Source organism: Ambystoma mexicanum, chromosome 6q (assembly GCF_040938575.1).
Source record: "Ambystoma mexicanum isolate Mex_15411 chromosome 6q, UKY_AmexF1_1, whole genome shotgun sequence".
Classification (NCBI taxonomy): domain Eukaryota; kingdom Metazoa; phylum Chordata; class Amphibia; order Caudata; family Ambystomatidae; genus Ambystoma; species Ambystoma mexicanum.
In genome coordinates, this window is record NC_090937.1 from 1,245,522,231 (window position 1) to 1,245,594,319 (window position 72,089).

Sequence of the window (72,089 nt, forward strand, 5' to 3'; positions counted from 1 at the left end):
TGATCCAGAAAGCCATATCTACCGCTTTATTGTGCAGGCAAGCGCCCCCTCTGAGCTGTTGCTCCTCCATGACCTGCTTTTAACCCTGCAAAGTGGCGTTGTACCTGTTTCCCTTAAACCAATTTTGGGAAGGCTTGATTGAAATACATTACTCACTGTACTATGCTGTTAATAACATTCTTTTATGTGCTACACAAAAGTAAAGCATTCAACCAACCTTTTCAAAACTTGTGGCACCTCGAGAAAGGGCTGTGTTTAACGTGTTTTACATCGCTAAGCAGGTTTGAATTTGAAGCGATTACGTTTCTCCACTTGCCTCCTGCTCTCCGCAAACGCCCATTTGATACTGTTGTATCCGGAGGTGTACAATGTGGCGAGCTTCGCTTTGGAGAACATTGCTCATGCTATGCAGAACACGGTCAGAGTTTGATTGTCTGTATTCTATTTCATGCACCTTCATGTAAACATTGTGGCAGAAGCATTGCTTTTCTTCCAGGCATCTAATAGTACAAAATTGTTTCTGATGAAAAATATTGATTCGATGCTTGGTCTCTTGGACAAATACAGTATGATATTTAAAAAAAGAATAAATCAATGCGGTGTGTTGGGCGTCGTAGAACGCTGTGCTCTGCTGAACTGGTTTGTGGTGGGGTAGTAGGTTTCATCCCTTGTGATTAAAAGGAAATGGGTGTCATATTTGTAATGGCGTAGAGTAATATGAATGTGTAAACATTTTACTCATGAATTTCACTTTAGACCATGTTTTCTTTCATTTGTACAATGGAGGGGGGCACAAAATGGAATAGACGTTTCTGTTTCCCTAATATCCCTGCAAAACAAATGAGATAGCATTTAGGCCAGCTTCACATTTTCATGCTGGTGTTAATGCTGTGGACGCATATGGACTCCCTAGGAATACATTGTAAATGCTGTATCAATGTGTAAATGGCGGACGGCGTCTACTCTATTTGCAATGCCAACTGCCAGAAAAAGGCCTGCATTTTGCACATTTTCACATTTTGCCTTTTTTGCCATTTGCAGCGCAAATGACAACATTTTCAAGTAATTGCAAACGTACGTGACTCTGTGCAATTTATGGGGATTTCGATCATGAGCCCAATATGGGGGACTGATTACATGCTATCGCCATAACTAATGTTTATGGCACTGGCACCCTTGCAGCTGAGTAGTCTGCCAGGTTAATGTTGATATTCCATAAACCATGAGCATTTAGCTATGACTGTCCTGCAAAGCATGGACTCGAAAATGTGTAACCGGGTTGTGTCTTCATTTGTCTTGCCCCGTTTACCGCTCAGCACAATTTTTAATCATTAACCCGTTTTCTTTTGGACTTCATCCATCAGGTATGGAGGGAGTCTTCCATAGGAGAATGAAGGCGTCCCAGAGAGCAATGCACATATGTTCAATGGGGGAGTGAAGACTCCATTGGCATCTTAATGTCAGCATTTCATAACATAGCAAGCATTATCTGACCTTTGATAAATAATTGCTATTTGTGATAATAGAGATACTCAGTTTTAACAAAAGGTTTGTCCTAAAGTGGCGATACCCTCAATACTTCTAGAAAACCTGTTTTATTATTTAATTTCGAATGTTTATATGTGGTCAAAACATCTGAATGTGTGTGTTTGATTGCGGATTCCTTTGTGTTATGGCCTTTTTGTGCATGAGTGAGAACAAACATGCAAATAACACCTAACAGAGTGAATGCTGTTTTCAGTCGTTTCAGTGCCATGGTGTCTTACTGTGCTGTGCCCCTGTAAACATAAATCCCATGAAAGCTTGCCAGTGAAGCAGCTGCTGTGAATAGCACATGCAGAGACATTTTTTTGGGTGGGCAAATGGGGCACGTGCCCCGGTGAAGTGGGAAAAGTGAACAAAAGGCTCCCACCAATCCCCTCTCACCCCTGGCCTAGAGGATCACGGCCCAGACACCCGCCACGAGAGGAGTTTGCCCAGTTACCAGACGACCAAATACCCTGGTACAGGAACATACGGATGTGCCCACTCGCGTGCCCACCCGCCTGCCCACCAGCCTGCCCTGCACATGCCGACACCTGCGGCATGGATGGACTCGACTGAACCATCCAGCACTAAATCAACACATCGTTAGAGATGCCATGACGACCTAGCCAACGGTCAGCACACCCGTGCAAACATGCACACTGGACACTCCCACACCAATCCACACGAAGAACATACTCAGTGCTATGATGTAGGCGACGGACACACCCACGGACATGCATCTTTATTATTTTCACATAGGCTTTTCAAAATGCAGAAACGCAAGACGCACAATGAACTCATCTAAAATGCTTGCTCACGCTTCTCCTAAACCCATGCATTACAATGAGAAATATAACGAAGACATGATACTGGGGATAAAGCAATATGATACCATAACCTAAAGCGCTCTGTATCAAACGGTTCCACCTATGCACCAGGCCCAAGTAGGCCGCAAGCAAAAGCTTCCATGAACATTGAATGAGCAAGAGTTCGGTTGCTGACCCTGCAGAATGAGCCCGGCGAAAGCAGACAGTCAAGGGCACAACGTTGCAAACTCGCATACCGCAAGCCGACGCCAAGGTCACACCTGCAAATTAAGCCAGGCACACAATGAGAAATGCAATATTAATTGTGCAGAATTCTGCCTCAAACACGGTCCCACCTCACGTGACCAAGCCGAATCTGATAGAGTGCCAAGCCCAGGAGGAGGGAGACGCCTCGATCCCCCGTCTCAAGACACAGGCAGATACAATTAAGCGACTCAATGGACATCTGCGGCGGTGGGAGTAGTCGGCCTTCCAGCATATCAATAAATCCTCACATTGTCTGCACATACCCATAGTGAAACATTGTTGCAAATGACAGGTGCACCGCGAGCTGGGAACAGCGATGGTCCCAGACTGGGGGGCTCGCGGGTGGACCAATCAGAACATGGGGCTCTTATCACTGACGCCATTAACATTGACCAATCCTCAGGGGTCTTCATGTAACAATTTTTATGTATCAAATTGAAGGGACAACCCAAGTATACCACCTGACTGACCCTTAACCACTAACAACGTTCTCTATACGTATGCTATACTAACCCTACCACTCGGGGAACCAATCCAGAGTGGCGATAGGTTTTTTGCTAACTTTCCCAGTTGACGCAAGTAGCGCGTCATACTAAGGTAAAAAGGGCCTGCGAGCCCCACGATGAGGAGAGAGTGTCAGGACGGACGCGTACGATCCTTGACCCATCCCTGCCGTTTTGTTTAATAAACAGCAGAACCACCTTGCTTCTTGCGTGTGTCTCATACTCTATCTCTTTTTGGGATATACGGGAGGAGTTGGGGCCTCCCTGCCCGGAGGTCTACGGACGGCCCAGCCGACCCCGGGAGAATTTCCCCCCGACAAGTTGGAGGCACTGCTGAGATCTGTTTAAGATCTGCTGTTATTTTATTTTTCCGAGTGCTCCCGTTGTGAGGAGGCCCGGCGGCGCAGCCCCCTCTGCCGCTGCCCCCTTTTGAGGACTACAGGACCATCGCGGAACTGCGAGATGACCGGACAGCGCAATCCGGATATTGGCCCTCGGGAGCCGGTTGAGAAGTATCCCGCCCGCGGTTGGCGAGTTTCCAGACGTAGTCCAGACGAGGGGAGGTGGTGAGCCGCTTGGAGGGGTGCATGCAGTCGAGCGGCCCCGCATGAAGAGAACTTGGTGAGTATGCCACACCCAACAAGCAATGTGAAATTGTGAGGGAGGGGGGAGGAATTGAATACGGGAGGTGGGAGGTGTTGCACAGGTGCGCGGCGAAGGTTTGATAATTTAGTGTTGGCAATTAAATGAATGGTAGCCGGACGAGTGCGAGAGCAGTCCGCTACGTTACGGGAGAGAAGGGGGCGGGGCACGAAAACATCACATGCGGCCTCCCGTAGACACTAATTGGCCTAGGTCGCGACCATGTGTAAGTGTGTGTGTGCGCGGTTTCCTACGATTTGGCAATTATTGATCAATGAGTAGATGAGGATCCCTATTGATTGAGCAGGAAACTCGATAGATAGATGACGTTTCCCTGTAGGCGGTAGCTAGCTAGTTGCCCAATACGGAAGATAATTGGCTGGTTAAGCCCTCCTGTCGAGGGGCGTATCACACGCGAGGCGACGCAGTGTGCGCAGTCAGATTATATTATTGATTACCTTGTTCCAGGAGTGACAGGAAGACAGCTGTGGGGTTAACGGGGGTAGATTGCAAGTGTATTTTGGACTTAAAGAATATATGAAGAACTTACCAGTAGTTTGAAGAGATCGGTGACGTCACCAGTAGGGCTTTCATAGGACATCTCGAGCACCAGGCATCTTTATTTTTGAGTGGCGGGGAGGAGAGCTGTGGTAAGGGCGTGGAAACGGAGGTAAACGGTAATGAGTTGATCGGGGGGAAGGCAAAAAGGGGGACGTGGCTGCGCACGGAGAACGCCGGCCACGGCAAGTGTAGAAGAGGGAGGAGGAGCAAGTGAAAGTAGGACAGCTGTATAAGAACGTCACAAGGGGCACGCAGCCGCAGGGGGCTACGTGCGCCTCGGCCGCAGGGGGCCGTAAGGGTGTTGTATAAAGGAAGAAAAGAAAGAAAAGAATATACATATGTAAATACTATATTTTACTAATTTTTCCTTAGCGGACTATCGCAAGTCCCCAAACTTACGGGGCCAGGTAAAGATATAAGGCTGTATATCGTAAAGATAACCGCTACCAAATAGGGGAAGGATAACAAGTGGAGCGCTACTATGTCATACGGGGCAGGATCGGGAGGGTGGGGGAACACCCTCACTACCCCGCTGCAACACATATGTAAAACACTGTCACCCCATAGGGAGAAACTGATCAAGTATAGCATAGAATGGACACAGGGGACGGACAACAAAATGACGACACCATGGCCGCCTAATGGTAGCTTCGATCCATATACCCAACATTCACTATTAAACCACCTGCATAATACATACAAGGGGAAGAAGTTGACACACCACGTGGAGGTGTTCAACTTATGGAGGATGTTCCAAGGGTCCCGACCAGGACCAAACGGAATGTTCATTGTGGGGGAAAAACGGGAGATAAGGAGATTAAGGAGGAGGGAGAGAATGGGGAAAAAGAGAGTGAAGGCACACAGAACACGGGGAAGTGACAAGAGGGAGGAGAAAAGAGTGACAACTCAAACGAAAATGAAATAAAAAAGGAACAGAGCGACGATATACCCCTAGCGAAGGTAGTGAAAACAGAGGGAGGGGGGTTGTATCCTTTAAGAGAACTAGGAGAAATAGCAAGAGAACAATTCAGGGCAGCTGAGGGGTACTCGAACCCGGCATACAGCCCGCCTCCATATACAGCTACAGGTAGCCACACGGGAGGGGAGCGGACTAGTACGACGGGACCAGCTCATAGGAAGATGACAGCAGGGGAGGGGAGGACTGGAGGAGAGCAGACTATGGACGTAGGAAATGATGAGTTGGTAGCTGCGCAGGTACTATTAAAATTACGAGGTTCATTAACAGGAGAAGAGAAGGGGGTAGTAAGGAAAATGGACGAGGATAATACCAGGGAGAGTGAAATGAAAGGGGAAGAGGGGAAAAGAAAGGGGGAAGAGCTGTTACGACAAAAGGAAGAGATTTTGGAGGAACGATTAGCAGAATTAAGGGATGAGCAAATGCACTGATCAAGCAGCTCGAGAAGGGGGAAAGAGAGAGAGCACGGGAAAGGAAAGAAGGTAAGAATGAGTTGGAAAAAATGAGAGAACGAAATGAGGAGCAAAGGAGAGAAGCCGAAAGGGTAAAAGCAGTAGCAGAAAGGGTATCAAGAGCAGCACTGCGTGAAAGGAAAAGAGAGGAAGAGGAGAAAGAAAAAGAAATGGCAATATGGAAGAAGAGATTACTATCAGAAACGACAAGGAAATACGAAGAAGGGAGGATGATAGAGAGTATATTAGAACGGGAGAGGGAGAGATGGGAAAGGAAGAAAGAAGATGAAAGGATATTGGAAAAGATAAGTAGTGAAGTAATGGAAGAATTAAAAAGGAAAAGAGAGGAAATTGGTAGAGAAATAGCGGAGAGAAATGAAGGGGAAAGAGAAGATAGGAGAGGGGAGAGTGAAGTAAGGAGGCATGTATATAGAGGTACAGAAGTAGCAACAACATCAGCCCAAAGGGGAGCGATTGGTAAAGAAGAAAAGGGAGGAACGGACCTAATAGAGTTAAGAACAGTAACGATTAGGGGGAAAAAGACAGATTGGGGGTTGCCATTTACGAATGACTTTTGTAGTGAGGAAGAAGAAGGAATGGAGAAGGAAGGAAGAAATAGTGAAAGGGAAAGCCTAGATAAATTATACACCACCCGGACAAATAGAGACTCACCATGGATCTGCAGGAGAAAGGAAGAACTGGAGAGAAGAAGTGAGGAGGAAGAGCAAGGAATAGCGGAAAGGCAGACACGTGAAGCCACACCGTCACCATCCCGTCCCACATGCTCCACCACCTCACGCTCATTACGTGCAACAGGCCCATCTAAACTCGCGCCCTTCACAAACGAACTGACACCCTATGCAGGAAGGCTTAGAGACCTCCCTGGACGCAGGCAGGGAGAACGAATACACACGCCCACATTAAATAAAGGAAATGATGAAAGAAGGGGAAGTGACGGAGGAGAAAGAGTTCAGAGCAGGAGAAATATGGACGAAATTGACGATGTAGAAGAGACGGAAGAAGAGGAGGGGTGTGCGGACTCGATTTTGTGGAACCCAGGGGGTCAAACGGGACACAACTTAATGCCACTTCTGGAGAGGGGAGGGGTTAGACCACAATACGTCCCTTGGAAGCATGCAGACAAGGAAAATATAAAGTGCAGACTCCCATCATTAAGTGGAGGTGTGGGTAAATGGATATATGAAATGGAAAAACACACCGCAGGACAGAAATTGGCAGTGGGAGATGTAAAGGGCCTTCTAATATCAATATTAGGGGATGCAGCGGATGACATCTGGAAGAGAGCGGGCTTCCCAGGGGTCACAATAACAAACACATAACACGATGGGGCACAATTCGCAAACTGCAGACATGCATTATGGCAGGCACTGAGGGTACAGTATCCAGACACATCAGACATAGGAGCAATTACCTCGCGCAAGATGCGTGAGAACGAAGATCCTGTTGATTATATCCAGGAAATTCAAGAGAAGTGGCGTATGGAAACTAGAGAACAATGGGACAAAACACCAGCAATATTCTATCATATACTAGTACAGGGGCTCCCAGAAGCAGTTCAGAAACAACTGAAGAAAGTAGTGGGGATGGAAGCAAAAGCATGGCCAGAAATACAACTGACAATAGTGCATCATTGTAGGACATGGCAAGAAAAAATGAAAAAAAACGAAGAGGATAGGAAAACGGAAGAGGCTAAACTAGTACAGAAAAAACTTACTAAATACACAATGGAAGGCGCACTAATAACTACACCTACAACAATGACTCAAAGCCCCACACAAGTAGTGGCTGCACAAGATCCCTCCCAAATACAATCATCGCAGGCTGTAACACAACAGATGCCGCCACTCCAACCATACACGACTAACATGGGAGGAGGATACTCAACGCCAGGTGCTGGGTATTATAATTACAACAGGGGAAGGGGAGGAATAATGAGAGGGAGAGGATATGGATATAACACACAACAACAGGTGGGGGGACTTAGAAATTCCTACCCCACCGGGTAACCAGTATACCAGGACAACACAGGAAGCTTTCCATGGCAGAACAGGGAACCACTGGTGTGTTGGATTTGTGGATTAGTAGGACACATGTCGCGCACGTGTAGAGTGAGACCAGGCACACCATCATGGAGTGAACAGGGACAACAAAGGCCCACACAGGAACAGCAGGGCATCCAGCAACAGCAGACATTGCAACAGGGAAATGAACAGCAACAACTAGTAACACAACAACAGCCACAGACATATTCACTGCCACAACGACAGGTAGCGATAACACAACAACCCCAAGCACAGCAAGTACAGCAACCTGCAGAAGTCCAAGACCATAACATAACCTCTACCAATACCCAACTACAGCAAACACAACTGGGTAGGGTGACGGTCCTGGGACACAACCCTTACACAGGAAGTGGTCAATCATTATACCCTCAATAGGACAGCCCACAGACGGCCTTGGTGTGTCCCATCCTGTCGGTAATACCTAATAGTGCGGAGGAACCATGCATAGAGGTAACGATAGGTGACAAAAAATTATCATTCCTTGTTGACACCGGGGCAACCCGGTCTTGCATAAGGGAAGGTAAATTTAAGATGTCAGGTGAAGCCATGAACACCCAAGGATTCTCTGGGGCTAGGGGGTTGGTTCCCTTTACTCGTAACATTCCCTTATCAATAGGGGATTATGACATGTCAGTCCCACTTTTATATTCTAGGGCCTCACCAGTAAATATACTGTGGAGAGACATAATGAGCAGGTTGAATATGACGATCTCCTTTATGGAGGACGGCATAATTTGCTCCACTCCAGGAATTAACATGCTCACTGCACGGCAGATTATGCAAGCATACTGTGGACAGACAGTGATTAGGGCTGAGCCAGTAGATGGTGAACTGTTCCAGTACGGGACAGACATGGCATTTGCATGGATGCCAGGGATAGAAGGAAAGATCTGGAGGAGGCCAGCAGCCTATTTGTTTAGACCAGAAACACCAGCCAATGAACCAGAAGGAAAGGTGATTTCAGTGGACATAGAGAGCATTATAGCAACCGCTGATTACATTGCAGTAAATGCCCAAGACAGAGAAGGAAGAGCATGGAGGGCAGTGATAGCACTAGCAGAGGGATGTAGACTCACCCAGGTGTCAGATGAGGAGCTCTTCTCAGGAGAAAAGGAAGAAGGTGAAATGGTATTTATGATGAGTGTGGAAATATGGCTAAGGGTAACGTACAAACAAGTGGCACAGAAAATTGCAATGGCACTTGAGGCACCCACGTCCACCCCAGTTCCCTTCTTTGAGGAGGATATGGCAAAAGTACCCACATCATTATGGACTACTAGCCCCTATGACGTGGGGTGCATAAAAAGCATAGGGGGAGTAAGAATAAAATTGAAAAAGGGTGCAATACTCCCCAGAGTGAAACAGTACCCAGTATCAAAAGAGGCAGATGAGGGCATATATGAAACAATAAAGGCCCTTATAAATAATGGCATATTGGTCCCATCAGAATCACCATGCAACACAGCTGTATACCCAGTGCGCAAGGCTAAAGGGGGGTCTTGGCGCTTCATACAGGACCTCAGGCCTTTGAACAACATAGTGGAAGCAGAATACCCCATAGCAGCAAACCCGGCCACAATATTGTGCGGTTTTCCAGCAGAGGCATCACGGTTTACAGTGATCGACCTTAAAAATGCTTTTTTCTCAATACCACTGCACCCAGACTCACAAGATCTGACAAGCTTCACTTACAGAAACACAAAGTGGAAACACACCAGATTGCCACAAGGGTACTGCGAGTCACCCTCAATATTCAACAGAGTAATACAGATGGATTTGTTAAACATTGAAGTGGAAAGCACAGTGTTGCAGTATGTTGATGACATAATAATTTGCAGCACAAACGAAAGAAGATGCAGAGAGGACTCATTAAAGATGCTGACAATATTGGCTGAAAAAGGTTACAAGGTAGACAAGGAAAAGTTACAGTACTGTCAGGAACAGGTACTTTACATTGGTCAGCTCATATCCCAATATGGAAGAAAGATTGCACCACAAAGAGCACAGGCCATTTCAAAAACGCCATTGCCACAAACAGTGAGAGAATTACAGCAGTTCCTGGGTCTGTGCAACTACTGTAGAGCATGGGTATTTGATTACAGCTCATACATAGGACCCCTACTTGAGGCGTTAAAAGAAGCTAACAAAGGGTAGAAAAAGTTGGGGTGGACGATGGAAATGAAAGAGGCTTTTGATGAACTGAAAGATGCAATATCAACCGCTCCGGTACTGGCCACCCCAGATTATGAACGACAATTCTTTATATTTTCACATTGCGACTCAGCAGTAATGAAAGCAGTGTTGGCTCAAAAAACAAGAATGGGCTACAAATCAGTAGCGTTTTACAGCGGGCATTTGGATCCTGTGATGTTAGGTCATTTCACTTGCGAACAAGGTCTCGCCGCAGCTGCCTTTGCGGTAGAGAAAGCATCAGCAATCACCATGGGGTGACCAACCACACTATTTGTGGAACATGCACTATTTGCAATATTGAACAAGCCTAAGTCCACACTAACCACGCAGAGGGCGTCAGGTTATGAGATCATCTTATCTAGAGCTGAACTATCGATTGTTAGATGCAGCACGGTCAACCCTGCAAGGTTTATAGCAGAAGTAATTCAGGAAGGAGACTATGCACACGATTGTACAAAGACTACTGAAATGTACTCATGTACTAGAAAGGTTGAAGAGAACGCACTAGACGGAGGTGAGCTCTTGTTCATTGATGGGTCATCAACAATTGACCAAAGTGATGGGATAAGGAGAACTGGGGCAGCAGTGGTAAAAATGACGGAGGTACCGGTGTGTGTGGCGATGAAATGCGTACAATTACCACAGCATTACTCTGCTCAAACAGCTGAATTAGTTGCACTGATCTTGGCGTTGAAGGAAAGCTTTGACAAACGAGTGACCATATATTCCGACAGTGCATATGTCACGTCTACTGTCCACTCAGGTTTGTCCAAATGGAGGAGAAGAGGGTTTAGGAGAGCTGACGGCACTCCAGTGCAACATGCTCTCTTATTGGCTGAACTAATTGAAGTAATAAATGACTCCCAAGAATTAGCCTTGGTCAAATGTACCGCACACACTAATGGAGAAGATCATATCTCAAAAGGGAATGCAGCAGCAGACGCACACGCGAAGTATGCTGCTTATTTTGGCGAGATATGGAACCCCCCAGAGTCAGAGAGAGGGAGAGGGAGGGGAATAGCTAAGGAGATGTTGATAAGAGAAGGGTACACCCATCTCCCAGCCACACAGATAATGGAGCTACAAGCGGCTGCACCAATGGCAGAAAAAGAAATATGGGTAAAAAGAGGATGTACAATGTCACCAACTGACGCACTATGGCGCCAGGGTAGCACTGGAAAGATGGTAATGCCACTGGCACTATTGAACACCGCCCTGAGCCAACTACACCACCCAGCCCACACAGGCAAGGAAGTCATTGCAGCACGAATTAGGGAAGATTGGTTCTGCCCCGAGTTAAATTCCCATGTGTCAAATTTTATCAGCAATTGTCTCACATGTCAACAGTTCACGGCCGGTCACACGCTGAAGGTGATAAAAGGTACTATACCCCGGCCAGAGGGAGCCTTCCGACACATCCATATTGACTATGTTGATATGATCAACGTATGTCAAGGAAATAGGTATATGATTGTAGTTGTATGCCCATTCTCGAGGTGGATTGAGGCAGGGCCCTGCTCACACCCAGATGCATTCAGAGCAGCTAAATTCCTAGTGAGGGAGGTCTTCCCCAGGTGGGGAGTGTGCGAAATACTGCGGTCAGATAATGGCCCGCATTTCGCCAATGAAATGTTTCAGCACATCACATCCTTACTGAACATCAAGCATAAATTTGCATGTGCATATCACCCGCAGGCCAACGGTCTATGTGAACGCCTGAATGGCCTATTAAAGGAGGCAATTGCAAAAATACAGCAAACAACAAAGAAGAGTTGGCTGTATTGCCTTCCGCTAGCCCTATTTGAGCTAAGGAATAGACCAGGCTCCGACCACCACCTCACCCCTCACGAGGTGGTGACCGGACGTCAAATGCGCCTTCCTCTGACGCCAACATCAAGAGCATTTACTGACTATGAAAACACTGCAACCGTCCTTGGTGATGAAATGTACCAATATGTGTCTTCTTTGATTACTAGTGTAGTGTTTGTGTCTCAACAGCTCGAGCGCACGCGGGGCGGGTCTAAGAGTGATCAACAAGAAGACGCGGATGAAGAATTGGAAAAGGGAAAACTGTGCAAAATTGCTAAAGGTGACCACGTACTACTACGCAATTTCAACAGAAAGTGGAACAGCCCACGCTTCACTGGCCCCCACCTGGTAGAGGAAGTATCAACGAGAGCAGTAAAGCTACAGGACAAACGTGCCTGGAATCACCTACACGACGTAAAGATCTGCAAACTCCAGACCCGCCCTAGCGTCACCGACAGGGCCTTCGGAAGAACAGCAACAGCGTCACCAACGGAGGAAGGGACTTCTACCGCAGCTAACAGCCAAAGTGCCCCCATACCCTGCCACCCCCCTGATTCCCCAGAGACAACTACTGAAATAGAAAGGGGTAATTACCATACCGCCCACCCCATGGTCACACGATCAAAGAGTAAAGAGACCTCTGCCAGTTGAGCCCCAAACCCTCTGCCCATCGACCCCCTACCCACTGCAGAAACAACCCAACTGAAGGACATTGTTTTGCACATACACATGTAAACACTTGAATGTTCTCTTTTTTTTTCTCTCGCACATGCAGGTACGGTGTATTATTGTACTGCTAAGAAAACAGATAACTAACAAAGTTCACTGCCCAGGAGTAGATGATACCCTCAGACAATAACTACCCTGAAGAATTATCACACCAATTTGTCTATTACATAAAAAGGCCAAAGTACCTGAAAAGGAGGAGGGTACGTGTCTACTACACAGCATTTCTCTTGGCCATAGGACAATCAATGCCCCACCTCCACCCATACTTGCCTGTCCTAAAAGATAGATCGCTTAGATTGGCGTGGGAACAGCTCTTCGCCTGGGCACTGAACGACTACTTGATAGGGAGAGCTTGAAAACAACAACTAACACTAATAACAAGCATATTGAGAATTTTCAGGCGGGCAACTTTAACATCGCAAGAATTAGCTGCCGGACTGCAGCAAGGTAAGAGCAAAATGCCGGTGAGACTAGCCTCTGTAATAAAGATGATAGGGATTTTGATGATCACCGGGTTCTTGGCTGCCTCTGTATGGCAGAACAGTTATGCTATCAATATTTTTGCTGTACCCAAACCTAATATACCCCCACCCCCGGCTGCAACAGGTGTTACGTCAGGTGGTACTAGCAAAATTCCACACAAGGGAAATAGAGTTAAACGCAGCACATACTCAGACAATAAAGATATTGACAACTACATACAAAATTCAGCACACGTCTCGAACAACATGTGGTACCAACACATGACTCAAATAGGTAAACAAACAACAGAAGACAGCTGCTACGTCTGCTCATTGATCCCATACGCCATGAGCGCTACCCGAACTTTCGTTGCCACGGAAATAGATGAAAAAATGGCACGATGTATAATATACCTGGCACTGTTCCAAACGAAAGGGAAATTTCAAGGGTACACGGCGCACCTGGTATGGAAAACACGAGACACATACCCGTATGAAAATAACTTCCTCAAGAGTTATTTGAGTTACCACAAGGCCAGTTTACATGCTGAAGCATTCAGATACATAACAAGTGGCCCTGAAAAAGGAGAAACAAAGAAAGTAACACTACAGTACCTACCATGTGATTGGTACGCCACTGAAGTTCCTGGTAAACAAGGATGTTGGGAAAGACCACTGATAATAATAACAGGGAAGGTGTACCTGGGTGACAAATGGGACACAGGACTGGTTGGCAGCAACATGGTAATGAGAGAGGATACTACAACTATTGCTGAACACAACAACAGATGTTGGATGACTTGGGTCAAGTACGTACCCATGCTAACGTGGATAGAGAAGGATGAAGACCCAATAACAATACTGCCGATGACTGCACCTAAGGTATGCTACCAACATAAAGGAGAAGTGGACGTGGGATACAACACCAACTGTGCAAGCGTGACAGAGTTACCTGAGGGGGGAGCAGGAACAGCAGTAGTAATGGACCATTACTGGGCCTGTGGAGACAAGGCATACCACACACTGCCCCCTCTGTGGAATGGTATATGCACAATGGTACACGTCAATGTACCATTACTAGTGGTGCCCCAGAAACATGTGAATGTGGCGAACTTCCCCAAAATGGATGAAGGAAACAAGAGGAAGAAGAGATCTGTACAGCTTCAGAAGGGGCCAGAGAACCAAAACAACGGCAACAACACTGTCCTGAATAGAAAGAAAAGACAATTCCGCCAGAACACAGACTATTCAGCAGAGCAGCAATGTTCTTCTCCTCAATAATACATCCAGGACTACAGGCTTACGCAAACACAAAATGGCTCCAGATAACTAGATGGGAACTAATGATGACAATTAACTCTACAGTAAATGGATTTAACGCAATAAAAGAGGCACTGCGAGCAGTGAGGATGGTAGCACTACAGAACAGATATGTACTGGACCTCCTCACAGCAATGGAAGGAGGGGTTTGCGCAAAGATAGGTCAATCATGCTGCACATTTATCCCTGCTAATGACGCTGACAATGGTACACTGACAGAAGCAGTGTCACAATTGGCCCAGATGCACTCCAAAATGATGGATGAAAGTAAAGGTGTGCAAAAGGATGAGAACTGGTTTTCGATGTTATGGTCATGGATGCCATCTTGGCTGTCAGATGGACTGAAGATTATAGTTGGATGCATTATTTTGGCTGGAGCTGCACTTATCATAATAAGATTTTGGAAGGCCCGGAAGGCACGCACCACAGACGAGATGATCGAAATGGTCGGTATGCACCCCTTGATGCCAGCAGATGACGGCCAACACACAGGCACAATAATAAAAGAGAGAGAGAGGTTGCGCAACCAGATCAACACCAACCACCTGGACCCACCATCTGTGAAGCTCGAAAACCCAAGAAACCCAAGGAGCTACATAGGGAAATGGGTATACTGCACACCTGGAGGAACCTGTGTATATATGTATTGGTCATTTGAAGACCATGTTAACCACTATGGGCATTTGGGAGGAGTAACTAAAATATGGAGAGTGAGTGGAGATAAGGAAAAGGATATGTTTGTGGTCGACAAGTCGACCAGAGGGGGGACTGAAGTGGGAAAAGTGAACAAAAGGCTCCCACCAATCCCCTCTCACCCCTGGCCTAGAGGATCACGGCCCAGACACCCGCCACGAGAGGAGTTTGCCCAGTTACCAGACGACCAAATACCCTGGTACAGGAACATACGGATGTGCCCACTCGCGTGCCCACCCGCCTGCCCACCAGCCTGCCCTGCACATGCCGACACCTGCGGCATGGATGGACTCGACTGAACCATCCAGCACTAAATCAACACATCGTTAGAGATGCCATGACGACCTAGCCAACGGTCAGCACACCCGTGCAAACATGCACACTGGACACTCCCACACCAATCCACACGAAGAACATACTCAGTGCTATGACGTAGGCGACGGACACACCCACGGACGTGCATCTTTATTATTTTCACATAGGCTTTTCAAAATGCAGAAATGCAAGACGCACAATGAACTCATCTAAAATGCTTGCTCACGCTTCTCCTAAACCCATGCATTACAATGAGAAATATAACGAAGACATGATACTGGGGATAAAGCAATATGATACCTTAACCTAAAGCGCTCTGTATCAAACGGTTCCACCTATGCACCAGGCCCAAGTAGGCCGCAAGCAAAAGCTTCCATGAACATTGAATGAGCAAGAGTTCGGTTGCTGACCCTGCAGAATGAGCCCGGCGAAAGCAGACAGTCAAGGGCACAACGTTGCAAACTCGCATACCGCAAGCCGACGCCAAGGTCACACCTGCAAATTAAGCCAGGCACACAGTGAGAAATGCAATATTAATTGTGCAGAATTCTGCCTCCAACACGGTCCCACCTCACGTGACCAAGCCGAACCTGATAGAGTGCCAAGCCCAGGAGGAGGGAGACGCCTGGATCCCCCGTCTCAAGACAAAGGCAGATACAATTAAGCGACTCAATGGACATCTGCATATGAATAAATCCTCACATTGTCTGCACATACCCATAGTGAAACATTGTTGCAAATGACAGGTGCACCGCGAGCTGGGAACAGCGATGGTCCCAGACTGGGGGGCTCGCGGGTGGACCAATCAGAACATGGGGCTCTTATCACTGACGCCATTAACATTGACCAATCCTCAGGGGTCTTCATGTAACAATTTTTATGTGTCAAATTGAAGGGACAACCCAAGTATACCACCTGACTGACCCTTAACCACTAACAACGTTCTCTATACGTATGCTATACTAACCCTACCACTCGGGGAACCAATCCAGAGTGGCGATAGGTTTTTTGCTAACTTTCCCAGGTGACGCAAGTAGCGCGTCATACTAAGGTAAAAAGGGCCTGCGAGCCCCACGATGAGGAGAGAGTGTCAGGACGGACGCATACGATCCTTGACCCATCCCTGCCGTTTTGTTTAATAAACAGCAGAACCACCTTGCTTCTTGCGTGTGTCTCATACTCTATCTCTTTTTGGGATATACGGGAGGAGTTGGGGCCTCCCTGCCGAGAGGTCCGCGGACAGCCCCGCCGACCCCGGGAGAATTTCCCCCCGACACCGGACCCCCACACAAAAAAATAAGCATTGGCAATGCCAAAGGTTTGGGCTTTTCTGTATTTATTTCATTTATATATTTATATTGTGCCAAAGCTCACGGGCATCAGGGCGTGTAAACATAGACATTGAACATACACAAATTTAAAAGGACATCGCAGATACATTGTCATCTCCTAGATCTGTGCTTGTTTAAACATTTTCGTTTTTAGTCTTTTCCTAAATCTTGTGTAGTTTTTCTCAAGTCTTAGTGAAATTGGGAGCCCATTCCAGGCATGGGCTGCTTTTATGGGAAATGATCGTCCAAGTCCATTCGCTCTTTTGGCTGTGGTCCGTACGTTCTGTCCATGCACCTCTGATCTTAAAGATCGACCTGGAGTGCAGAGGGTGATCTGCTCTTTCAAGTAGACAGGTGCTGTTCCAAACAGGCAGCAATGTACCATAGTCAGGATTTTTTACGCAATCCTGTCCTCCATTGCTAGGCAGTGAAGGCCTCTCCTGTCAGCTGTGATGTGATCACTTCTTGTTTTTTGTCTGACAATTTGTAATGCATTGTTTTGGATGATTTGACAACGTGCTATACATCCCTTGCTTGCTCCGGCCAGTAGACCATTTCCATAGTCCAGCCTGGAGAGGATTGTGGCCCTTGCAATAGTTGCAGTGCTTTATTTAACCCAGGAACGGTCTAATGAGTTTTAACCTTCTCAGAAGGTATTGACAATTTTTGTTCAGATAGGTGACGTGTGCTCCGTGTTAGGGAGAATTCTCCAGAATGGCTAATTTCCCTTACCTACTGAGTCCCTCAGCAGCTTTGGTGGATTTCTAGGATAAATTTTTTTTCACCTGGTAAGAGTGGGAGCCTTTTTTCCCACTCTTACATGCGTTTTGCTGTGTGTGGTGTTTAACATATTTTTGTGTTCATAGACTGAGGAGCCTCACCTACTCCATAGGCATCATCTTTTTACTGTGTGTTACACAACACCTTCAGTGCATTGACAGAGGGTTGTCTTTTTGGCTTGCCAACTCCGACTCCATTTTCTGGGGCTGACTACTTTCTCCCAGAACATGTAAAGTTGCCATTGACTTTATTAGTCTCTTTTAAAACTCACAGACCCAGTACAAACTATCTTAAATAGAGTTCTGGAAAGGGTTAATACTTATCCCTTTTTGTCTATTTCTCTTGGAGCATTTTTTCGCTCCCTTTTCATTAAGACTTGGCTGGTGGCAGTGGTATTGGTTTAGGCTATCTTGGTAGCCTCAAACTTAAACCCCCTAGACCATATACATTTTTTATATGGTTCCAGCTGGGTTTATTCGCCATTTCTTTTTGTAAAAGTCATTCTTGTGTTTTTCTCTGCGTGAGCGCCACACCAGGTTTGGTTCCTTTGATCACTGTCCTTTCTCGGGCTTCTACACAGAAGGCGCCTGTATGTCTGGAGACCCATGTCGCACACTGATCTGATTGGTTGTGGTGACTGTCCCGTCGGGACAGCCACCCTGCTGTGTGAATGGGGGAAAACTGCATAAAAAGCAGGTCTCTGTGTCTGGAAAGGCAGAGTTGCCACTGGAACGAAAGAACCAAAGAGGAGCTGACAGAACAGGACCCCTACAACGACTGAATAGCCCGGTGAAGCCCTGCTGCAGGTCCGAATCTTCATACTCCAACGACAGGGAAGATCTTCAAGGAATCTTCTCCCCTTGAGCTGGTGGGAACAACCAGTTTGCCAAACTGCTCGGCAGGTCTCCCTTCTCTGGTCGAATTTGGTCTACAGAGCTACAATGAACCGGATAGCCAGGAGGAACGGACCCTGCTTGCGTTTTAAGGAGCACACCTTTTATTTGTTGCTTGGCTCTGCTGCTGGTTTCTTCCCTGGGCAGTGCAGGACCCTCCAGTCTTCCTACTTCTTGTCAGTCCGACAGTTGCTTCAGGAACCGTGAGCCTGCAGGACCTGCCAGGAACGTCCGCCTCAGCTACAGCCTTCTTCTCATTTAAGGTACTGTTCAAATCGGGTTGTCCGTTTCGTTCAGCTGTGGTGAAAGAGTGTGAAACCTTTTGCCAATCTGAGGGTTTGTCCTTCTCCATTCTTTAAACAAACTTTTCTGCCAACCAACTTCATCTCGAACTCTTGGCAATGACTTAACCGCGTACTACCCTGAACTGTGTGATCTTGAGCAAAAGACTCTGACCCATTGACTTTGGTCCAGGCCCTGTTTGAATCTGATTTCCTCACTGTAGTCCCTTTTTCTAGATTGCCCTGCTTACTTACTTGTTGGTGTGTTCAATTATTGCCTAACGTTGTCTTTCCCTCCCTTTTAAATTGCTGGAGTGCCATTTTGCTCACACTTCATTTTGAGCCTAATTTAGCCAGAATCTATTGGGTGTGGTGTAGTGCATTAAGAGTGTGATTTTTCAACTGCTTTACTTTAGTGAAATGTTTTACAACTGATGTGTAAATAAATGTATATTATTTTACTCAGAAACCTTGAGTCAGTGCTTGTTTGAATCATAGTAATTGCTGTCCTTTGTGTAAGTATTGATACTGCTCACTTTACTTTAGAGATAAATCTGGCTGCTCAGCCATCGCTACCACTTTACTGTGTAGTACAGGCTTGTACCAAAGGTGAATTTGTACTGTCACTTGTAGTCTTAATTGTGTGTGGTGTTCCCAAAGGGTACTGCATATAATTCTGCCTAACACTCCGGAGCTCAGGGACCCTTCCAGGTAGATCCCTAGTGTTTTAACTTTTTCTGAGACTTGGATGAGGGAGTCTTTGATATTAAAAGAAGAGTATCCCTGGCTTTATTTAGCTCGTGCTTGATGGGAACAAACATAATCAGCTCAGTTTTGCCACTGTTTTTCCACTGTCCTGGGAGGATAGCGCATTGGCAACGTGCTCGCCTTGGAAGGAAGACGACAGGAAGCAACACCTCTTTCGATCTCCACGACCGCGCATAGAAACCTCTGGGTATTTAAGCGCGTCATAAATATGCAACTAAGACAACAACAACAAAACAAAACAAAACAAAAAAATTCTGTAACAGCGCCTCGATGCCCCCAGGCTGTGTGAGCGCTTTAAAAATGCAAATAAATAAAAAATCAAACACATACAGTTTGCTTTCATCCAAACCGCTATATTATATATTTTCCTACGTGACCAAGCGGTTTGTTTACCGTGAAACGCGTTGTATTCTGTGCTTTTTTCTTATCCATGCTGACTTTAAAATAAAGGTATGTCAGTCTGGACGAACTCTGGTTTTTCTGCCTCTGTATAGAGAGTCATCTTGGCTTTCTCTATTTGTTTTTGGGAGTGCATTCCGCTAACCTTATCCCGTTTCCATCACGGATCGGGTAATGGGTTCTCTTTAAATATATATATATATATATATATATATTTGCCACTATGCTGTTGTCAGTGTCATAACAACCACTCAGCTCAACCACCTGCTGAATGTAATCTTCATAGTTGGTCAAATAGGCTCCTATGTTGTTGAATACTGTGCAGAGACACCTCAGGTACAAGTTGAATAACAAGGGGGACAAACTGGCTCCTTGTGGAACGCCACAGTTGATGGACATTGAACCGGAGGACTGTTCCCCCCCAGTGTGTTTTAGATCTTCGATCTGATAGGAAGGACATCATCCATCCTGTTGCTTCTCTAGTGCAATTACCTGAGTTTTCTAGTGCCCACTGGAGCTGCTGGTGGTCCAGCAAATCAAAAGCAGCGGATAGGTCCAGCAATATCAGCATGCCGATTTTGCCTTTGTCCAAAATACCAAGCATGTAGGTTTGAAGGTCTAACAGGGTGGTCTCGGTGGTGTGTGACCATCTGAAACCTGATTGCTGCTTGTGGAGAAGATTGTTAGTTTCCACAAATGTTTGGAATTGGGAGGTTGCTGCCTTGTCCATGATTTTCAGCAAGAAGATGCAGTTAGTAATAGGACGAAGGTTGCCTGGATCTTTTTGATCCAGACTTCGTTTTTTCACCAGTGGAGTGACTGTGACTGTTTTCATAGACTCAGGAATCTTTAATGTAGTCATGGGAAAGGCATCTGTAGTGGTATTAAATGCCCATTGATGGTGGTAGGTGCAAAATGCTGCAAGTACCCGGGCATCTAATAGCAGGTTCTGGGAAATGCCTAATACCTATACACAATCCTAAGCTGTTGGTTTTGCCAATGCTTGTTTTAACAGTTTTTAACAAGTGGGGTGTTGGGATATCAACTTAGAGTGCCTTGCGCCCAATGCTAAATGGTGTGTCGCAAACCCAAGAAGGTACGGAGATTTGCTTCCCCTGCTCCGTAATAATCAGAATATCCAAAAAGACTTTCACACATGGGTTGCGCCACTATGATAAAAAAGACTCGCAGCAGCGTTCAATTGTGGTTGATTTGTGGTTTAATATATCATAGTAGCCCTTATTTGAGACACGTGCTTCGGCACGTACTGTGCCTTTTTCAATCAGGGCTGTTAACAAGTCCATTATATTATGAACAAAGATTTGAAATAACCAGCAAAACATGGAAAGGAAAAGAGACGTTACAATGGCACAATGTCAAGTTGAACATATTCAACAGAAAATAATCTAATCAAATGTAAATAGAACATGTTAAGAGATATCATGTACGTTTTGATACAGAGATGGGGGTGGGGAAAGGGGCGGCAGTTTAGGAAATGAAAAAAGATGAGGAAAAAATAAATAAAAACAAATGAAAAAACACCACAGTGGTAAGCATTACATTTTGGCAATGTTATGTTTGCTTTAGAGTTTCACAATATTAGACTAATTGCTTACCATTAGGAGATTTTGTTCTGGTAAACTAAGACCAAATAGGTGTAGATTCATTGACTGGCTGAATGTCCAGGGTTCAATCCCTCCTACGAGACATGCCATAATACATTTGTGTCAAGTTACAGCGACAAGCTTCTATTGTGTTCTAAAACGTTTTACATTCTTGTTCAAATCTGTTCTGGGCAGGCCATGTTATCGAGCGAATAGGGTAAGATGGCATGAGCAGGCCATGTTATCGAGTGAATAGGGTAAGATGGCAATATTCACGAAGCGAGTATTTTGTATTCTGGCTCTACATGCTCTATATTTCGCTATTCCTGCATTTTAGTATGTTGTGCAAATAGTCTGTTATTTTGATATGGCGAAACGGGGGTGAGAACCTTACAAGTCATTTCCCATTCTTACTTAGCATCCTCCATGTTTAACTATTCAGCATTTTAATATAATGTTCAAAGGTGTTCTAAACTTTGATATCATATACAGACGGTAGCCGTTAAAATAATGCTTCCGCCGCGTAAAGTGACATTGTACATTCCCGTTTTATGTGTTATGGCTTTCCAGCCCGCCCGGCTATCAATCATGTGCACATTATAGTTTTGGACATCATGGTCCACTCGGCTTAGGGGAGGGAACTGTGTGTTTCCTCCACGGGGCCGCAAGGCTACGTCGGCGTGTCTGAGGGGTAGGTGGGCAAGACCCTCGACCTAGATGAGCTAAAAAAAGGACACAGGAAACCAATCACAGCCAGTGAGTTCATACAAAGGGAGAGCCCAGTTTGTGATGCAGTCGATTGCGAAAAGCTATAGTGTTACAAGCAAGGCTACGCGTTGAAGGATGAAGACATTGAACTGAAAGCTTGAATGTGTTTAGCCAGAGAGGGAGCCGATAGGAAACAAAGCAACTGATCGGTGCCGTGTGAGAAGGCACGTTGTTAAACGCTTCTTGAAAGATAACAGAACAGTGAATAATGAAAGCGAAATGTATTGAAAGCCATTGAAGCAAAGGCCACAAGGGAAAGAGAGCATGCAGAGATCCCGAAAGGCTAATGTTAAAGTGAATTGTTTCCTTTGGTGAAACGAGGAACAGAGTGGCCGTGGTGCTGTCCCAATGAACTATATGTTTTTGTGAAATAAAGAACAGAGTGGCCGAGAGCCCTGTCTGCGAAACCAAGTTCAAGAGGAACGGACATTGAGAAAGCAACCCTATTGTCAGAGTGGTCATGCATGGGAGTGAGAATACTGTGTGGTTGTGAAAGTCTCAGGCAAGGCTATAATGATAAGCACCCTGCTGTCGGAGTGGTCACGCATGGGGATGATAATACTATGCAGTTGCGAAGGTCTCTGACTGGTAAACATTGTGAAAGAGAAGTACAAAGGTTGTGGAGGGAGTTATTCCTGAGCTCTATGAAGCTGGGCTGTTTGGCTGGGTGTTTCAGTCCAGTCCAGTGTTTGAAGGAAGTAACAGAGAAGGAACTTTGTGAATATCTGTTTGAGAATCGTGAAGCTGGGTGAGCAAGCCCAAAATAATCCATTGAAGAGAACTGTGATGCATATTGAACTGGCCTAACAGATTCATGGGAAATGTTTTAACTGTGCATACTACCCACCTTGAAGGAAATTTGTAAGAGCCCCAGTGAACTGAACTTGGGGAAGGGAGTGGTGAGCCGCTTTCATTCTGACATTCTTTCGATACACTCTCTATTGTCATACATTTCCCCAAACTATTGAAATGTGTACCTTTTGTGTCTGTGTCCTTACTTGTAACACCATGCCTGCCTCATATATGGTGTCAGGGGTGGGATGTGGCTCAGCTGAAACAAGTTGGAGAACCTTGAAGTTTCAAAAATTGAGCAACAGTGCCCCAGACCCAACAGTAGCTACAAATGGCTTCATTGGGTTTGATATATGCAGTAGTAGGGAAGTGGCCATCCCTCAGAGAGAAAGGTGATTGATACCTAGTGATTTGGTCCTAATACCTCCCCCTGGATATTACGTCAGACTAGCCCCCAAGTCCGAACTGGCCTGGTAGCTTAGATTGGATGTACTAGCAGCAGTCATTGATCCCGATTTCAGGGGAGAGTAAAAAACCTGCACTCCAATTTGTAGCGTAATTGCAACGTCTGCACACACAATAAAACCAGGGTCTACTCCTGATGAATGTTCCAGACCTTTGCCCTCTAGAACAGAAACATGGTGAGAGTTTATACTGTGTAATGGTGAACACAGTGAGAGATTAAATCAATGCAATGAACCAAAACTGTTTATGCAAGATAACCTATGCTTTTCTGAGTTATAGGGAAACCTAGGAACTAAAAAATCATATTACTTCTGATCATTACGGTACCCTAGCCACAGTTGTGGCAGTGCTTGTCCATTTTTTTATTTGTTATGCAATGATATACTTTTATGTGTTCTTTCATGATGATTTGTACTAAGATGAATGTGTTAAGGATTTATGATTAAAATGATTTTAAACTACTGGGAGTAGCCCCCCTTTCAGTGTTATTTTGTTCCTAACTTTCCAGACGTGCCTCTATCTCCTTCATTTTTGCATATATAACCCTTCCCGGAACTAGATAGAGACAACACTTTGACATTTGTTTTAAGAAGTGCATCCCCAGGGTTCCTCTATTATTTTGAGAGAATTAGTGAAAAAGAACCAGATGTTCTCCCTGATGTAGCCTTTGCACAAAGGAACAATCCCTAATTATCTGAAGCCTTTCTGCAGGTAATACCCGAAGCAAGGTGTAGCAAAAAAGGAGGTTCTTTCTTTTTCCGGAAACAAGATTGTTGTATAGAGGAGAAGTCTCATGAGAAGGTCTGTCTAAAACTCAATTGGTAGTACCTCAGAGTCACTGAAAGATTGTGCTTGAAATTGCCCATTCACATCTAACAGGGGGCATTTAGGACAAGTAAAAACTGAAGCCCAGGTTAGTGAAAAATGTTATTTGTCAGAAATACATTCACAAATCAAACATTGTGTTCAGACATGTGAGATCTGTCAGAAGACCTGTACATATATCCCTGTTCCAGCCCCGCTGAATCTGTTGCTAATAATTGAAGTCCTTTTTTCCAGGATTGGAATGGATATAATTGGTCAAATTGAAACCTCGAAGTTAGGTAATAAATATATTCTGGTAATTGTTGATATTGCCACAAGATACCCTGAGGCTTTTCCTATGAGAAATAACACCATGTAGCAAATAATAAAACATCTGCTTCCATTTATTTCTCGGGTTGGATTCCCAAAGTTAATCCTAACAGACCAAGGTACAAACTTTATGAGTAAGCGGTTACATGTTGTCACCTTGAAAATCTCTGTTTATCACCCTCAAATGTATGGGCTTGTGGAACGATTTAATCAGACCATCAAAACAATTCTGAGAAAACTGGTTGATAAAGATGGAAAAGATTGCAACCGTATGATTCCTTGGGCCTCGTTCACTGTAAGAAAAACCCCACAAGCTTCCATTGGTTTTTCCCCTTTCGAGATATTATATGATGGAGGGCCTAGGGCTGTCCTGGACATGCTCCAGGGAACGTGGGAGGAATAAGAAGAGGCCCCAATACCACTCTCTCAAACCGGCATAAGATTGCAAGAGCATATAGCGTTAGTTGGAAATGTAGTCCATACCCATATTGAGAAAGCCCAATACTAGCAAAAGCTTTCCTATGATAAAAAGGCCAATCTTAGATCTTTCTCTGTGGGGCAGAAAGATGTAGTCCTCTTGTCTACCTTAGAAAATAAGTTGATTTTGAAGTGGCACAGACTCTATGAAATAACTGAACAGACAGGGACATTTAATTACAGAGTGTCACAACCTGATAGACGGCATAAAACTCATATTTACAACATCCATCTTTCAAAAGAGTGGAAAAAAGTCCCTCAGCCTCTCGTCTACCATCTTATCCTATTTAGTACCACAAAAAATGGATAACCTAACCCTAATCCCCCAGAAACTTACAAACAATAAGAAGGAAGATCTAACCAATCATATTGTACAGTTTCCTGATGTCTTTAGTGAAAAACCAGGAAGAGTGAAAGGAACCTACCATTACATATGTACTCCTGTAGGTAAAGTTGTGCATTTGAAACCATACCGACTACCAGAAGCCTGCAGAATGATTGTCATCGAAGTGGTGGAAAATATGTTAAAAGCTAACAACATTGAACCCTCTTCCAGTCCCTGGCCCTCTCACATAGTACTGGTGACAAAACCTGACCAGAGCTGAAGATTCTGAATAGACTTCAGAAGTGTAAATTCCATTTCCTCCTTCGATGCCTATCTCATGCCCCGTATTGACGACTTAATAGATAAATTGTGAGATGCAGTCTATTTGTCGACCTTACAAAAGGGTACTGGCAGATCTCGTTACACAGGCCTGATGGAGAAAAAATTGCTTTTTTAACTCCAACAGGACAGTTCAATTTAAAGTCTTGCCCTTTGGACTACACGGTGCCCCTGCGATGTTTCAAAGATTAAAGCATAACATTTTGCAACCTTATTCTAGTTTCAGCAGGGCATACATCGATGACATTGTAGTACATAGCAAGACATGGGAAGAACATCTCCATCACCTATATATGATCATGAGGGCTCTGCGTAAAACTGGACTCACAGCCAACCCAAAAAAAGTGTACATTGGCCCAGTCAGCCGTAAAATACCTAGCCTTCTTGGTAGGGAACAGTAGTGTACAACCCCAAATGGAAAAAGTAAAAGCTGTCCTTGAAGCGCCAAACCCTAAAACCAAAAGAGATCTAAGAGCCTTCTTAGGATTGATAGGGTTATATCGTAGGTTCTTGCCAAACTTTTCTCCAGACTGACTGATAAGCTTAGAAATGCAGAACCACAAAGACTTCAGTGGAAAGATGAGGATGAAGTTTGTTATAACAACTTAGAGCAAACCTTATGCCAAAATCCCATTTTAAAAGTAGCACACTTTTCCAAAAATGTTATTCTTCAAACTGACGCTTCCCTTACTGGATTAGGTGCCATCTTATCACAGAGTCATGGCGGCTTAGAACACCATACATTATTTGCAAGCAGAAAACTCTTTCTGGAGCTCTCACTGTAAAATGGGCTATCCTACATCTCATGTTCTATCTATTAGGAAGGAAATTCAAGTTATTCACCGACCACGCTCCCCTTGTATGGATAAGTCAGCACAAGGAATCAAAGCAGCGGGTTATGCAATGGTTTCTGGGCTTGAAACCTCACTGCTTCACAGTGGAACATAAAAAGGGAAAAGACCAGGGTAATGTGGATTTCCTATCGAGGTTCCCCTGTGAAGCAGTCCCGTCCATATTGCATAGGGGAAAGGTATGTGAAAAACCTGAAGGTGTTTCACGACTCAATCCCCGGGCATCCCTTATTCAAGTGGGCAGTGAAGGGCCATCGCGATTGGACCCCGACCCTGGGGGTGGACAAGCCAGGGAGGATCAACTAGGAAGGGGGTACTCTGGGAGTGGAGAGGAGACACTGCAAGGTGAGACATGGTATTCACATTCCTGACAGTTATTTACCTCATATTCCCTCTCCATTTATGTGATACTACAACCCCCGTAGCTCCCCTCCTTTCCTTATCAGCTCACATACTGAGACAAGGAAGAGAAAGACTGAGACTAGGAAGATCACCACTAGTAACATGCACTGGCCTTGTGCCACTAATAAGTTCGGGCAAGGTCAGGCACTCAGTCACAATCACACACACCTGAAACTCATGGACTTTTATTCAAACCATAAAAGGTGGAGCACAGAAAGAAATGGAGAGCGAGACAGGGGCCAAGAAGGAAGGCAAGCGGTATGGCAAGATGGAGGCGCAGTTTAGAGGGAGCTGCCGAGCACTGGGCCAGGGAAAACGAGACACTGACATGGTGCATGTTGAGGAAGGAGAAAGCGTGGCGAGGGAGCCGTGTCTCCAAGAAGCCAGGCAAGTTCAGAGAAGGGAGCAGAAGTGCCGGCTAATCCCTTTCCTCAATGCACCAGCAAACTTCTTGTTTTCTCCATGGGGCTGCGAGGCCACCGGAGAGTGTTTGAGGGGAAGGTGGGCAAGAACCTGACCTCAACAAGCTGAAAAAGAAGGACGCGCAAAAGCAACCTCAGCAGGTGAGTTCAAAGAAAGGGAGAGCCCGCTTTGTGATACGCGTGATTGTGGAAAGCTACAGTGATACACACAAGACTGTGCGTTGAAGGCTAACGGCATTGAACTTAAAGCTTGAATGTATTTAGCCAGCGAGGGAACAGATAAGAAACAAAGTAACGGAGCGGTGCCGTGTGAGAAGACACATTGTTAAACGCTTCTTGAAAGATAACAGACCAATGAATAATGAAAGAAGAAATGTATTGAAAACCATTGAAAGCCATTGAAGGAAAGGTCACGAGGGAATGAAAGTGTATCAGAGATTCTGAGTGGCTAATGTGAAAGTTAATTGATATTTTTGGTGAAACAGGGAACAGAGTGGGCATAGACCGTCCTAATTAAATATATGTTTTTTTTAAGGGCCCGTTCTGCGAAACCAAGTGCAAGAGGCCCGGACATTGAGAAACCAACCCTATGGTCAGAGCGGTTATGCATAGCTGTGAGAATACTGTGCGGTTGCCAAAATCTCTGGCAAGGCGATATTGATAAGGACCCTGCTGTCAGAGTGGTCACGCATGGAGGTGATAATACTATGTGGTTGTGAAGGTGTCTGACAAGTAAACATTGTGAAAAAGAAGTACAAAGGGGGGCGTGGCTTGGAGCGCCACCGATGTGGCTGCTCCCTTGAGGCCTGCCGTGTGAAGCCCGCCGCAACTTGATCACTAACGCGGTCTCATGCACCTGTGTCGGAGCCCAGCTGATCTCTAGGGCGTCGGAATGCCTGGGGCACCTTTGGACCGAAGCGGGGATCCTGATGGAATCCGGCTGAACTCTGACTCTGAAATTGAGCGATCCCTTCACTAAAACCACAGTGCTGGCGTGTGGGGAGCATACATTGAGTCGATTCCGGACGCCTGCGAGGTCTCCCGCCTCCCGCGCTGCCCGCCCGGACCGCTTGCGGCCCTGCGGGACAAGGCACCTCACTCCCAGCGCTGGAGTGGACAGCGGCACGGACGGTGCCTGCCAGGTAAGGGCTGCTGGAAGATGGGGCTTGGGTTGGGGGCCCACCTCACATCTTCCTGGGCTTCTGCATAGGAGCCTGCAAGGCGTCTACCATCTTTCATCGGAGAGGCTGCCCCCTTCCACCCCTAGGCAGCCCCCAGAACACACTCCAGTCGCCACTCCTTGCCCTGTGACCCATACTGGAGGGGGCCTTTCAACTGTCCTGGACCTCATATGCTGCATTCCTGGGGCGCCCGAGCCCATGCCATCCCCAGGTGCCTTCTCCCTGGCCTGGGACCTGGAGGCCCCTCTTCACCATCTTCTCCGGCTGCGGACTTGAGGCTGGGCTCCCGGATGCGGGGCGGTTCCTGCCTGGCCATCGTTGGGGGCCCACACACCCCTCCTCCTGACCCCACGGTCTATTCAACCCACTGTCCTGGGCCTCCACCACTTCTGCCGCTTCCTGGGGGTGGCTGGACCTACCAGGTGTCAATGTGTCCCTCCTGGAGCCCCGGCCCGGGGCTCTCGCTCACGGCCCCCGGGCACAGCTGACTTGGCCACCCCCGTCGCCGGAGAGGGAATTCCCCCGGCCCCAGAACATCTCCAGAGGAGGCTGTCTACTCCCTGGGGTGCCCCAGCCGACTGCTCTGTTCACACTCCTTCTTCAGGCCAGATCCATGTGTGGGTAGGGCTACCCGTTTACCTCCCGAGTCCTACGTACTTTATTTCCGCCCTCCATCGGACGGAGGGGACTTGTCCTCAGCGCTAAGCCTTTCAATATAGCACCTTTGTCCCTCTACACTAAAACTGTCGTGCTCCGGCCGAACCCAGGACCAGCATCCTTGCCTCTTAACTCGGTGCTTTGGTGATTGAACGCGCGACAGGCTTCTCCAGCTCCCCCTCCACCCCACGGCCTGCCACCATGTCCAAACAGATGAAAACTACCAAAAACGCGGACATTGCCACCATGCTCTCCGCTCAAGACAGGGGAAAAAAACCTGAACTTGTTAAGTCTACCCCCCCCCCCGACCTCTCAGGAGGGGACAGACACCCCGGCCACCTAGGGCGACCTATTGGCTTTTATGGCAGATATTAAGGCCGAGTTCCGGTCCTGTATGTCAGAGCTCACCACCAAATGGGAGCAGACGGGTCACAGGGTGGCCGAGGTAGAGCAGAGGCTGGGTGAGGTCGAGGACCACTGCCAAGATTAGGCAACCACATTGGGAGACATCCAGCAAGCAGTCAGAGCTCTCCAAGACAAGTGTGAAATCCTTGAATTTAAACAAGAGGACTGGGAGAACAGAGCCCGTCGTAACAACCTCCGGATCCGGGGAGTGCCATCCTCAGTTATTGACAAAAATCTGCCAGATTACATAGGAGACTTCTTCCAGGCCCTCCTCCCACATGTGGACAAATCCCAGCTTTTGCTGGACCGGAATCACAGACTGCGTTCGCGCCGATGAGTAGACTCAGACCTGCCTCCGGACGTCATCACAAGAGTCCACTACTTCTCCGCAAAAGAAGCCATCTCCTTCCAAGGCCTCCCTATTCAGATTTACCAGGATCTCTCCCTTCTGACCCTACAAACAAGAAAGGCCCTTCACACCTAGCCCTCTTTCTCCAGGAGCGACAAATCGAGTACAGATGGCTCTTCCCCACGGCACTGCAATTCTCAGTCAATGGCTCTCTCCGGAAAATTTCCCACTTGGAAGATGCCACTAAGATCATGCATCAGGCCTCCCCAGAGGGAGCCACCTCGCCGAGCCTGGAAACATCGGAGAGCCCCAAGTCAGCCCTCCCCCTCAGCCCAGGCGGTCTTTGTGGTCCAGGGCCTCCTGAAACAACAGGAGGAGGTAACTGGATCCTGAGCTTCGTCAAACACCCACCGCCGTTTTATCTGCCCAGGCGCCCATCGCCCTCATGGCTAATCTGAAACCTTCTGCCTCGGCCCTACACAGTCTACGATCCCCCAGTGCGGCGGGCTTCATCCACGGTTTAGGCCCATTCCAAGGTCTGTTCCATCTCAAAGTCCTTGGATACATATGTTATTCCTTCAGTCTCAAGTGGCCCTGTTGGCCAGAGGTGGGGTGACACCCACAATGTTACCCACCCCGCTGGTTAAAAAGTTGGCCTCCCGTTGGGGGCCTTTGTTAAAACCGCAAGTTCAGCACAGGTCGCTTCTAAATCACCCCTATGATGGCAACTAATGGACAGCCTGGTGTCTCCCCCCCCCGAGCAGGGGGTTCCTGGTTCCCCGACCCTGGAGCATCGAATGCTGAGATGCCTCTCATGGAACGTTAACGGGCTCAACTCGCCCCCTAAGCGTAAATCAATCCTTCAGAAATTACAGGACGAGGAGGCCGGGGTGGCGTTGCTCCAGGAGACTCATCTTCTTCCAGCTGACTTTCGTAGTCTTCGATCCAGCGCCTATCCACGCCAGGTTTTTGCCTTGGGAGGCACCAAGAGGGGGGGGGGGCACGGCGATCCTGTTCCGGAAGGACCTACAGCCCCAGATTTTGGACTCCATGATTTGCCCAGAGGGCCGCTTCGTGGCCGTCAAATGCCTCCTGCTAGGGGACCTCTACACCTTTGTATCTGCCTATGCACCCAACTCGGGGCAGGCAACCTTTTATGACTCATTGGGCTCCTCCCTCTCGGGCTTTGCAGAAGGCCAAACAATAATAGGAGGGCATTTCAATGGGGTACCAGACCCCACCAGAGACAAATACCACCCCCTCACCCCTGGCACTTTCACACAGGCCCTAAGCCTCCTGCGCCTCTTCAGAACCCTGGAGGTGGTGGATATGTGGTGGGTGCTTCACGCCACCGAGAAATATTACTCTTTTTTCTCCTTCGTCCATCGGACACTCTCCAGGATAGATCTACTCCTGTCTTCCCGCCAAACTTTCGCTTTCACCAATGAGGTGTCCATAGGCCCACGGATCTTATCGGACCATGCTCCGATAGTTATGGTACTTCACATCCAGAGCCCCAACGCTAACGCTTCACGCAGGTGGGCACTATATGACCCGATCCTCAATGACATGTCAATCAGGGATAACATTTCCACTACCATCAGGAATTTCTTTGAGGAGAACCCAGTCTCAGATACCTCCCCTGCTAACAACTGGGACGCGATGAAGGCTGTGGTTAGGGGAGCCCTGATAGCCCAAGGGGTAGCATTCCTCCGAGACTGGAGACACATTCGGCAAGCTCTGGAGGAAGACCTGCGGTTAGCTGAGGAAGCCCAAAAGAAAAACGGCCGGTCCCCCAGATCTCAACGAGCTCTCTGATCAGCCCGTAAGAAATTGGAGGCCCACTATGCTGAGCATACTGCGCAGCTACTGGCTAAGACCAGACAATTCTATTACGCTAAAAACAACAAGGCTAACAAGCTTCTGGTGGCCAAGCTGGCCAAAACGAGACGCACCAACACCATTGCAGGACTCCGTGACCAAGAGGGGGTGACTCACTACTCAGAACTGATGAAACTACAATTAGCTACAGACCACCTAACCCAGGTTATGATGGCACCTCCACGTGATCGATCCAAACAAAAAGCATACCTGCAAGATGCTGTCCTACCACACCTCCCCGTCTCCACGCGAGAGCAGCTGGAGGCTCCAATAACTGACGACAAGGTCAACGAGGCTATCAAGGCCCTCAAATCGCGGGCCCCGGGCCCAGATGCGTTATCTCTGAGGTTTTATAAAATATTCAGACCCCAACTTATCCCCCACATGGTTTCTCTTTTCAACTCATTAAAGGGGTCGGGGTCGGTGACCCCCTCAATGCAAGAGTCCACGACGGTCCTCCTCCCGAAGCCAGGGAGGGACCCGAGGGACCCAGCCTTGTACAGACCCATCGCCCTACTGAATATTGAAGCCAACTTATACTCTAAGATCTTGGCCAACCGGCTATCACTCATACTCCCGGACAATGTCCACTCCGACCAAACGGGCTTCATCCTCCATCTATCTGCGGGGGACAATATCCGGCGAACCCTGAACCTGACAGACATTTCTCACCGAAACTCCCAGGGTCTCGCCCTAATGGCCCTGGATGCAACCAAGGCCTTCGACAGAGTCAACTGGTCATTCATGGAATGTACCCTGGAAGCTTTTGGTTTCGGCCCGACGTTCCGGTCCATGGTCCTAGCCAACTATAAGGCCCCCCAAACCATCCTGAGGATCAATGGCGCCCTCTCAGCCCCGATCCTCATGTCCTGTGGGACAAGACAAGGCTGTCTGCTATCTCCCCTTCTCTTCGCCCTCACCATGGAACCCTTCGCCCAGAGGATCAGGCAGAATTAACTTATCAAGGGCCCGCAGGTGGGCCCATCTCAACATGAAATTGCCCTATACGCGGGCGATGTACTGTTGATGCTCTCAGAAGCTAGCACCTCAGCAAAGCATGCCCTAGCCGAAATAAAGAACTTTGGGGAGGTCACCGGCTTCACAGTCAACTTTGCCAAATCTGTGGCTCTGGGGGTCGGCCTCCGACCGGAGGAAAGGGAGGCGCTAACCAACTTGTGCCCAATTAAGTGGCGGGACCAGTCCATTCCTTATCTGGGAGTTCACATTCCAGCGAACCCGAAGGATACCTACCAGGCGAACTTCCCCAGATTATCTTGTGAACTAAAGGGAGACCTGAAGCGCTGGACCAAGCAAGAAATCTCATTAATGGGCCGGATCACAGCCACCAAAATGAACCTGCTTCCGCGATTCCTTTACGCCTGCTCCTCCCTTTCTTTTTCCATTCCGACTCCGGCTCTTCAAGACCTACAGAGGAAAATATCAAAGTTTATATAGAAAGGCAAGAAGCCCAGGATCCCCCACAAGACCCTGATCGGTAATTCCAGGCTTGGGGGTATGGGGGTCCCTGATTTACAGGTTTATAGGGCAGCAGTGCAGTTGGCACACATCCACGCCTGGCAAATAAGCACGGCCCGCCCCAGATGGGTGGAACTAGAAAAGGCTCAACTTCCGCTCCCCCTCCGGTTCCTCCCACACATCCAGCCTCCCCTCAGGGAACACTGGAAGAACATTTTGCGGACGACGAGACATACTCTAAATTCCTGGGACTGGGCCTTGAAACGGAAGGGAATCCCGAGAGGCCAAAGCCTTCTCTCACCGATCTTCCACAATCCAAATTTCTCTCCGGGGGCCCATCCCCGTAACTTCCAAAGCTGGGTAGACGGGGGCCTTGAAACTCTGGAACAGTTATATTTTGGGAACAAACCCCGGACCTTCGAACAATGTAAAGACGTCTTCCGGCTCCAGGAGGGGGATAGATTTACGTACTGCCAGCTCTGCCACTGGTGCTCCCACCCTCAGACCCTTCAGGTGGCCACCCGCCCCCCGACGCCCCTTGAGCTAACCCTCAGAGACTTGCCAGCTAGGGGTAGGACCTCGACCTTATACAGACGCTTCATGGGAGACTTCCTGGTGACAAAAACTCGATATATAGCCCAGTGGGAGGCAGACCTAGGTCATCCGATTGACGACCAAACGTGGGTAGATATATGGACCCGCACCCACTCTTCCTCCTCCTTTGTCACCAACAAGGAATGTGCCTACAAACGTACCCTCAATGGTACTACCCCCCCACTCAGACTACACCACATGAATCCACAGGTGGATCCCTCCTGCTGGAGGGGCTGCGCCCAGCCGGGCTCCTTCTTTCACATGTGGTGGGCCTGCCCCAAGATCTAGCAATTTTGGACCAGGTGTCTCGACCATCGAACGGTTTACTGGGACCACCCTCCCACTGGACCCCGAAACTGTCCTGCTAGGGGTCCCGGCCCCCGGGATCTATCCCCGCTCTGGAAACAGGACAAAGCTTCTAACGCAATGCCTCCTGGCGGGCAAGACGGTGCTGGCCCGATTCTGGAAGTCCCCGGACGGTCCCTGCATGGCCCACTGGTGGGGGAAACTCTGGGACATCTTGATCGCCGAGAAGGTCACTGCGGCGAGAGCGGGGGCCCTGCACCGCTTCCAGAACATTTGGGCCCCAGTACTGGATTATGATCAACGGTTTCCCACACTGACATTCAAACCGATCAACACCAGATGGGCTCTGGGTGACCGAGAGGATACACACCAGGCTGGGGCGGTGGGCTGAGGCTGGGGCCCGGGGAAGCTGAAATAAAGGGGCGGGGGGAGATATAGATTTGTAGACTTACTATCGATATGCAAAGTTGCCATGCAATGATTCATGTAACCTGTCCTGCCTTGCTATAAAGAAAGACATTTTAAAAAGAAGTACAAAGGTTGGGAAAGGGAGTTCTCCCTGAGCTCTGAGAAGCTGAGCTGTTTGGTTGGAAACTGTTTCAGCCATGTTTAAGTGTTTGAAGGAAAGTAACTAAGAAGGAACTTTGTGAATATCTGTTTGTTGGAGAACTCTAAAGCCGGGTGAGGGGAGTCCGAAAGATTCTATTGATGAGTACTGTGATGCATATTGAACTGACCTAACAGATTTATGGGAAATCTTTGAACAGTGCATACTACCAAACTTGAAGGAACTTTGTAAGTACCCCAGTGTACTGAAATTGGGGAAGGGAGTGGTGAGCCCCTTTCATTGGCAATTTAAAAAATGTTTGATACACTCTTTACTTTCATACATTTTCCCACACTAGCTTATTTTGAAACATGAGGGCAAGTATAGGTTTCTGACACCGACTTCTCCTTTGTTTGACTGACAGACTTGGACCATTTTATTTTACTTTAATGGATGCGACTACTCCCCTTAAATAATTAGGGCCAGCTAGAAAGTCTCCAATTCCAGTCAAACTTAATAAAGGTGTTGAAACTTGTACCATTTGTGTCTGTGTCCTTACTTGTGACACCATGCATGCCTCACAGGTGGCACTAAAGTGCCAGCTAATAGCCCAAACTAAAAAACAGTAATGATGATTAACATGGAGGTGTTTGTGTTGTTCATGGCTTCACCCCTCCTTGCAGTGAGGCAATCATTTCTAACTTTTCTCTCTGCCTTCCCTGACTGCTGTGTGTGGCCAAGGATGTGAAAACGCGTGAACGCAACTGTGCGAGCCTCAGAGCAAAGGAGCATGAGGGCCCGGGCTTCTATCCTGATTCCATCCTGCCTTGGATCGAATGCTTCCCCATCTCATGTGTGGGTGGCACACTGCAGCAGCTTGCCTGAGGTGGCCGCTCTGTCTCTGACCTCTCACAGTGCATGGTGTAGCAGGTTGCCACCACAGTTACTGTTTGTTTGCCCCCACCACAATCAGCACTTTCACTTTGCTGCCTGCAGCCTGCCTGCCAAGAAGGACTGCCAGCCAGGAGCCTGAGGAGCTCTTCCTTAAGTCACTCCTCCTTGATGCTTGAGGCGAGGGAGACAAATAGTCATCAAATTGAGCAAGGTATGCACATTCATCATCCACGCAGGGCTATCACAAGTAGAGTGCCAGTCACAGTGGCAAACTGCTATGGACCTCGCAGGGCAGGGCGTCCTTGTGGGGTAGGGGTTCTCCATGTTATTAGGTTATTATTTGCATAGCACTTCTGGTGTCTGTGGCCAAGTACCACGGACAACAAATTGGGGTGTGTGGCCAGTGTCCACATTATGCTGCTCAGCACACAGACACTTGGATTTAAATCCTAGCTTCAGTACTTGATCAGCACAGTGATATTCTGCACCAATCTCGTCATCCCCCTGTGTCTAAAAGTGCAATTATGTGGAATGTGATGTTAAACTGTAGCCGCCAGCTGCTTTGCTGCCGTGTGCTAATATCGTTCCATCACTTCTAGGATTCCCTAACTTGGCCTACACACCGCCAAGGCCAGGTAGTTATCTGTCCGGTAGCGCATGTTTGAGGGGGCCCTGCCGCCATTTATCTGTGTCTATTATTTTCTCAAATATCGGCTTTTATCCTGCAGGATACAGGAGATGGACAGTAATAGTTCACCTTTTACATTACATTGGATTTGTAATAACCTGCTCAGAGTACAAACATTATAAACATAGTTAAAGGAAAAGGAAATGCAGGACACTGTTTCTCCGATGACCCCAACATCCTCGCAGAAATATTCAAAGACACCATCACTATGGCTGTCAACACTGCGGCCCCATTAGAAATCAAAAAAGAAAAAAAATCCTTCCATTCCAATTCCTGGTTCACTCAGGAACTCCAGACCTTGCGCAAAGACAAACGCTTAGCCCTAAACAACTGGCAGCTTAACCCATGTGATACCACAAAAACTAACTTCAAAGCCATAGCAAAAAAATACAAAGATGCAATCCTCCATGCCAAATCAGAAACTTACAACAACCGCATCTCCAATGCCAACTCCCACTCCAAAGAACTTTTCAATATATTCAGAGAGCTAACCGTACCACCCACATGCCCTGATGAGATCGTCAAAGACGAGGCATGGTGTACAGGCATCCAATCAGCCATGCTTACAAAAATAAACCTCCTCCAAAACAAAATATCCCACCACCTTAAAACCCTACCCAAACAAAGTGAACATGCTCAGATAAAACCTCATGCTAAAGTAGGAAACGGGCCCAAATTCACATTTACCGAAATCTCAGAAACTGAGGTCACTGACATTCTCAGACACCTCAAACCATCACAATGTAAGGGTGATGTATGCCCCCCAAAAATCATCAAAGACTGCGCAGAACCACTCGCCCCCCTTCTCACAGCATTCATCAATGCATCCTTCAAAACAGGTATAGTTCCAAACAGCCTTAAAGAGGCTTGGGTCCGCCCTCTCTTAAAAAAACCGACACTAGACCCTACCAACCCTAACAACTACCGTCCCATAACCACAGTCCCCTTCCTCCTGAAATTACTCGACAAGGCCGCCCATAAACAGATTCAACTATACCTGGAACTGAACGCTATCCTAGGTAAAAGACAATCCGGATTCCGCAAGGGACACGGTACTGAAACTGCCCTTCTAGACTTAAAAAATGAAATTACTAACATCCTAGACAAAGGCAAGCCTGCCCTCCTCCTCCTCCTTGACCTCTCAGCGGCGTTTGACTTGGTAGACCACACCACTCTTACCAGCCATTTAACACACGCAGCACACTTCTCTAAGGACGCAGCATCCTGGGTAACATCATTCTTAGAGGGAAGAGCAATGAAAGTGTTCTTTAACACAGCACATGCTGCACCCTCCATCATCCACTGTGGGGTACCACAAGGTTCCTGTACTGCCCCCACGCTCTATAACCTCTTCACCAAACCATTATTTGACAAACTTGACACGCTAGGAATCACATACACAAACTACGCCGACGACACACAGGTACTCCTCCCCCTGACAGGAAACTATCTCCAAGACGCATCTACCTTACAGCAAATCTACTCTACCATACAGGCCTGGATGGCTACCAACGGCCTCTGCTTGAACGGGGACAAGACCGAAATCCTCATTTTAGGACAGAAATCGACCCTCTCCAAACTCAACCCACTGTACATCAATTTCAACATAGACAATTGCATCATCCCTGTCCTATCCTCAGTCAAAACACTGGGGGTTCACATAGACGCAACACTTTCCATGGACAAACAAGTCAGCGCCATAGTCTCGGCCTCAGCACTTACTACTAAACTCATTAATGCAATAAAACCATTCCTAACCAAGGATAGCTGCCTCTCCATCGCCCGAGCAACTATAGGAGCCAAACTAGACTATTGTAATGCACTCCTAGCCGGAACCTCCCAAAAAAACCTATCTAGGCTCCAAACCACTCAAAACAATGCCCTCAGAGCAGCCCTCAGCATACCCAAAAGAGAACACATCACACAGGCCAGAATAGCTGCACATTGGCTCCCAGTTAAAGACCGTATTTCCTTCAAAATCCTCACAACCACCCACAAATGTATCAACCGAACAGCTCCCTCCTATTTATCAGACACGATAGATAGATACCAATCCACAAGACCTAGACGAGCACAATATACGAACCAACTAACAATACCTCGCATCAACAGAACCAAAGCAGGAGGTATAGGCTTCCCTTTCCTCGCACCTAAACTCTGGAACTCCCTTCCCACTGACCTCAGAGCTGATACATCTCTATTCTCCTTCCGAAAAGAGCTTAAAACTGCACTATTCAACTAATCACGATTGCATGTACTCCTGCTGCTTTTGCACACATGCAAAAAATGTATCCACTTGAACTGTATGTAACTAAGTAAGCAACTCTGTAACCAGCGCCACGATGCCTTCGGGCTGATGTGCGCTTAACAAATGCGAATAAATAAATAAATAAATAAAACTGTTTGTGAACTCCATCAGAGCCCGACTCAGCCTTTCATCTTTCAGAGGCAGATAAAATGAGTCCCGTTTAGCTGAGCATTGAAACCCCTGATTACTTAAGTGCCAGGTGAGATTAAAGTGCCCAAAATAACATTACTCATACACTGAAATAAATTGTTGCCTGAGGAAGAAATGCAGTCATCACATTGGGGAGGGAGCCTGAGGAGGGCATTGGCAGGTCCTCACTTTAGTGGAAAGTATTTGTGGCGTGGCATCCCCCTCCCTCCAGGAGACCTTGATTCTGCAAGTCATACAGTGAAGGGGGCCTCTTTCCATGGGGTGCATAAATAAGTGTACGTTTCAGAAAGCACGGATGTATAGCCCGAGAGGGCAACAATTCTGATAGCAACTGGGTATTGTTTTCGCACAGCATTTTGTAAGAGCTTAATCACGTCTTTGTCTTTTAATTGTTTGTATAGCGCCTTGTACCGCACATAGGCCGGGAAGATGCTATCTCAGTCAGATGCTGGGCCACTTCTAAGCCATTGCACATTTGCTTTGCAGTTGTTATTGGCCAGTGTAAGCTCCCTGGAGCCTGTTTTCACAAGAGTAAACAAAATCAGGTGACAGATAGGTCGCGTCCCCAGATGTAACAGGAAAGTAATAAGAATGGAAATGACATTGACCCAATGCACAATAAATATGTTTTTGTTTTTGAAGGCTTTTCTTGAGAATATTTTCTCTGGCAATTATGTGCATGGCGAACTGTTGGAGGAGCTGCACAAATTAGAATAAACAGACATCATTTACAATTTCTCCTTTGTCCCTACCACTTAATTTTGGTAATCATATTGAAAACAAAAAACATTGACATGCTTACTTCTCTGTGAGTGTGCGCTTTGTAGTACACCTGTTACAGTTGATGAGGCAGGATTGTTATGCTATGCTATGTTATGCAGGATTGTTATGCTATGCCATGTTATGTAGGATTGTTATGCTATAACTATGCTATGGTATACTACATTAGGCTCTCTCTGATACATTTAGGCCTCAGATCTTCCCTCTGCACGCAGCACCCCGGAATTGTCCGTATCCCTCCTGGGGCAGATGACACATCAGACCGTCTCTTCCGCTTATTCTCTACAAGTATAGCATTAGCACAATATGTGGGAGATGACCGTAGGGTTTCTGCGAATGTCATTTATTCACAAAAAACAAGATGTCCATGCAAGGCTGAATCACAAGGTCAAAAGTGAGATGACACCAGTTCTTGTCAAATGGCTGGAATATCGTGCCAAGCAACATCCCCCATTGGGAAAGTACTATACTATATTAGTAATTGCTTATGATATGCTATATAACCTGTGCTCTAGAGGTGGATCCTAGAGAGCTCTGTGTGCCAACTGCCTGGACACTTGTCCTGCTGTGTGTCCTGCTGATCGGCTTATCACTCTGTATGCTGCGTATTTGCTATCTAATACAAGAAGCTTGGTTTACCACCAGTCTGTGGGGGTCATTACGAGATGGGCGGCAGCCATGGTGCTAATAGCACCATGGCTGCCTCTCATACCACGACCGAGTCTGGTGTTGTTCAATGGGGACTTACCGGTGTAGTCCGACACTGGCGGGACCAGTAAGTCCCCATTGAACAAACCATTCCCCATTCCCATTTGAGCACCCATAGGGCTCAATGGGAATGGGGAGGGCGCTAATAACGGGCTCGCGACTTGCAAGCCCATTATTAGTGCCCTGGTCCCTTGCGGGACCCGTAAGGGACATGTGGTCAGACCACACGCTCCTTACGATCCCTGCAAAGGGACCTTGGAGTAGGGCGGTAAGGGATTACCAGCACCGGTCACCAGCAACAAGAAAGGGCAATATTCATAGAAGAAGGGGCAAACCATCATGGACAAGCCAAGAGAGAAATGTATCCATGCAATTACAAAAGAACCTGATTTACACAAATCGAAAGACAGTTGAGAATCTCAGTGTTGTTAAAAAGTATTGCCCATATGAAAAAGTGGTCTTAAGAGAAAATGGCTTAAACCCACTTTGCCAAAGCCAGATTAAAAATCGGCAGTATCAGAGGAGTTACCGCAGCGTTCTGCTAAAAAAGACCCATTGAGTCCAATGGGCTCAAATACAAAGGGGAATTACACCACCACTTGTAATCCGGCGGTAATTCTGCCGGACCAAGTGGCAGTAAAAGTAATTCAGATCGGCAATATTCCGGTGGATTTATCACCAGAATACCACCCAACTCATAATGTGGCCCAATGATTCTTTATTTTCCTCCAAAATTAATATACTCTTCGAAAAAACAAAGTGAAAATGTCTCCAATATAGCACTCTTTTGGGGAAACAGGTCACAGAGATATGTAATGTTTATATTTTATTAACAACTAGATCATCCATTTAAATCCCAAATCCCTTCATTTGTGGATTGGGATGGGGCATGGGTTTGGGTTAGGGGTGATATGGGTTTCGGGTTGTGGGAGGAGAGTATGGGTTTCAGTGGGGCCCCAAGGCTGTCTGTGCCCCAGAGCCCCAGAAACAGTTAAGATGGCCCTGAACATATGCTAATATTGCCAAACGTGATGATTACAAATGTAGTGCCCTTCAAAAGAAGAAAGGCTGAGCCACAGACCTAAACCAATGAGGGACTGGTTGGGTGGGCTTACATGCAGGGATTGGACCATTGAATAGCTGACTACATTGGTGGCAGTTCAAAGTACTCCTCACTGAAGTGAGTGCATTATGCATAGGCCGTCACGTGGAGAGTATCTATATTTTATCTGTATCATGTAGCATTCACAAGGTAAATGTACTGCATCTCCCAAAATGCATGGTGCCTGGCTTCCAGAAGACATGAAAAAAGTAATCTTATTTCTCTCTTCCTTGGCCAAGTCATTGATATGCATGAGCCAGGTGCCAGGATCCATGGTAATGGCTGGTAGGGCCAGTCAGGGTCTGTCTATTTTGTGATATGAAATTAGTATTGGAACTCAGAAGCCTATATCAGTAATCAGTGTCAGTGGCATCCCCAAAACAAATGCAGTACATATTTCAGTGCACTTTCTTGAGATACTGAATTATCTGAAACTGGAACCTGTGCTTTCTATATTTCCTAATGCATTGATGGTGGATATTTTGCAGCCAGAATCTACATCTCGTAAAATACATTATGCAGTTCCACTACTCTATGAGCAGGTAGCTTTAGTGTTCATATTTGTACTTATTTCATTGTATTACACAGCGCGCAAACATAGCCCAAAAGAAGCAGGGGGCGTTTACCACAAGTGGTTACCAGCATTAGGCTTGGCATTTTTTACACAGTAGTGCAGTACTGTTGGCGGAGGAAGGGAGTTTGTTTTATTCGTGTCACTTCTAATCATATGGGTACGCGATTCATGAACAAATATTATTTTATAAAAGGAAACCAGCACATACTTATCAGTTGTTTTCTTCGGTAGCAAAAGGAGTATATCTCTTGTTGGGTCTTAACGGGATGGGACGCTAAATGGATCTTTGAAACTAAACATGAACTAGATGACTGTATGCGTCTACAATAAACCATAAAAGGTTGCACTGAAAAACTGATGAAAGAGAATGTTATTTACTTTCAACTCTTAAAATGTTTTGTTGTGATTTGTATCTAAATTGTTTCATGATTACTGGTTCTCATGTATCTTATGTGCTTATGCTGGATAATGTGGCAGCCTCACTAGATAAGAGCAAAACAATCATATAGTGTGCAGAAGATGTCTCTCAAATACCACATTCGTATTTACCTTCCATCCATCCATGCATGCATGGCCTTTTCCCCGACCTCACATGCCACAGTAAGCTCTAGCACATATTTCCTAGGCAGTTTCTCATGTTTCAATTCTACATCCAAAGGAGTTTTGCACACCTTAGACACTTCAGTGATAGAGCGTTCATAAACTCAACCTAGCCACAAAATCCCTTGACACATCCAAGCCTATTGGACAACCCTTGAGGACAACAATCTTTAAACATGTCACAGTAAAGTATTTTTTCAACACCACCAAAACGTCTGTCTAACCTCTTCTGCTACTCCCAGCTCAAACATGACTGCCTTTCTTTGGCACGTATAAACACACAGGCTCTCCCCCGCCACTGGAATGCAACCCCTGCATTTAATTAACCAGTTTGCTAATATATTCTCCATGCCCTCCTATTCTCACTCTAACGTTCTTCAATTAACATTTTTGAAACCATGGGCCTCATTACTACCCAGGCGTTGGACCATGGTGCTAATAGCAGCATGGTCCATGCCGGTAACTTACCGACTCCGCCATGGCGGAATGGGGAATTACCACCCCATTCCGAGGTTGGCGGGGCGGTAATTCCCCATGCCGCTATGGCCCTTCCCCATTCCCATTTTTGCCCCATAGGGCTCAATGGGAAAGGGGAAGGCGCTAAGAACGGTGCCATACTTAGCACCAAGGTCCCTTTGCGGGTCCCTACTTTAACGGCTGGTAAAACCAGCCGTTAAGGTCGGGTCCCACAAAAGGACCTCGTAATTAGGCGCCAATAGGTTAACGGCGCCGCAGCCTTTTACGGCGTCAGTTAACCCATTAGCGCCAGGGTCGTAATGAGGCCCCATGTATTCCATACATTCTCATTCACCAATGTATATTAGAGATTATCAACATATTGATTAGATCATACTCCATCAAAATCTAAGGTGTCTAATGTTTCTTTTCACTTTGAATCTCACTGACACTCAGAAGTATAATGTCCTCTTGGGCTTCTTCTAGATGTGGAATCCCCTTCACCTCTTTCAGTTCATACACCCTGTAGCACTTTGTAAAGTGACCATTACGCATGCAGTTCCTACACACTTAAACCCCTCTTCACACTTAAACCCCTCCACGAACACTTCTTGCGTTAGCAAAATTGCTGCTGCATCCAACGACTAAAGCACCCACCCCCAGACAGATGAACTCCAAAAAAGAACCATCTTTCCTGAAAGCAGCAATTTGCTTTTTATGATCATCACCCCTTTTATTTTGTCACTTCCTAATATCTGTTACATCTGTGACCCTTTAATTTAATTGTTATATCTTCGATACATTTCATAGAATGCTCGATCTTTTATCTAGGCATCACATCTACTAAGGGGTTGTCACCTCTTAACAATGTTTTATTTGATCATTTCTTTATTGTATTTAATCCTGAATTGGTCCCTTCCCCTTTCATTAGATGTGACACCAAAATGATTGTTAATTGCCAAACCCCTCAATGCTGTCAAAAAACACCCCGGTTCCAAGTTGTGTCACTCCATATCTGTGTAGATGTTGGGATAGCAATTTAAAACCCTTTTGAGTAAACAATTCTCATAACCATTATGGACTTGACGTTCATCTTCCTTGAGCTCCCTGATACCAGCCAGCCATTTTAAAACCTGCAATCCATCATGGCCGAAACTAGAAAATCAACAGTGTCTTGTTCCTTTGCTGGAATTAATCAACATACAGAAAGCTTAAATTGTGGAAAACCATCATTCAATTTGGATGGTTGGTCCCAGAATATTTTACCTGACTGATTATTTTCCGAAGCATCCACTTGTATTGTACTATGTACCAGCTCAGGAACTGCACTAGTCATCTTATTGATAAAAGTGACCTTAGCATTTTATGGGGAGTGTGCAACAGCACAAAAGATGCGCTGGCCAACCCCCTTGTTTATATTAGTGTCGGGACACGCTTCTGACACTAATGTATTACATTCTCCAGCACCCACATGTGTGCTGGGAGTCTATTTCAAAGCGACTGGCACTTCAAGGGCTTGTAATAGTAAAATGCCAACAAACATTTAAAAAAGCATTTCTAGTCCGGTTTGAGAGGCAGAAATGCAAGTGTGATAGAAGCGGTTCATACCGAAAAAAGGTTTTAAAATGCATGACAATGTCAGAAAGGACCCTGTCATGTATCGGGCGCACACCCATGCCTGTTCCAAACAGGAACAAGGAATGTATGCGATTTCCGTGTATTTCAAAGCACATCCCATTTCTGAATTCGGGATTGTGACAGAAGGCCATCTGGCCTGAGTGTGAAAGCGCTAGCATTTTTGATTTTCCTTAAAATAAAATGATGAAGGTAAATCTGTTTCTGAAAGGTAAGTTAGCTAATCAGACCCCCTTTCATAAATCTGCATGCCAAAACACAGTCCATCCATGTGCCTTCGCTGCACCAGTACCTCGACATCTGCAGCTCCTGCTTTTCAGAAGAACAGGGCAGGTTGAAAGGTTACATGTGCATCCGTGGCAGCTGCGGTGAACCAAAGTCACTGCAGGCAGAGGTAGCACTTCTGATCTAAAATATGATAGTCTGCTTTAATTAGTCTGGTGGCAGGCAATAGATAAGCATATGCAATGCCTGATTGTGGTATGATGACTGATGAAAGTGCACAATTGTCTGAGCCACAGAAATCCAATATCATGCAAGTGTCAACTCTGTGTGCATGGGCACAGCTATGTCAGGGCAATATGGATTCACAGCTAGCCTAGCTGTCTGATTCTGCCTCTATTGATTCCCAAAGAGGAAGGGTAATGCCTTCCCTCAAAGCCCAGGGCCACTCAGTAGGTATAATCTGGGAGTCATAGCTTCAAGTGCAGCAATGACATAACAAAGCCAGCCTCACACCCGGGCGATGCACACCAGAGGGCCTTTGATGTCAACAGGCATGTGAAAGTGGCGTAGTTAGAGTATCCAGAAAGGTAAGAAGGCCTATGAAGGGATCCCATCAGCTTGAATTTCTGTCAGGGCTCTCTGTCCACTCTATTTCCTGTAGGACAAGTCACTCTGGGTACAATGTCAGATGGCAAGGGTCACTTGTTACATCAACAAGGATTAAACTCCTTACAGCAGGCTTGTTCTAGACCCATCCCCTGTGGAATTTTACCATTATAAAGAAGGGTTCTCCCACTCCTTCCTTGATTCATCTTTGTACACTAGGAATAGACTTTTCGACATCTGTTGGGAGTGTAGTTAATTCCACAGTCATCTCCAGGCCACATTGGACGTGAACTGCTGTGGACCAATGCCTAACAATCTGTTATCTGCACTGGAACAAGGCTTCTCACCGGACATGAATGTACCCTTGTAGGTGGTAATGAACACAAAGATTGAATCTAAAATAGTGAATGTACATTTAGTGTGCATTTGGCATAGTAGATTATATATTTTGCCCTATAATACTGAACAGGGTAGCAGAGGTTACAGGGGTGTCTCCCCGCTCCCCAGGTTCAGTATTATGGACTGCAGGGGCTGCAGGGGTGTCCCCTGCATACATTAAAGGCAGTGCAGGGGACAAATGGGTGAAATCCCAAAAGATCAAATTACAAAATAAGGGCAAGTGGGTTCCGTGATTTTGCAATTCGATGTTTTGGGATACTTTTGTCAATGTACATCCCTTGTAGATGCCTCCCTGGACGAGGGCAGAACAAGAAGGACTCACCTTGTCCTAGAGCCCTAAGAGTGAGAGTCACAGCTTCATAAACCCAGAAGCAGCTGGATTCCTCTTGCACCATGTTGAACCATCTTCAAGCTGCCTGGGCTATGTTCAAAGCCCTTTGAGTCACCACAGGACCTACAGTGTTGCTTTTGGATCTCTAAGAAAATGTCAAACCCCTTGCTGCATCTCGGGCCACATAGATGCATACTAGACCTAATGCTATCACCCATCGTGAACAAGCTGAATGGTGAGGGTTAGCAGATTTCCCAGATTTTCAGGGACAGTCCAGTAATTTCACTACTTGTCCCTGATTGCCTGTTTCCCAAATTGTGTATCTATTTTCTGGGCATAAGGATTTAATATAAAGACCCTAACCCTGGAAACTCAGTAATAGTTACTTGTGCAAATGGTGAGGACAAGGAACAAAGCCCTCTATACAGAGCACATTTCAAGTCCAGGAAATAATCATCTGAATGTCTTGTCACTAGTGCAAATGAAGAGGCATTATGATTCTAATAAAAGGTAGCTGTGACAATAAATGATGTCAAAACCATCATTGCTTCAAACATTATTAACAAGCATAGTTTTATGCTGAAAAGTAATGTATTATTTCTTTTTCAAAGTATAAAACCTATTTATAATGTATTTTTACTGCTGTTCTCGGGTACGATAGAGAGAATTTATAAGCCCTGGAACTAGAAAGTGGTTCATATTTGCGTACAAAAATGTGTGACTTTTGCTAAAAGCTGAATAGTAGGCAGTTAGGCTTTATTTGTGGAAGATGTGTGGCAGGTGGTGCATTTGACAGCACAAAAGGACGTTAAAATTGCTAAAATGTGCTCTCTGCACAGTATGCTAAGTGAACAAATGGGCTTCCATTGGCCCACAAAACTAGCCCACACTGGCCGTTCGTGCCGGACCTTCTGTATTGCACTCCTGTCCTATAAGCCAGTCCTAGCAATGCTGGGATATTCATGAAATAGTGTAGGTATCGTTTTCATGTCTTGGGTTTTCAAAACAGCTGTGTTCCATAGCCTCCAGTAGGTGGGGGTTACTCAATTGCTTCAAAGTTTTGATTCTCCCGATTCTCCCACTGTACCATTTATCAGTGCTCCATGTAGCCAGGTGCAGACAAAGGTACAAGACAGAGAACCTGGGCTATGCAGAGGCTATAGCTGTATGATGGGTTTTCATTTCAGTTTTATTTTTGGGGGACTACTTTAGCAATCATTGGGTACACACACATTTATATTTGTCTCATGTCAATATTCCTAAGTTAGTTGCAAATATGTCTTTCTTCAGCATGTAGATTCATCCTGCCCAGCTTTCACTTTGCTAGATTCGGGTTGACAATCAAAGTATCTTCCGTAATTCCTGAAGGCCTTTAATGGGATGTCTTCAGAGGATGCATGTTCCTTTAGAATTAAATACGGCTCTGGGGTATCAGGCATGATGGACTTCCTATATAAGGCCAGGCATTTCCATACTACTATTCCATGAATGGAAATCAAGGCCATTTCATGCCCTGTAGCTGTTATTGGTGTTCTTCTTGGTAACCTTAGAGCCCATCCCCAAAATAAACCTTCAAGTATGATCCATATTTTCCAAGGGAATTATAGCGACGCTTCTGCTTCATATATAATTATTGGCACGACTTTCATCTTATAAAAGTCCAAAATCTTCCAGAATGTAAACTTGCCATATTTTCTATGGATTATTGTGACCTGAGATGATAGGACTTTAACACATATCCTAAGTTCCAGGTGCATGGGCTTGTCCTTGATGCTTGAGTTTATGGAGACTCCCAGGTAGACCATTTCCTTTACCAGAGGACGATCAACTTGGTTCAAGGGCCATCTGAAGGGCTTCTTGGGTCTACCCCTCATTTTTCTCAGAAACATGATATTGGTTTTCCCCTCATTAATTTGCAGGCCATTTTTAAGGACATACTTCTGCAAACTGGCCAGCTTTCTCTTTGAGCCAATCAGTGCCAAGTCCATCAGGAAGAAATCATCAGCATAGATGGACCACGCTAGCAGGCTTTGCTGTACGGGAACCGGGAAGGCACTGCAAGAGCAGCAGCAATCTGTGTGCTCCTGGCTGGATGAGAATACAATTTGCATTTTCTTCGGGAATCCGTGAACGTTTCTGCAAGACTCCAGGGAATCAGCGCCCTACTTTAAAGCAGCGCTCCTTACACCTCAGACTACTGTATAAGTTTGCAGTGTGGTTATAACTAAGTATAACAAGAAGGAAACCCTCGAGGGCTGCAACTCCTGACCAAACCAAGTTTCTCTATAAGGAACCAACATTATACAACTGTGTTTAATGTTATACTGTTCATCTTTCTGAAGCAATACCCCTGAAGAATTTCCCTGCACAAGATCCACAGATTTAGGGAAAGAAACATGTCGGGATGAAGATACCGTGTGATTAAGACACGGCCGTAATAGAGCATTAACAGCTTGTATTTATTAAAAATGGATTGAACAATCCGAATTTACCTAAGGATGAAGTACTAGGCAGCTAAATGTTACACGTATATAGCTTTACTAGTAGCGTTGTTTGCTTTTTTCAGAATTGTTTGTAGGTTCTTAATGTGATTTTATGTAAATGTACTTTTTTACCCATTGTGTATGTGTTGATGAACTGTGTTAGTGTTAACATTCAGGTGGAGGACGTTTGTGGTGAACCCAGTGTTACCAGCTTATTGCTGATTTTATCACTTGTTTTTTTTTTGTTTTCTCCTCTTTTTCCTTTTTCTAATTTGTGTCATACTTGATGTGGTGTTTCACGTAGGTAATGTATGTTAGACAATATTTTTCTATTAAATTTTTTAAAAAAAGGTGTACATTGCAACCCCATTCAGGTTGTATATGTTTTTTTTAAAAAATAAACTGCAATATGGTACAAATAAAATAAATATATATATTTTCTCAATTTATAATGGTCCAGAATTGTTTTTTGGTTTGAACTGTGGAGTTGCACACCCTCTAGGGGCTATTGTGAGCATTTTTCTCACTAGAAAAGGAGACAAAGTGAGGTGCAGGATCTTTTTAGTAAATATGTTTCTAGTGTGTTAGGGGCACGGTCCTGACCTCATTCTAAAAAAACCCAGTCCTCATCCAGTTTTTAGGTTCCACGCTAGCAGAATGCCATTGATTCTAGGTTGAAATTCCCTGGCTTCATTTACATCTTCATATAGATCAGAGAGGAAAAGGTTAAACAATGTTGGAGCTAAGGGGCAGCCTTGTTTTAGCCATCTCTGGGTAGGAATTTCTCTTGATAACAATCCATCTGCATTCAATCTTTCCTGGACTTTGTTGTTTGTGTAATGAGCTTTGATTGCTCCCAATATGTTTGGAGGACAGTTCTGATTTGCCATCTTTTCCCACAATAGTTGCGTTCTTAAGGTCAACGAAGGCCACGTATATTTCAGTATCATTTTGTGTTGTCTGCATTTCTAGGAGATTAATCAGGAACAGATTGAGATCTGTTCCCACTCCCTTGGTGAAGCCAGTTTACCAAGGATCTCTTTTTCCCATCTTGGTTATCCATGCTTGCAGATGTTTCAGTAGTATGGTTGCAAACAGTTTTCCTAACACATCCAGTAGAGCGATCGGTCTATAATTGTTTGGGTCTGTTCTGTTACCTTCTTTGTAAATCGGTACATTGATCACTTTTTTTCCAGGATTCTTGTTTCTCTCCCCTATTGAAGACATCATTGAAGAGTCGCAAACTAAACTATGTCCATGTCGCAGGGTGAGATTTGATAGTTCTGTAGGTCAAACAATCTGGGCCCGGAGCAGTTGCTCTGTTTGCTTTTTTAATTCCATCATCCAAAACGCCCTCATGAAACGAGATAATCCAGTCTCTGGCCTTCTGGTCAGTATGTTCTTGTTCCATTGGGTCCCTGGATCCAAATAAGTTCTGGTAAAAAAGCAACCAGTTCTCTTCCATCACTGCATTTGTCAGGATTGCAGCCTGGGGTGTCGATGTTTTGTTGATTAATTGCCACATGGCCCTGATGATTCATGATGTCATTTCTTTTAACATTGCCTTCTTGTCAGCCTGGTTTTGTTTTGCTTTGTGGGCAGTTAGCCAATTTATGTACGTTTGTTTTCTTTTTCTCAGTGCTTCCGTAATTTGATCTGTATTTGAGGATCTGATTTTACGCAGGTCCGCTCTTAAAGTTCCGAAGGAATGATAGCAAACTCTCACTGGGAAATCGCCTTTTATTTGGCCATTTAGAATTTCGAGGTTCCTGGGTTCCATGGCCATTATCCATGCAGCGGCTCTAGCTTTATTGGGTGTGGTTTCAAAGTGTATTTTAACATTACCCATTTCATCCAAACGAGCAATATTAAGATCTCCATGGATTAATATTTGTGGAGGATTTGAAAGGGGGATCTGCTCGTCCAGAATATTGGTGATGATTTCTGTGAAACTCATAAATTGCATGGCATCCGGGTTCCAGTACAAACTGAGTTTGAGGAGGCTTCGCTGTGAAGTTTTAGAATTTTTTGGGATTGATAAAAGGGTCCCTTGTATAAAGGGATTTGAGTTCCAAAATGAAATAATCCCTATTTCAATTCCTGATTTAATAACAAGAACGAGGCCTGATGAAGGTTGCCCTTTTTCTCCTTTGTAGGCACTGTAACCATCCACAGATGGGGGTGGTGCTATCAAGGTCTCCTGAAAACAGAGAATTTGATAAGATTTTAGATTCATATTGGTGCTGTTATATAAGTGTCTGAATTCTCTTTTATTCCACGAGATCAGTGTTAGTTGATTTTTCTCATTTGGGGTGGTAAGCTTTTTGTAATTTCCTTAAAGTTGTTTCACTGCGTGTCGGCATCCATTATGCTTATAGGTCTCGCCTTGTTTCCTTTCTGCTCTTTGTCTTCTCTACTCCTGTTAATGTAGTTGAGAGTTATAGTTAACGGTTGATAAAATCTTGTGTCAATATTATTCTCCTCCTTTGCTATGCTATTTACTAAGTAACTTGTTTACCAGCTCTCCATTGGAAGTATTTGCCTGTTTATATTCCTTCAAGTTTCCATTTGTGATGGTGTACTTGGTCTCTATTCGAGAGCTCAGAGGTGCAATTCCTCCAGTAACTCGAATTCCAGCAGAGCAGAAGATTAGCCATTTCTAAAAGAGAGCTTTCAACTCCATTTGAATGTGGGTGTAAAATTGCACTATCTGAGCACTCTTCATTTGGGAACTCTAATCTTCTAATATCCTCCTCTGTTTTCAAGAATCTGTACTCCGGGATGGAGTGGAACAGTTTAAGGACATTGTGGTGGTTCAGGATCAAGCTGTCAACTGCTGAGGGAAGCCGATTTAACTGGAGGCAGTATCTTCTTACTTCATCCTTCTTTTTTCTACCACCCAATTTCGGATTATCACACCTCAGGCATAGTGAATTTTCTATCTGTTTTTTGCAATGCAGCATTTCCAGGCCTTGACGATTTTTTGCTCCTCTTTCTTTTGCCAGTGAATGCTTATGATCTTTGATTTGATAAATCCCTTGATCTTTCCTTTTTCCTTTTGGGGTTCTGTTCGATTTTGTGTCAAATTTGGCTACTTCATTTTGCCTTGCATCCTCCACCTCCTTCGCCTCTTTGTTTTGAGTGTTGTGTAGAGGATATTTTGGGCTTCATTACGAGTATGGCAGTAAGTGATAAAATTGGAGGTAACTAAGTTAAATCTGGCTACTCAACAACAGAAAATTGGCCGAATTGGCGGAATTACAGTGGCGGTAATTTCGCTGCAGTAATTCTGCAAATAAAGCCACATTGGGTCCCATGGACCCATAATAAATGGGGATTTACACCGCTGCAACCATTTGTAATCAAGCAGAGATTCTGCCTGATAAAGTGGTGGTAACTGTAAATCTGTTTGGTGGTATTTCAGAGGATTACCTCCAAACTCGTAATGAGGGCCATTGTCTTAAATCTTCCACCTTCCACTTATGTCTTTTTGCGGCCAAAGCCCATTTTTCGGCCAAAGTCAAAAAAGGTGTGGGTGGATCCATTGGTTTTTTCGCCTCTTCATTTGGTTTTTGCCTGTTCTCTGATATTTCTCCACCATGGTCTGGCTCCAACACAATTGTCATGTTTGTGTTTCCACAACTGGGAGAAGCTTTTGAGGTTTCCATGGTCTTATCTGAAACTGTAATTAAAATAGGTTTTCGCCAATGAGCCTAGGCCTTGTGGTTATATAATGTCTATCAGTGACTTGCTGGAGCTTATGGTTTTCGCAGATATCAGGTTCGTCTAATAATGGTTTTCTTTCCCATTGTGCAAATTTAAATTTTCGCATTCCTTTAATATTTCCAGAAAAGTTCCTAATAGAAGATTTATTTCTGTTCTCTCAACATTGAGAGAATCTTGGAGCTTGTTTTGTAATTTGGCTGCACTGGCTGCTACTTGATCCACTCTTGATCTCAATGAAGTTATGTATGGTTCACGAATATTAACTTCGAATGAATCATTGCCAAAAGAGTTGCCTGATCTTTATAGTTCTCATTTATTACCTCATATAGTTTAGCAATTGGGCCAGCGAGATAGCCAAGGCCGCCATCATGTTACAGTAAGTTTGAAATGGAGTTGAATTTAATGGGTTTCGGATGTACTTTAAATTTCTCTGGCTTCACAGAGAGGAAACAGAGTCATCAAGTGAGGAAGCCGACGAAATAAAGACTGAGTTTTAGGTGTTCTTGCCAGTAATGTATATTTTGGAGCATTCATTTAATTGATCCTGAACCAATTGCTTATCCACACTAGTGATGGACTTTTTTTTTTCTTCCCTTCTTGGGGTCATTGGAGCTGCCACTCATGGTTTTCTCCCTTCTCCTAGTGTCTTCCATACAGTCTTACAGTATTTTCACATTTGATGATTCTTTTGGAAGGTTCTTGGATGAGCTTAAATTGAGTTTGTGTTTACTGTTGTTGCCGGCAAAACTTAAGGTTTTTTCTAAAGTTCAACCTCCTTTTCTGGTGGACCCGGGAGTTTTTATGTGCTTTTCATGGTTACTCCTGATTGATGTCTTGTTGTACAGGCAGATTTTCAATCCTTTCCAACCTTACGGGTTTCTTCTCTTTGAAGTCTTGTTGTGCAGTCTTTTTATTCTGGGGTTGTGGTGTGTATGCCTGTGCCATAGAGCAATCTCCAAGATTGCACTCTTTTTCCTGATTATATTTTTTTCCATTGTGAGGTAAGATCATCTGCCATCTTCTAGAGGAACTTGATCTCGATGTGCAGGTCTCACCGAGACATGGCGCACGGCCAGCACTGTCACAAGCTTTGACACTCTCCTCACTGACGGCTACAAGATCCTCTCCGCGCACAGGTCCAACCGTTCCGGAGGGGATTTAGCCCTGATCTTCCGCAAGTGGATTCTTGCCTCTGTCATTCCTACGCAGGCCGACTCCTCTTTTGAATGCCTCGTCTGCAGGCTCTCTCTCCTAGCCAATCGATCACTGTGGCTGCTATCTATCAGCCACCTGGTCAGATATCCTCCTTCCTCTCTGAGTGGGCGGATCTCTCCTCGTCCCTCCTGGTCTCGACCACTCAACTCCTCCTTCTTGGAGACTTTAACATCCACCTGGATACTTCCTGTCCTTCCTCTGGACACTTTCATGACCTTTGCGACTCTCTCTCACTCTCTATTCTCCCCTCTGGCCCGACTCACTCTGCAGGGCACCCTCTGGATGTTCTGATCTCCTCAGACCTTGCCCTTTCTACTCCTCTCGCCACTTCTCTCTCCTGGAGTGATCACTTTCTCCTTGCCTCCCAGCTCATCCTCTATACCCCTGAGGCCAAGCCAACTCCATCACTGCCACCCACCTTCTCGGTCATCCGGCCCATGAAGCGCGTGTCAGTTGAGGCTTTCGCTGACACTTTCTCATCCCCCATCTCCCTTTGGCTGACTCACACCCTGACACAGCCCTCTCCATGTTCCACTCTGCTATATCTAATACTCTCGATTTCCTTGCCCCTGTCATGAGGATCCGCCTGAAGCCCAAAGCCAAGTGTAACTCCTGGTACAACTCAGACCTCGTCACCCTCAAATGCAAGTGCAGGTGGCTGAGAGGAAATGGCATGCTTCATGTACATCCTCTGACAAACTGGCCAGCTGCATGCTCCAAAGGCAATACCGGCTCTCTGCCCTCACCAAGAAGAGAGCTCACATTCAAGCCTGCATCTCTGCAGCCTCTAACAACTTGGCTGAACTCTTTAAAATCTGCAACGATCTGGCCAATCCTACCGCAGTCTCTACCTCTCATGTCCCTTCCCAAGCCCTCTGCACAGCACTGGCTTCTCACTTCATCTCTAAGACCCAGGACATCCTGTCCTCTCTTTCCTCCTCGTCCCTTCCTCCCTTTACTCCCTGCTCTTCCTTCGGCTCTTCTTCAGCCACTTCCCCTCCCTCCTTCTCTGCCTTTCCCCTGTTTTACCCAGAAGATGTTTCTAGACAAGTCCGATCAATGAAAGTCTCGTCAAAGCAGGTTCATCCCTGTTCCTCCAAAACCATCAAGGACCACATTGACTCCCTGGCTCCTGCTCTGGCAGACTTCTGCAACCACTCCTTCACCACTGGAGTCTTCCCTTCCCCCCTGAAGCACTCTCTTATACACCCTCTTCTTAAGAAACCCTCTGCTGACCTATCTATCACCCAATCCCCATCACTCCCTTCCTGGGCAAACTCTTGGAAAAGCTGGCCATCTCCCAGCTCAGTCTTCACACTGAATCTGTTGGTTGTCTCCATGATCATTAGTCTGGCTTCAGAGCTGCCAGAAGCATGGAAACTGCTCTCCTGAACATCCGTGAAGACCTGCTCTCCAACCTTGATTCCAACACCCCGTGTGTCCTCATCCTACTTGATCTCTCTTCTGCCTTTGAGACGGTCAACCATGCCATCCTCCTCAACCGTCTCCTGGGTATCACCGGTCAGGCCCTGGTGTGGCTGACTTCTTTTCTCTCCGATTGACCCTCCCAGGTTCAACTTGGGCCCTTCCTCTCCTCCATCTCTATCGCTACCTGTGGTGCTCCCCAGGGGTCTAACCTCTCTTCCTGGCTGTTCAACCTATACCTGGCACTTCTTGCCCACCGCATTGCTGCGCTCTGCCCCAACTTCCAGTGCTATGCACACGACACTCAGCTCATTTTCAGGCTACCTTCTGTCACCTCTTCTCCCTCTCCCATCTCCTACTGCCTGTCCGCCATCCAGGGGTGGTGTGCCGCCAATGAGCTATGCCTTAATGACAGTAAAACCGAGATTCTCCTCATTGGAAGACCCGATCCCTCCTTTCCTGTCACTCTCTGGCCGGCCTCCCTTGGCCCTCCTCCTGCTCCCACTTGTGAGGTTCTTTCCTCACATCTCTGACATCTCTAAGAAATCACACTACCAGCTACCCCGCCTCAGAGGTATTCTTCCTTTCCTCTCCTTCCCCCAGAAGCTCACTGTCTCCAGAGTTCTGGTTCTCTCTAGGCTGGACTTTTGCAGCAGGCTCTTTATAAATCTGCATGCTTCTACACTCCGCCCTCTGCAACTCATCCAGAACAGGACTGCAAGACTTGTCCTTGGCCTCAAGCCCAGGGATTGTATCTGTCCAGGACCGAAATCTCTTCACTGGTTCCCAGTGGCTGCAAGGATTAAGTTCAAAACCCTCTGAATTGTTCACAAGGCCTTCTGGGGCCTCAATACCTTCAGCTCTCTCTTCCTAAATATCTTCCTTCTCAAGCTCTTCCCTCATCTGCCTCCAACTCCCTCAGGGCCAGTCGCTTCTCCAAGCAACGAGTTGGTGATAGATCTCTTTCCTCGGCTCGGGCCTCCCCTGGAACAGCCTCCCTGCTTCCCTAAAACTTGAGGAAAATCATCTCTGTTTCCAGAAGCACCTCAAAACCTTTCTCTTTGCTTCTGCTTTTTCTCCTCCTCTCCCCTGCTGACTTCTTGGCTGATACTGAAACTGCACTGGTTACCTGGCCACCCCATGATCTCGGCCCAGGTACCCCCACTGGCTTTGAATGCCAAAATCTCTGCATCTGTCAAATCATAAGCCTCATGAGTTGGTATTTCTTCCAGAGGTCTACAGCCTGATGATTTGAGGCTGCTTGGCAGCCTATCCGATCCCTTTCATTGCTCCAGAACGTCATATAGGTATGAATTAGCAGTCTGTGGATAGGGTGTCAACACTGATGTGTTTATGGGTTCCGTTCTTTGGCTTTTTGTGTGCATTTTCACATTCCTTGCCTTTTCCAGAATCTCCCCGCCAACTAGATGCATCTTTTGCGGTTGGTTTTCTTTCTTGTAGGGGGGAGAAAAATGGTAAGGGTTTCACTAAAATAGGTTTGTGTATTGTACCAGCCATCAGACACGCTTGACGCCTGGTACAAGGATCGCCAGTCTTTGGTTCCATGTATGGGTGTGAACTATGCACCGGTTGCTGATAAATCCCCTTTCCAGTAGTCTCATTGTGCAAGATTATGTTTTATAATTTTCCTGGTTGTAGTCACTGCATGTCCTTTTTATAATGTCTGCACTGCATCGCTCGCACTGATGCCTAGGAAGCCAGGAATCCCAAGGAACACCAGGGAACACTCTTGCAACACTCTCTGCGATGCTCTGCGTCCGGAGACAGTGTTTTGAACGTTGCCGCCGCCTCAGCCTCCAAAGGGGATAGTGGAAAGTCTCTCCTGCACACCAGCAACTGGGATCAAGGAAGACTCTCGCAACACTCTCTGTGACGCTTCGCGTCCAGAGAGAGTGTTTTGAAGGTTGCCGCCACCTGCGGATCCAATGAGGATAGTTGAAAGACTCTTCTGCACACCATCACCAGGGACCAGGGAACACTCTCGCAACATTCTCTGCAACACTCTGAGTCTGGAGAGAGTGTTTTGAACATTGCCGCTGCCTCCGCCTCCAGTAGGGATAGTGGAAAGACTCTCCTGCATACTAGCACCAGGTACCAGGGAACACTTTCACAACACTCTCCAGATGAGTTTTATAAGACAAAGACACAGCAATCACAGCACTCTGAAAGTGGGGAGTAAACTAAAAGGAAAATAGTATGTCTTCACACCAAGTCCGCTAAAGGAAATAAAACTACAATGTAAATTTCGGATCCCGAATAGGTTCCCAGCAGGTAAACTCCCACAATGAATCCTAATTAGCAACACCTGGTTAGGCAAATCTTACACATATAAGAACATTAAAAAAATACTTGGATAGCCACCAATGGCACTTGGTTCCTGTTTAAGAGGAAGGGCATTTATATTTCCCACATATTGGTGGAACCAAACAAACCAAGGATAGAGAGGGAGACCAAGGCTTCTTATGTGGGTTCGGTCAAGTCCCCCCCTACAAAAAAATATATTTACATGGTGTACTAATAGAACAATCTTTGCAAAGCATTGTGTAAGCTAACACATGAAAACATCGAATAGACAGGTCAACAAGAGTTCACTGGAACATTTCACAACATTGTGACAGGCTGCCATCTAGCGAGGGTGTCAAAGACCTGGTGTTTGTATTTTTTATTAATAAATAAAATCATACAGGTAAATTTGTTTATGAAATGGAGGTCTGATAATCAGACCCCACTTCATAAGAAAACTACACAACTAAAGCATAGTATATCCATGCATCTTTGTTGCACCAGTCTCTTGACATCTGCAGTCCTTGCTCTCCAGTGTCACAGGATATATTCAAAGGTCACATGTGCATTCCTGACAGCTGCTTGAACACCAAGATATTTTATCTTCTGTGCTCTGAACTAAAATGTAATAATTGTTGCCTTATCAGTCTGGTGGAAGGGAAATCTATAAGAATAAGCCATACCTGGTTATGGTATGGTGACTGATAAAATCACACAATTTTTAAAGGCCTGACACTCTGCCAGCTGCATTGGAACCAAATACAAAGTCACTGGGGGTCATTACACGGTAGGAGGTAACCATGCCGCTAATAGCGGCATGGCTACCCCCTTACCGGGTACCGGGTCCGGGTTCCTTGAATGAGGAATTACCGGGCCATTCCAACCTTGGAGGGAACAGTAATTCCACAGTCAAGAAACCCGGAGCCGGTACATCCCCATTCCCATTCGAGCCCCCATAGGTCTCAATGGGAATGGGGAGCATGCTAACAACGGGCCTGTTAATAACGGGCCTGTTGTTAGCATGCTGGTCTCCTTGCGGGACCCGCTAAGGACACCTGGTTTTACCAGGCGGCCTTAGCGGGTCCCGTGAGGAGACCTCGTAATAGGGCAGTAAGTGGTTGACGGCTCCGGCACCTTTACCAGCACCGTTAACGCCTTACCGCCCAACTCGTAATAAACCCCATTGTCCCTTTAAGATGTTACAGCCCACAGGAGCTGCTGGTGTCCATAGAAAATATATTTGTGTCTAAAACACTGTCAGGATTCCACATCAGTCTACAGTTCTTCCATCTCAACTGTTCTTAGTCTGGACAAAAAGAGCTCCACATCTTGCCTTTTCTTGAACGACATACCCGTTGAACAGTGGTATTGCTGCAATTGCTTGCCTTATCACACAAGCTCAAGTACAAAGAGTGCTAATCCATACCAGTTCTATGTTTTCTGTATTCTTTCCATAGGGGCGGGCTTTTGTTAGTGTTTTAGTTAGTTGATTGCATTTTTGTTTGTTACATTAAAGTTTATATATTGTTATAAAACCATGATTGGACACCCTTTTATTTTGGATTCTGGACCATTGCTGTTTGAGATGCTACTGCATCACCTCACACCCCTCTTGAAGATGTGGCCTGCCCTTGTCCCATGTTACCACAAAAAGCAAATGAGGTATATCTTTCAGCCTGTGCCTGTTTCATTTTTAGGATTAGAATCACTGCTGGTTTATTAGCAGTATGGGGCTGAGTAGGTGATTTAGCCACTACCCATCCCTGTACTCCTGTAGAGCAGTAGTAACTTCACCACAAACACATTTTATTGATGTCTCTGCCCACAAGCTATGCCAGCAGTGCCACTGTAAAGCAACTATTCATGATGCCTCTGCCCACAATATATGCCAGCATTGCCAAACCTCAGCAGGTGTTCATTACGTCTTTGCCAAAATGATATATTCCAGCATTGCCATTGCAAGAAGGCAATGTCGTGCAGACTGCACAGAATTCCTATCTAACCCCCCACACCAATGGAGGCATAGATAATCTTTCTTAACAGCAGCTGGTGATCCTGGTCCTGGCCATGGTTAATGCACTGCACTGTACTATACAAGGTATTATGGACACCAGACCTTGTAATTGGCAAATAATCTATTATATGGGTATTATAGTACCCACCTCCCTGTCTTCCCATGACATCTGGGGGGTTAGGAAGCACCAGCAATGTAGTAGGTTTGCTGAAGATTATTCTGCAAGGTGTCACAACATGGGGCTGAAAAGAAATTGAGTTAAAATAAAAACCATCATGGCTGTATGGAAATGATTCCAGGGATGGAGAGAAGGAATTAAAGGCCCTCATTACACGGAAGGCGGTGAGCCATGGCGCTATTAGTGCCATGGCTCATGCCGGTAAAATACCGGCACCGCCTTGGCGGAAAGGGGATTTACCGCCCCATTCCAAGGTTGGTGTGGCGGTAAATCCCCCTTCCGCCATTGCCCTTCCCCATTCCCATTTCTGCCCCATAGGGCTCTATGGGAATGGGGAAGGCGCTAATTACGGCACCGCAATTTTGCGGTGCCGTAATTAGCTCCGAGGTCCCTTAGCGGGTTGGTTTTTAACGCCTGCAAAAAGCAGGCATTAAAGCACCAACCCGCTAAGGGACCTCGTAGTAAGGCGGTAATGGTTAACGGTCACAGAGCACAGAGCGCCGGAGTTACTAAAACAGGTAGTGTAGTGCTAACTGGATGGGTATAAAGTTCAACCAGCCTCATTACGAGGGCAGAAGAGCAGGTAGAAATGGTGTAAAGTGGCTCTAATTCTGTTCCCATCACTTTGCTAGCACATTACCACACCACTAAACAACCAGTTTTGGCACTACCGTGGAGGATGTACCTCCAGCAAAAAGTTGAAGATAAATCATCAACCTTATCACCAAATATTGGCTGAATTACCATAGTGGTATTGCCAAGGCGAGGTGAGCGCACTGAGTGCAACCGATGTCTGCTTGGATTGGTGGGAACCCTCCACGGACACCAAGCACTTCCCAGCAGGCAACCCTTCCCCAATCGCAGTTTGCGATACAGGGAGCCTCATTCCTAGTTTGGAGGTAATCATGGTGCTATTAGCGCCATGACTACCTACAATACCGGTACCGAGTCCGCCCTCGTTCAATGGGGACTTACCGGTCTATTCCGACCATTGCGGGACCGGTAAATCCCCATTGAAAAAGCCATTCCACATTCCCATTTGAGCCCCCATTGGCGCTAATAACGGTACCGCCAAGCGGTCCCTTCAAATAGGTGAATAACCTTAATTGACAAACACAACACGCTTGTGGCTTATAAAGTTCATTATTGAAGGAAGACCCTCACTACTCCCGCCTTACTATAGGCATTGAATACACACAGGCAAGGCAAATTGGCAAAAATACATATTTTAGTAGTTATACTACACAATTAAAATCATGGCAATGATTGACTAGCCATCAGTTCAGTTAATGTACACAATACAACAAGAGCGGTCAGTACAAACCATACCACAGCGAATATTCGAAAGAAGCTAACCTCTGAGAAAACCTTAGCAAATGTATCCCCGTAGAGAAGACAATCTGAGGGAGGAACTCCCCAAAGGATTATGAAAAAGAGAGAAAGAGGAGCTGGTGATGTCACGAGAGACAAACGTGATGGCCTCAGAAGACTGGTTGAAGAGGATGCATGGACCTTTAATAATTGTACATACGCAGCAACACAAGTAGACTAAGTAATCTTAGAAGATGGCTATATGTAGTGAATAGACTGCAGGCAGAGGCGCCACTGTATAGAAGCTGGACATCAGTGTCATTAATTTAGTAAACCCGGACACATGGAGAAGGAAAGCCGAGAACTGCAGCGCAGCAAGAATTAGCTGAGATTGCGGATACGAATGGCGAGACTGTTTGGCCTGGAATCAAAGTCAAAGCTGCCAAGGCTAGTTATCTATTTGTGAAGGCGGTTAACGTGAGAAGCTGAATCATCCCTTGTTAAGGTGCAAAGACACCAAGATTGCCAAGTTTTATTCATTTAAGACATTTAAATGCTGAAAAATGGTCCAGATCATGGTCTCCTGTCACATGAGCCAAGGATGGAAAAAGAGTTGAGCTCGGAGTTCTAGAATAGCGATAGTGCATAATTGCACTCCCTTATATTCTCACAGACAAGAATACTTTGCAAGGCCAAGTTCAAAAACAATCTTCTTGGCAGAAGGCATGGGTGATGAGAGGCGTTGGGCTAATTGGGTGGGGAGGTGAAGTCAAGTCCACCTCTTGACCCCTGGGTGTGAGCTTGGGTGCTGCTAAGTGAACAGAATGTTCCAGACATGGCACGAGCATGCCAACCAATAATAGAGGGTCATATAACTAAGGGGCTTATAGTTTGAGAGCCAATGATATACTGTGTACTTAATATTGTTGAAGATGACATAGCCTATCACAAGCCCACCCCTTATCGAAAGTATACTTAGATGTTCCCCTTGAGCCTTTCATAACTCTTCGTAGGTTTTTCTCATTTGCCGAGTAGTGGCGAATTTTTTGTATATAAATGTGTTTTTATGTGGAATGAACAGAGAGCTCGAGCGCACATCCGTTGATGTCTGTTGTAACTCCCTGTTTGAGAGAGACAATTGATAATAAACCAGCAAACTTTGCCATCTTCCCGAGTTGATTCGATTATTTGGCATTGGATTTATTCTGCATCCCATCCATTGCATGCACGCTCTAAGCTCACCTTATTGAGTCCCTTAGTATAATGTACACAACAGCACATACTCGTTTACAAAACGAAAACATAATAACTCATGAATTCCGGGGCAGGAAGGCGTTAATGTCCGACTAAGGCACTTTTAAGTTTTAAGTATTTCACTGGTGTTAAGTACTTGACGTCAAGCAAAGCATTTGAAAGGGCAGCTAACGAACTCGAGTGCATGTAAATCAGGGACTCAAATATCAAGCGACACGAGGAGTGGGAAACTCGCTTAAAAATGCAGCAAACATTTGGGCAAAGCAAATATCTGTAATTAAACCCCAAATCACTGCGGTTTTGCCTGACGGATCATTCTGCAGGAAGATTAAGTGCATTATTCCGCATCGACTGCAGCCGTCAAATATATCCAAGCTCTAGACGGGTCTAACTGCAAATGCCTGTTCAAATACACTTTAATAAAAACAAAAAAAGGGCTTTCCAATTTCCTTATTTCCTGCTTTAACTTTATTTACACATAAATCCTCGGCTGCCTGCGGGCATCAAGCTCAGCATTTCTTCAGGCGCCGTAAAACCAGCCCGCTTATTGACCAGAGAGGCAGTGAAATGGTAGTCCTATCTAAAATAATAAAACAGCCCTCATCACTGAATAAAATGTAAAACTCTCTCCCGTTTGTGCAGTTTATTTGAATGAAATCTATTCTGTGTGCCAGGCCGCAGTGTAATCAGTGATATATGGCTGTGGGCGGTGTGTGACTATAGGGATTTTGACACTCTGCATGCTAACTAGTGCCGCGGCGAGGAGGCTATTCATCATCCGGCAAACCCTGAAGGTCTGCAGTGCTAATGCCGCCATGCACCGCTTAATGTGACACGGCGAGTCTTCCCGCAGATTACTCATAGGAAAGCATCAGCGCGAAAGGTCACCCAGGACCCAGTTCTGCTTAACATAATCATATTTCCAAACGTGTGCCTGGCTACCCTTGCTGCCCAACCACGGATTTCTTTCTCTCAGAACCCGGAAACAATCTGTTCAACAATGCTGCACTTTGGCGCAAATTTCGACGCGGAAGTGCGATCAGCAGAAGTAAGTGCCCGTTCTGTGACTGTGTTCCCTTCTCGATTCCCGAAATGTTCCACGCGTGATGAGATGGGAGAGTGACAACAGGCCGAAGGATAGTGCTTTTAGTATCTGTTCAATTATGCATGTTCTTATCAATTATTCAGAAACAATATGGGGCATATATTTTTTTAAGTGATTTTCATTTTGAGAAAAAGTTCAAGGACAGGACAGCTTAGCTTTCTGAACCATAATGATTGTTCTCTTTTAAATGGAGAGACTCTATAGGACAATCGTTCTTCCTTAAAGTTGTAGAGACTCTGAGCCTCATTAGGAGTTGGGCACAAAGGGGTTCCCGGGCACCGGTAAGGACACCTGTGCCGGTAATCCCTTTGCGCCCTATTCCGAGTTCCCTTAGCGGGTCCCTTCCTTAACGCCTGGCTTTACCAGGCGTTAAGGACGGGACCCGTTAAGGGACTTTAGAGCTAAAAACGGTACTGCAATTTGCTGTACCGTTATTAGCGCCTACCCATTGAGCCCTATGGGGGTTCAAATGGGAATGGGGAATGGCTTTTTCAATGGGGACTTACCGGTCCTGCAAAGGTCGGAATAGACCGGTAAGTCCCATTGAACGAGAGCGGACTCGGTACCGGTATTGGAGGTAGTCATGGCGCTAATAGCGCCATGATTACCTCCAAACTCGGAATGAGACTCTCTGTATCGCAAACTGCGAGTGGGGAAGGGTTGCCTGCTGGTAAGTGCTCGGTGTCCATGGAGAGTTCCCATCAATCCAAGCAGACATTGGTTGCACTCAGTGCATTCACCTCGCCTTGGCAATACCGCGATGGTAATTCAGCCAATATTTGGTGATAAGGTTGATGATTTATCTTCAACTTTTGCTGGAGGTACATCCTCCACAAAAGTGCCAGAACTGGTTGTTTGGTGGTGTGGTAATGTGCTAGCAAAGTGATGGTAACAGAATTAGAGCCACTTTACACCATTTCTACCTGCTCTTCTGCACTCATAATGAGGCTGGTTGACCTTTATACCCATCCAGGTAGCACTACACTACCTGTTTTAGTAACTCCGGAGCTCTGTGGTATGAGTCTTAGCCTAATTCCTTCTCTCCAGCCCTGGAATCATTTCCATACAGCCATGATGGTTTTTATTTTAACTCAATTTCTTTTCATCCCCATGTTGTGACACCTTGCAGAATAATCTTCAGCAAACCCACTACATTGCTGGTGCTTCCTAACCCCCCAGATGTCATGGGAAGACAGGGAGGTGGGTACTATAATAACAATATAATAGATTATTTGCCAATTACAAGGTCTGGTGTCCATAATACCTTGTATAGTACAGTTCAGTGCATTAACCATGGCCAGGGCCAGGATCATCAGCTGCTGTTAAGAAGGATTATCTATGCCTCCATTGGTGTGGGTGGTTAGATAGGAATTCTGTGCAGTCTGCACGACATTGCCTTCTTGCAATGGCAATGCTGGAATAAATCATTTTGGCAAAGACGTAATGAACACCTGCTGTGGTTTGGCAATGCTGGCATATATTGGGGCAGAGGCATCATCAACAGTTGCTTTAAAGTGGCACCGCTGGCATAGCTTGTGGGCAGAGACATCACGAAAATGTGTTTGTGGTGAAGTTACTACTGCTCTACAGGAGTACAGGGATGGGTAGTGGCTAAATCACCTACTCAGCCCCATACTGCTAATAAACCAGCAGTGATTCTAATCCTAAAAATGAAACAGGCACAGGCTGAACGATATACCTCCTTTGCTTTTGTGGTAACATGGGACAAGGGCAGGCTACATCTTCAAGAGGGGTGTGAGGTGATGCAGTAGCATCTCAAACAGCAATGGTCCAGAATCCAAAATAAAAGGGTGTCCAATCATGCTTCTATAACAATATATAAACTTTAATGTAACAAACAAAAATGCAATCAACTAACTAAAACACTAACAAAAACCCACCCCTATGGAAAGAATACAGAAAACATGGAACTGGTATGGAATAGCACTCTTTGTACTTGAGCAGGTGTGATAAGGCAAGCAATTGCAGCAATACCACTGTTCAACGGGTATGTCGTTCAAGAAAAGGCAAGATGTGGAGCTCTTTTTGTCCAGACTAAGAACAGTTGAGATGGAAGAACTGAAGACTGATGTGGAATCCTGACAGTGTTTCAGACACAAATATATTTTCTATGGACACCAGCAGCTCCTGTGGGCTGTAACATCTTAAAGGGACAATGGGGGTCATTACGAGTTGGGCGGTAAGGCGTTAACGGTGGTGGTACAGGTGCCAGAGCCGTCAACCACTTACTGCCCTATTATGAGATCTCCTCGCAGGACCCGCTAAGGCGCCTTAGCGGCTCCCGCAAGGAGACCAGCATGCTAACAACCAGGCCCGTTATTAGCTTGCTCCCCATTCCCATTGAGACCTATGGGGGCTCGAATGGGAATGGGGATGTACCGGCTCCGGGTTCCTTGAATGTGGAATTACTGTTCCCTCCAAGGTTGGAATGGCCCTGTAATTCCTCATTCAAGGAACCCGGACCCGGTACTCAGTAAGGGGGTAGCCATGCCGCTATTAGCGGCATGGTTACCTCCTACCGTGTAATGACCCCCAGTGACTTTGTATTTGGTTCCAATGCAGCTGGTAGAGTGTCAGGCCTTTAATAATTGTGTGATCTTATCAGTCACCATACCTTAACCAGGTATGGCTTATTCTTATAGATTTCCCTTCCACCAGACTGATAAGGCAACAATTATTACATTTTAGTTCAGAGCACAGAAGATAAAGTGGCTTGGTGTTCAAGCAGCTGTCAGGAATGCACATGTGACATTTGAATATGTCCTGTGACACTGGAGAGCAGGGACTGCAGATGTCAAGAGACTAGTGCAACAAAGATATGCATGGATATACTATGCTTTTGTTGTGTAGTTTTTTTTATGAAGTGGCGTCTGATTATCAGACCTCCATTTCATAAACAAATTTACCTGTATCATTTTATTTATTAATAAAAAATACAATCGCCAGGTCTATGACACCCTCGCTAGATGGCAGCCTGTCACAATGTTGTGAAATGTTCCAGTGAACTCTTGTTGACCTGTCTATTCAATTTTTTCATGTGTTAGTTTACACAATGCTTTGCAAAGACTGTTCTATTAATACACCATGTATATATATTTTTTTGTAGGGGGGACTTGCCCAAACCCACATAGGTAGCCTTGGGCTCCCTCACTATCCTTGGTTTGTTTGCTTCCACCAATATGTGGGAAATATAAATGCTCTTCCTCTTAAACAATAACCAAGTGCCATAGGTGGCTATGCAAGTATTTTTTTAATGTTCTTATATGTGTAAGATCTGCTTAACCAGGTGTTGCTAATTAGGATTCATTGTGGGAGTTTACCTGCTGGGAACCTATTCGGTATCCGAAATTTACATTGTAGTTGTATTCCCTTTAGTGGACTTGGTGTGAAGACATGCTATTTTCCTTTTAATTTACTCCCCACTTTCAGAGTGCTGTGATTGCTGTGTCTTTGTTTTATAAAACTCATCTGGAGAGTGTTGTGAGAGTGTTCCCTGGTACCTGGTGCTATTGTGCAGGAGAGTCTTTCCACTATCCCCACTGGAGGCAAAGGCAGCGGCAATGTTCAAAACACTCTCTCCAGACTCAGAGTGTTGCAGAGAATGTTGCAAGAGTGTTCCCTGGTCCCTGGTGTTGGTGTGCAGAAGAGTCTTTCAACTATCCCCATTGGATCCGCAGGCGGCACAAACCTTCAAAACACTCTCTCTGGACGTGGATCGTCACAGAGAGTGTTGCAAGAGTCTTCCTTGATCCCTGTTGCTGGTGTGCAGGAGAGTCTTTCCACTATCCACATTGGAGGCTGAGGCGGCGGCAATGTTCAAAACACTGTCGCCGGACGCAGAGTATCACAGAGAGTGTTGCAAGAGTGTTCCTTGGTGTTCCTTGGGCTTCCTGGCTTCTTAGGCATCAGTGCGAGTGATGCAGTGCAGACATTATAAAAAGGACGCGCAGTGACTACAACTAGGAAAATTATAAAACATAATCTTGCACAATGAGACTACTGGAAAGGGGATTTACCAGCAACCGGTGCATAGTTCACACCCATACATGGAACCAAAGACTGGCAATCCCCGCACCAGGAGTCAAGCACGTCTGATGGCTGGTGCAATAACTCTCGTTCTGCCATCAAACATTCCTCTGATAACTGTCGCCTTCTTGAGGAACTGGACCTTGACGTACTTGGTCTTATTGAGACATGGTTCATGGCCAGCTCTGTCACCAGCTTTGACACAATCCTACCTGACGGTTACAAGATCCTCTCTGTGCTCAGGCCCAACCGTGCTGGGGCGGTGTGGCCCTTATCTTCCCTGAGTGGATTCCTGCCACTGTTACTCCTACGCAGACCTACTCCTCTTTTGAATGCCTTGTCTGCCGACTCTCTCTCTTTCCTAGCCATTCCCTTACCGTGGCTACTATCTATCAGCCACCTGGTCAAATTTCCTCCTTCCTCTCCGAGTGGGCGGACCTCTCCTCCTTACTCCTGTCCTCAACCACTCAACTCCTCTTTCTTGGAGACTTCAACATCCACCTGGATGCCTCCTGTTCCCCTCTGGACTCTTTAGCGAATATCTGCGACTCTCTCTCACTCTCTATTCTCCCCTCTGGGCCGACTCATTCTGCAGGGCACACTCTTGATGCTCCGATCTCTTCTGACCTTCCCCTCTATGTCCCTCTCTCCACTCCTCTCTCCTGGAGTGATCACTTTCTCCTATCCTCCCACCTCACCTTCCCTACCCCACAGGCAAAGCCACCCCCATCACTGCCACCCTCCTTCTCGGTCATCTGACCCATGAAGCGCATGTCAGTTGAGGCTTTCGCTGCCACCTTCTCGCCCCCTCCTCCCCCTTCGGCTGACTCCCACCCTGACACAGCCCTCTCCACTCTCCACTCTGCTATATCTGATACTCTTGATATCCTTGCCCCTGTCATGAGAATCCGCCTGAAGCCCAAAGCCAAATGTAACTCCTGGTATGACTCGGATCTCGTCACCCTTAAACGCAAGTGCAGGGTGGCAGAGAGGAAATGGCGTGCTTCATGTTCATCCTCTGACAAACTGGCCTGCCGCCTGCTCCAAAGGCAATACCGGATCTCCGTTCTTACCAAGAAGAGAGCCCTTATCCAAGCCCGCATCTCTGCGGCATCTAACAATTTGGCCGAACTCTTTAAAATCTGCAAGGAGCTGGCCAACCCTGCTTCAGTCTCTACCTCTCCTGTCCCCTCCCAGGTCCTCTGCACGGCACTGGCCTCTCACTTCATTTCAAAAACTCAGGACATCCTGTCCTCACTCTCCACCTATCACCTCCCGCTCTCTATTCCCTGCTCTTACTGTGGCTCTTCTGCAGCCACCCCTCCTCTCTACTTCTCTGCCTTTCCCCTTTTTTCTGCTGACGAGGTTTCGAGACAAGTCCAATCTATGAAAGTCTCGTCAAAACAGGTCCACCCCTGTTCCTCCAAAACTATCAAGGACCACATCGACTCCTTGGCTCCTGCCCTTGCTGACTTCTGCAATCACTCCTTCGCCTCTGGAGTCTTCCCATCCCCTCTCAAGCACTCCCTTGTGCACCCCTTCTTAAGAAACCCTCTTCCGACCCCTCCTGACCGGCTAACTATTGCCCAATCTCTATCACTCCCTTCTTGGGCAAGCTCCTGGTGAAACTGGCCATCTCCCAGCTTAATCTCCATGCCGAATCTGTTGGTAGTCTTCATGACCATCAGTCTGGCTTCAGAGCTGCCAGAAGCACGGAAACCTCTCTCCTGAACATCCGTGAGGACCTGCTCTCGAACCTTGACTCTAACACTCCATGTGTTCTCATTTTGCTTGATCTCTCTTCTGCCTTTGATACTGTCAACCATACCAACCTGCTCAACCGTCTCCGTGATAACCTGGGTATCACTGGTCAGGCTCTGGCGTGGCTGACCTCTTTCCTCTCCAATCGACCCTCCCAGGTCCAACTGGGGTCCTTCCTCTCTGACATCTTTTCTCTACTTGTGGTGTCCCCCAGGGATCTAACCTCTCTCCCTGGCTGTTCAACCAGTATCTGGCACTTCTTGCCCACCGCATCGCCACTCTCTGCCCCAACTTTCAGTGCTATGCAGATGATAACCAGCTCATTTTCAGGCTACCCTCGGCCTGCTCTTCTCCCTCCCTCATCTCTGACTGTCTTTCTGCTATCCATGAATGGTCTGCCGCCAACGACCTCTGCCTTAAAGCAAGTAAGACTGAGATTCTACTCATCGGCACACCCACTCGCTCCTTCCCTGCAGCTCTCTGGCCGGCCTCTCTTGGCCCTCTTCCTGCTCCTACCTGCAAGGCAAAAAACCTTGGGGTCATCTTCGACTCCACACTCTCCTTCTCTCCTCACATATCTGACGTCTCTAAGAAGTCACACTACCAGCTACACCTCCTCACAGGTATCCTTCCTTTCCTCTCCTTCCCCCAGAAGCTCACTGTCTCTAGAGCCCTGGTTCTCTCGAAGCTGGACTACTGTAACAGCCTCTATCTAAATCTACCTGCCTCTACTCTCCGCCCTTTGCAACTCATCCAGAACAGGACTGTGTAGACTTGTCCTTGGCCTCAAGCCCAGGGACCGTATCTCTCCAGGACTGAAATCACTACGCTGGCTCCCAGTGACTGCAAGGATTAAGTTCAAAACTCTCTGCATTGTCCACAAGGCCTTCTGGGGCCCTAGGCCAAAATACCTTCAACTCTCTCTTCCTAAATATCTTCCTTCTCGAGCTCTTCGCTCATCCGCCTCCAACTCCCTCAGGGTCAGTCACTTCTCCAAACAACGAGTTGGGGGCAGATCTCTCTCCGCTGCAGGGCCCTCCCTCCGGAACAGCCTTCCTGCCTCCCTGAAACTTGAGGAGAAGCATCTCTGGTTCTGGGAGCACCTCAAAACCTTCCTCTTTGCCTCCACTTTCTCTCCCTCTCTCCCCTGTTAAAATTAATGAAACTGCACTGAATCTGCAACTGGGCCACTCACCGATTTCGGTCTTTGGCCCAGCCACTCTCCCCTGCACTGCCTCCCTGGCAACCCCTGCATTGTGGGACTGTGTCTGTATCCCTAGAGCCCCCCTCCCCAGCACTTGCCTGCACTTACCTTGCACTTGCCACCAGCTGGCCCTTGTTATTTATCTTGTATGCTAATAACCCTGTACTGCACTTTCCCCTCTCCCTTTCCCCCTTGCACTTTTCCCTTCCCCCCTACCTTTGCACTTGCGCGATCTGAATGACACCTGGCCTAGTAGGATCATTGTCTGTCTCCCCTTTGTTACCCCCCCTGCCTCGTCGCGCCTTGAAACACTTGTGTATAGGCACGTTACAAATGCCATATCATATCATATCATACACAAACCTATTTTAGTGAAACCCTTACCACTTTTCTCCCCCCTACAAGAAAGAAAACCAACAGCTAAAGATGCATCTAGTTGGCGGGGAGATTCTGGAAAAGCCAAGGAATGTGAAAATGTACACAAAAAGCCAAAGAACGGACCCCATAAACACATCAGTGATTACACCCTATCCACAGACTCCTAATTCATACCTATATGACATTCTGGAGCAATGAAAGGGATCGGATAGGCTGCCAAGCAGCCTCAAATCACCAGGCTGTAGACGTCTGGAAGAAATACCAACTCATGAGGCTTATGATTTGACAGATGCAGAGATTTTGGCATTCAAAGCCCTGGAAAGCAAAGAAAAATAAGAGCAAAACGAACTTGCAGACCTCCTCGAGAAAGAAGGCCTGAGGAGCAAGCTGCTGACACCCGGCCCATGTACCTTTATGATATGATACGATATGATATGGTATTTATTATGTGCCTATACACAAGTGTTTCAAGGTGCGACGTGGCAAGTGAGGGGGAACAGAGGGAAGACAGACAGCGATCCTACTAGGCCAGGTGTCATTCAGATCGCACAAGTGCATGGGAAGGGGGGGAGAAAATGCAGTACATGGGATAAAGGATAATAAACAATAAGTAACGTACGGCCAGCTGGTGGTAAGTGTAAGGGTAAGTGTAGAGATCAGGTGATAAGTGCTGGTGGTGGAACTTTAGGGATACAGAAACAGTCCCTAAGTGCGACTGTTGCCAGGAAGGCAGTGCAGGAGTGCGACTGGCGGGAGCGGGGGGACCTGGGCCCGAGATCATGGGGTGGCCAGGTAACCAGTGCAGTTTCAGTATCAGCCAAGAAGTCAGCAGGGGAGAGGAGGAGAAAAAGCAGAAGCAAAGAGAAAGGTTTTGAGGTGCTTCCGGAAACGGAGATGATTTTCCTCAAGTTTCAGGGAAGCAGGGAGGCTGTTCCAGGGGAGGCCCTAGCCGAGGAAAGAGATCTATCACCAACTCGTTGCTTGGAGAAGCGACTGACCCTGATGGAGTTGGAGGCGGATGAGGGAAGAGCTTGAGAAGGAAGATATTTAGGAAGAGAGAGTTGAAGGTATTGAGGCCCCAGGCCCCAGAAGGCCTTGTGGACAATGCAGAGGGTTTTGAACTTAATCCTCGCAGTCACTGGGAACCAGTGCAAAGATTTCAGTCCTGGACAGATACAATCCCTGGGCTTGAGGCCAAGGACAAGTCTTGCAGTCCTGTTCTGGATGTGTTGCAGAGGGCGGAGAGTAGAAGCATGCAGATTTACAAAGAGGCTGTTGCAAAAGTCCAGCCTAGAGAGACCCAGAACTCTGGAGACAGTGAGCTTCTGGGGGAAGGAGAGGAAAGGAAGAATACCTCTGAGGCGGGGCAGCTGGTAGTGTGATGTCTCAGAGATGTCAGAGATGTGAGGAGAGAACCTCACAGGTGGGAGCAGGAGGAGGGCCAAGGGAAGCCGGCCAGAGAG